Source organism: Narcine bancroftii, chromosome 4 (assembly GCF_036971445.1).
Source record: "Narcine bancroftii isolate sNarBan1 chromosome 4, sNarBan1.hap1, whole genome shotgun sequence".
Lineage (NCBI taxonomy): Eukaryota > Metazoa > Chordata > Chondrichthyes > Torpediniformes > Narcinidae > Narcine > Narcine bancroftii.
This window is the reverse complement of record NC_091472.1, coordinates 242,650,089-242,722,177: the sequence shown is the minus strand read 5'-3', so window position 1 is coordinate 242,722,177 and position 72,089 is coordinate 242,650,089. Positions and strand designations below refer to the sequence as shown.

General features: G+C 42.2%; 1 protein-coding gene and 1 long non-coding RNA gene across 2 annotated transcripts; one reads left to right on the top strand and one right to left on the bottom strand.

Moving 5' to 3' along the window:
• Positions 1 to 19,724: 19,724 nt before the first annotated feature.
• LOC138761789 (BTB/POZ domain-containing protein KCTD18-like) lies at positions 19,725 to 47,104 on the top strand. Its single transcript, XM_069934522.1, has 7 exons — positions 19,725 to 19,806; positions 20,301 to 20,496; positions 29,552 to 29,763; positions 31,391 to 31,584; positions 34,133 to 34,227; positions 40,426 to 40,528; positions 43,972 to 47,104. The coding sequence occupies exons 2-7, from the start codon at positions 20,340 to 20,342 to the stop codon at positions 44,540 to 44,542; spliced, it is 1,332 nt and encodes a 443-aa protein (XP_069790623.1). The 5' UTR covers positions 19,725 to 19,806; positions 20,301 to 20,339; the 3' UTR covers positions 44,543 to 47,104.
• LOC138761790 (uncharacterized) lies at positions 40,863 to 42,773 on the bottom strand. Its single transcript, XR_011356509.1, has 2 exons — positions 42,245 to 42,773; positions 40,863 to 41,003 (listed from the first exon to the last, which is right to left on the bottom strand). It is a non-coding gene; the product is annotated as an uncharacterized lncRNA (long non-coding RNA).
• Positions 47,105 to 72,089: the final 24,985 nt, after the last annotated feature.

Genomic DNA, 72,089 nt, shown 5'->3' with positions numbered 1-72,089 from the left:
AAATTGTAAATGAGTGAAACTTCATGCATATGCATGGTAATGTCCCATTATATTTCAATAAATCTTAATGGATCCAAACCAAGACATGATTAAAAATGAGCCTGACGCAGCATTACAGAGAGCTCTTAGCAATTGTCTTTGCCATTAGTTCTGATTAATGAACTAATAACATGAGCACAATGAAAAGGTCTTAAGAGATCATCAGACATTGCTGTAAATGACTGCAAGATATTGATGCACAGAAATTGATCAAAGGCAAATAAGAAGGTGAAAATTGCTTGAATTGTGGGCATAGCTGTCCAAGATAAACTCTATGTTAGGTAAGTTTGGCTGTTTATTCAGAGTATTTGCAAAACACTAGGGCTCTCCCAAAAGCAACTAATGCTGTGTTCTCCAAACACTTTTGAGAATAAAAAATGGAACTCATTGTATTGCCTCTGTTGAGGGCGCAAATTATGCAATTAAATACATTTATATAGTGGATTAGCACTTCTCCTCATAACATCTCAAAATGCTTCACATACAATGAACAATGTTGAAGGGTAGTAATTTTACCATGAAGGTGAAGTATCTATTGTTCTCACAACAAGATCCCACAAACAAAATGAACGAACACATGTCCAAATTTCAGTTTTATAAATTAAAGTTCTTGTTAGAGTGAAGGGTCAGACATGCAGCAGAGGGAAGTTTGGATAATGAAGGAAATTCAGGCACTCTTGGGGCAGTTATAAAACAGGTGGGATCAAGTGTATGCATAGAGTAGATTTGAGAACTGAAGAGCAAGTTAAAAAGGATATCAGCAGGGCAGGAAGAGCACAGGAAATAGTTCTTACAGCTAATATTAAGGATAATCCCAAAATATTTTATGTGCAAAAAGGGAGAAAGGATAACCAGAGAAAAAAAAAATAGGACCACTCTGGAATCAATGCGGTCAACTCAACAGGAAATGGGCAAGGTTTTCAACAAGTACTTCTCCTGTCTTTTTACAGTGGAGAAAGACATGAGGATTGAGGAACTTTGGGGCAGTCAATGGTAGTGTCTTGAGATTAGTTCAGAAGATGCTAGAAGTCAAGGTTCTGATACGTATGAAGGTAGACCAGATCAAATATATCACTGGATCAAGCAATGATATTTTGTGGAAAGACACTCTTAATGGTCGGGCAACATTCATTGATGTTGATGGAAGATGAGTGCCTTAGCAGATGAAGAGCAGTTTGCTCAGCAAGAGGGTAGGCTCTCCTATCAGTTGGGGAAGCTTGAGAGGAAATTACATTGGCTGATATTTATGAGTTAACATTTAAGTACAACTGGGGTGACAGAGGAGTGGAGGGTAGGAAATGTTGTGCCTTCATTCAAGAAAGGTTGCAGGGGAAAATCTGGAAACTACAGGCCAGTGAGTCTAACATCTGTGGTTCATCAGTAACTAGAGAGTCTTCTGAAGGAGAAGATGTACATGCACTTTGATAGGCCCAGGCTGATAAGGGAGAGTCAAAATAATTTTGTAAGTGGCAGGCCATGTCTCACAAACTGAATTAAGTTTTTTGAAGATGTGACTAAGAAGGTTGAAATGGGCAGAGCTGTAGATGTTGATTATATGGATTTCAGCAAAGCATTTAATAGAGATCAACATGGTAAGTTGCTCTGGAAGGTTAGATCACAAGGAGTCCAAGATGAGTTAGCAGAATGGGTAGAAAATTGGCTTAATGGAAGAAATCAATGGTGGAAGGTTGTTTCTCAGACTGAGGACCTGCAACTAGGCTGGTGTGGTGGTACACCACCGACCTACTGCAGGGGGCAACCTCTGTACCTGCAGGAGTGTAAGGGGACAGGACAACACCTGGCTGGCTGTCAATCAGTCAGCCTGAATGGATCAAGCCCCACCCACTCAGGTGTCAATCACCCTCTGGGATATAAGCCTGTGCCGGCCTCCTGGGGCCTCACTCAGAGTTGCTGCAGCCATAGCCAGCCTGGCTCTGTGGAAGTCTTTGTGGATTAAAGCCTGTTGTACAGTCTTTACCTTGTGTGTGTCTGATTCTGGCTAACAGCGTACCACAATTTAATCCACAAAATTTTCCCACGGCGGCTATAGAAAAACTCCTGTGTGCAGGGAGGCTCGAGGTTGACCAACGCCACCCGGAAGCCCAGACGCGCTTCGAGATCTGGCAGCACACGATCGAGGCAATCATCGAGGCACATGAGGGTGACACGTACAAGAGCACAATGGACATTCTTGAGAACTTGTACAAGTCCCCCATGAATGTGGTCTGTGCAAGGTACCTCCTCAACGCCTGAGCCCAGCAACCCGGGGAGACGGCTGAGTCTTAACTGGGACACACGAGAATTGCCCGACTGTGTCTGGCTGAACCCAGGCAAGGTGTAGAGGAAGTCAAGAGGCTGATCCAGGACGCCTTCGTCCGAGGACTACACTCGAGGGCCATCTGGCAGAAGCTGCTGGAAGACAATATCTATGCCCTAACCAGGATTGTGGAAGTGGTCCAAACCCTGGAAGCAGCAGCCCTACATGTCGAAGCCTTTGATTCTAGGTTCCCCCAGGCTCCCTTTGTTGGGGAGGAGAATGGCCAGGGCCCCTATAAGAACTGTGGGACCTGGAGTGAGTCAGATCGACAATCATACCAAAACTGCCCAGATAGGAACCAGTATTGTTCCCAATGTGGCAAGAAAGGCCACTTTGCAAATGTTTGCCTCTCTAAAGCTGCCAGAAGCTCAACGGCCCTCTATGACCACCCAACCTCCCCTGTGGACCCCCTACATGCATCTGCTGGGCGAAGCCAATTTCCTCATGATGACTTCCGCTTCCCCGACTTCGACCACGCAACATCCAGCCCTGCCAGCGACCATCACAGTGTGTGCCCCAAGCATTTGCACCAGCCCCCACCCTTGTCAGCGCCACTTACTGAGAACTACAGCTATGTCACTTCTGGCTCACAGCGTGACATCACTTCCAGCTGACGTAACGACGTCACTGCCACCAGCCGTGATGACGTCATTTCCCCCGATGCCACGACATGGCTGAGGAAGGAGGCCAGCCATGCAACGGCCCCCTATGTGCTTCCTCCATCTTGGGCCAGGCAGCGCCCGACAAGGAGGGCCCCCAATGACATCGATAACGACGTAGTCAACACGGGTGATGACCAGGCCACCCTATCGACACTCCTCATCCCTCCAGATAGTGACAATTTGGACTCCGAGATGGTCCTGGCCACCACCACGCTGACCAGGGACAACCCCCACAATCTCAGGCACTTGATGATGGACGTGCGAGTCAACAGACAGGTAACAAAGTGCCTGCTGGACAGTGGCAGCACTGAGAGCTTCAATCACCTGAGTGTGGCCCACTCCCTAAGGTTAAAGGTCCACCCCACCACCTGCTCGATCGCCCACACCACCAAGGATAATACTGTTGGTACCCTCGGGTGCTGCTCGGTTGATACAATGGTGGGAGGGTAGACTTACACAGGATTCAGGCTCATGGTCATGCCCAAACTCTGCGCACCACTCCTGCTGGGCCTGGATTTCTAGTGCCACCTGCAGAATGTCACCCTTGCCTTTGGGGGGACCCCAACCTCTACTCACATTGCACAGCACGCCAACCTACCAGCCCCGGCCAAACTGCTGCCCCTCCACAGTGCGCATCACTCCACCGGTGCTCTTTCCACATCTTGTGCTAGGCTGCAAGCTGATCACTGACAGAAGTAGGCACTATTGTGCTGCAGACAGGGACTTCATCAAGGTGGAGGTACAGCGACTCCTGGCGGAAGGCATTATAGAGCCCAGTAACAGCCCTTAGAGAGCCCAAGTCCTGGTGGTCAAAGGGGGAAGTAAGCCAAGGATGGTCGTAGATTACAGCCAGACCATTAACCGGAACACCCAACTGGATGCTTACCCCCTGCCGAAGATCGTCGACATGGTCAATGAACTATCCCGCTACTGGGTTTTCTCCATGATTGGAGAAAATCATGAAGTCGGCGTATCACCAAATCCCTATCCACCTGAAGGACAAGCCCCACACCACCTTTGAGGTGGACGGGAGCCTGTACCAGTTTCGCTGGGTTCCTTTTGGGGGTCACAAACGGGGACTCCGTCTTCCAGTGGGAGATGGATCGCATGATAGACTGGCACAAGCTGAAGGCGAAGTTCCCATATCTGGATAGCGTCACTATCTGTGGCCGTGACCAGCAGGACCACGATGCCTGCTGGAAAAATTCCTCCAGGCGTCTGCAGAGGTGAACCTCACTTACAACAAGGGGAAGTGTGTGTTCAGCACCACCCTCCTCGCCATCCTGGGGTACATCGTGGCCCATGGAGTTGTCAGCCCAGATCCGGAAAGGATGCGCCCATTAATGGAGTTACCCCTCCCCCCCCATGCTAAAAGCCCTCCGCAGGTGCCTGGGCCTGCTCTCATATTACTCGCAGTGGGTCCCTCGCTTCTCGGACAAGGTCCTCCCTCTGGCCCAAGCCACAACTTTTCCCCTCTCACCTGAGGCGCAGGCAGCCTTCACCCACATCAGGCAAGACGTCGCTGATGCCACGATGCAGGCTGTGGGTGAGGACTCCCCCTTCCAGGTGGAGAGCAATGCCTCCGAGGTGGCCCTCTCTGCTACTCTCAACCAAGGAGGGAGCCCCGTCGTCTTCTTCTCCAGGACTCTCCACAGCTCCGAGCTGGGGCACTCCACCATTGAAAAAGAGGCCCACGTGATTGTGGAAGCAGTCCGCCACTGGCGCCACTACTTGGCAAGCAGAAGATTCACGCTCTTCAGAGACCAGTGGGCCATGGTGTTCATGTTTAACACTACCCACAAGAGCAAGATAAAGAATGACAAGATCCTGCACTGGAGAGTCGAGCTGGCAACCTACAGCTACGACATCCAGTACTGCCCCGGGAAATTTAACGACTCCCCCGATGCCCTCTCTCGCACCTGTGCATCTATGCATGATGACAGGTTGCAGGCATTGCATGAGTCCTTCTGCCATCTGGACATCACCCAGTTGTACCATTTTGTTAAGTTTTGAAATCTGCCGTACACCATCAGGGACGTCAGGGACATGGCCGAGGCCTGTCCGGTCTGTGCGGTCTGTGCGGAGTGTAAACCCCGCTTCTTTCCCCCCCCCCCACCCCCATGCCCATGTTGTAAAGGCGACTTGGCCTTTCAAATGTCTCGGCATTGACTTCAAAGGGCCCCTGCCTTCCACGAACTGAAATGTCTATTTACTCACGGTAGTGGACGAGTACTCATGCTTCCCTTTCGCCTTCCCTTGTCCAGACACCTCCAATGCCACCATCATTAGGGCCTTGGGGCAGATTTTCACCATGTTTGGCTACCCCGCCTTCATCCACAGTGACTGGGGATCTAGTTTCATGAGCGACGAGCTGCGCCAGTACCTGACTGCAAGGGGAATCGCGACCAGCGCACGACAACCTATAACCTGAGAGGCAATGAGCAAGTGGAATGTGAGAATGGGGTGGTCTGGAAGGCAGTCCTCCTGGCTCTCATGTCAAAAGGGTGGGCCATTGAGTACTGGCAAGATGCCCTACCCGAGGCGCTCCATGCCATTCGGTCACTGCTGTGCACAGCTACCAACGAGACCCCTCACGAACGTCTGTTCTCATTCCCCAGGAGGTCAGCAACTGGAATGTCACTCCCAGCATGGCTCACATCCCTGGGACCGATGCTTCTATGTAAACATGTAAGGACACACGAGGCCGAAGCCCTGGTAGAGCAGATTTTCATCCTTCATGCAAACCATAACTACGTTTACGTTAGGTTCGGCAGTGGCAGGGAGGACACCGTCTCAACCAGGAACCTGACACCAGCAGGAGCACCCACCACACCACGCCAACCTCTAACTCAGGACGACACTGACCGGGCATACATCCCCATCCCCAGGCAGCTATGGGGTATGCAGGGCCTCCTTGACCACCAGGGGCCCACTTCAGCCTTAGGAGATGAACCCGCCCCCCACCCATCCAATACGACCCACATATGTCGATCCCGTCCCCCTTGGCCACCCCTCCACGTGGCACCACACCAGCCACACTTACCCCTGCCGCCAGCCCCCCCACTTCCCCTCTGACCAATGACCAGGAGCCAGTCCTACGACAGTCACAGAGACCCCAGTGGCCACCGAATCGTCTCAACCTATAAATATTGTATGTACATAGTGGGTGCAATTCCTTGTTACTGCCTCCCACCGGACAAGTTTAAAGAAGGGGGTGAATGTGGTGGTACACCACCGGCCTACTGCAGGGGGAAACCTCTGTACCTGCAGGAGTGTAAGGGGACAGGACAACACCTGGCTGGCTGTCAATCAGTCAGCCTGAATGGATCAAGCCCCACCCGCTCATGTGTCAAACACCCTCTGGGATATAAGCCTGTGCCGGCCTCCCGAGGCCTCACTCAGAGTTGCTGCAGCCACAGCCAGCCTAGCTCTGTGGAAGTCTTTGTGAATTAAAGCCTATTGTACAGTCTTTACCTTGTGTATGTCTGATTCTAGCTAAGTGCACCACAGGTGGCCATTCTAAAGGAGGACTTGGTCATAGGTTACCATATATAAAGAGTGTTTGCATTTGTTGTTTTTACAATACTGTTTAAATCTTATAAAATATATATATTTTAAACACACTGTGCGTGTGTGTGTGTGTGTGTGTGTGTGTGTGTGTGTGTGTGTGTGTGTGTGTGTGTGTAGTGACTTATAGCCGTGTCCTCCCTTGAATTGGCCACCCTAACTGTGACTAGTGGTATGCCACAGGGTTTGGTGCTGGGCCCAATGATTTACATGGCATGTAAGATTAGCAGGTTTGTGGATAATGTTTCTGGTATTGTGGATAGTGAAGATAGTTTCCAAAGAATGCAGTAGGATCTTGATTAGTTAGGCCGTTGTGCAGAAGGATGGCTAATGGAAGTTAGTGCAAAGAAATCTGAGGTGTTGCATTTTGTGTGGCCTAATGTAGGTAGGGCCTACATAATGAGTAGTAGAGATCAGGAGAGTGTTGTAGAGCAGGGAGATTTAGGAATACAGGTGAAATGTACACTGAAAGTAGCATCTCAGGTTGATGGGGTAGTCAAAAAGGCTTTTGGCACATTGAGCTTCATCAGTCAGAGTATTAAGTATAGAAATTGGGAGGTAATTTTGCAGTTGTATAAGACATTAGTGAGGTCGCATTTGTAGTATTGTGTTCAGTTTTGTCAGTGTGCTATTGGAAAGATGTTGTCAACCTGGAGAGAGAGCACAGAAGATTGACAAGATGTTGCCAGGACTTGGGGCCTGAGCTGAAGGAGAGGTATTAGGCCTTTATTCCTTGGAGCACAGGAGGGTGAGGGATGATCTCATTGAGATATAAAAAGTAATGACAGGAATAGATTGGGTGAACGCAGAGAGCTATTTCTCCAGAGTAGGGGACTCAGTAACTGAAGGAGATAGGTTTAAGTTGAGGGGGGAGAGGTTGAACAGGAACCCAAGGGGTAACTTTTTTACACAGAGGCTAGAGAGTGCATGGAATGGATTGTCAGAGGAAGTAGTTGTGACAGGTACTATTGCAAAGTTTTTTTAAAAATTGGACAGAAACATGAATAGGATGGGTTTGGATGAATATGGGCCAAATGCAGGCAGGTGGGACTGGTATGGATGGGATATTTTGGGCAAGTTTGGCTGAAGGGCCCATTTCCACACTGTATGACTCTATAACTCAATGATACTTGTTACAATGACCTCTGCAACATCATAAAAGAGCTGTAAAGTTCGAAGTGTATTTGGACAGACATGGATAAGAAAGGTTGAGAAGAATACAAGCCAAATGCGGGCAAATGCCAGCTTGATCAAAGTTCAAGTTCAAGTTAAAAGTTCAGAGTTATTAACCAAGTACATACATGACATCACATAGAACCCTAAGATTCTTTTCCTGCAGACCTGGCGTAATTTCTACTTATCGGTAACTGTAAATTGTACTCAAGAAGAAAGATATGTTTTCATCGTAAAACTTAGAGCCCTTATTTGGATCATATGGGTTTAAAATTTTGAATTCTCTGACCATATGGTTGTGGTGTTTCTCTAATTAATGGGAATTAATGATATCATTCTGGTTTACATCTCCCCTTTTCTTTCCTTTTTTTCCTTTATGGAGGATAGCTTAGTTGGTATTGGGGGGAGGAGGTGGGTGGGAGGGGTCACATGGGAGGTGGGTGGGTAGTAGGAGGAGTAATATATAATTTTTTAAAATATATGTATCATAGATTTTAATAAATGAAATATTCCCAACAAAAAGAAGATAAGTATGCTAAAGAGAGAAATGTAAGCAAACTGACTGTGCAAATACAGAAAGAATTAATAGGCAGTAATAAATAATGTGCAGTCCTTAAATGAGTTTCTGATTGAGTTTGTTGTTTTGGAGTCTGATGGCTGAGAGGTAGAAATGGTTCCTGAACCTGGTTGTACGAATCTTGTGGCACATCTACCTCTTTCGTGCTGACAGCAGCAAGAACAGAGCATCTCCTGGATGGTGTGAATTCTTGATGATTGCTGCTACTCTCCCACAGCAGTGTTCATGTAGATGTTCTCATTGGTGGGGAAAGCCAGTCTGGGCAAGTTGGCCCTGAATTATGTCCTTTGCTGTATGGCTCTGTAACTCTCTATGACTCCTCCTATGAATGCTTAGCTTCATTGAAACATCAAGCTGAGCAGGTCACACTTCTCAGGTGACAGCACCTTCTCCAGGGTCAATAAATAAACACAAATAAATACATAGAAGTCAGCTGATGATGTCCAGAAACCAAAATGATTGCACTGTAAGCCATACCCTCAGCCATCAGGTACTACGGGAGGATGGCCTCTACCAGAGGTGGGATGGAAATGGCCAAGCTCTCCACACATGGAGACATATCTATTCTATGTCATCTCACCAGCCAAGGTGGAAGGAGAGTTTACCTCTCACCTTTCCATGATCCACAATCCTTCAGCTGCTCCAAGAATTTGATTTGTGCAATATAAAACTTAAGGTTAATCATCTATTCTCTGTGCAGTGGGAGAAGATGCACCCCTGTCCTGAGAACACAGCACTGTTGCAATTCTGCCCACTTGATGACCGATGCATGCCATTACCAAGCTTTGTGTTCTGTCCATGCCTCCAACGCATGCATCATCATGTGACACAAACCTAAAAAGTCCATTGGTGTCAAATAGAATATGCAATGAATAATGATCTGAATTTTCTATATTAATAGGCAGAATTGTGTACCATTGAGCATCCTCTTCCTGTTCCTCCAGGGAGGTTGAGGTTGATGTTTCTCCTGGAGCCTGGAAAGATAAAGCTGGAAGGGTTAGGATCCAGGAGAATGTACGTTAAGACTTGGTGGAACTTGTGGATATGATTAATTTTGGCATTTAGGAGCAGGCAGATCCTTGCACGGAAGTTGGAGTGGCCATAAAATTCAGACAGATGCCTGCACCTTACCTTCGGTTAACACATTTTCACTCACCTCCCAGTCAGAACTCTCCTCTAACAGGTGATCATATGAACCCAGCCATCACTGGTGGTTCCCATTTTTCTCATTACAAATCTATGCACAGAAGGATAGCGGTTGTATGTATATAGTAGCCCATGGGTTTGAAGATGTGCCTAAACTGTGAGCTCTGTGCCTGTGATTGATTGAATGCTTGAATTGATTATTTGAAGGCTTGCAATGCTGTCACTGGTATACTTATCGAGCAACACTTGAAGACAGAAATTGTCAAGTGACCACTGTGAAGTATAAAAAGGATCCTTTGTTGCTGCTTGCCTGAAATATTTCAAGAGATCCAGAAGGTTGTTCAATGTAGTACCAGGTTCAATGTACTTCCATCACACACATAATCAAGTGACTCAGTGCATTTGCAGATTTTTTGGTTGTGATAGAGTGCTATAGGGAAGATTTTTAACATACTGTACACTCTAAAATACTTGTTATTTCTATCTCAGCGGTTTCCTTTCTTCAAGTTGCTCTGTGTGTGTGTGTGTGTGTGTGTGTGTGTGTGTGTGTGTGTGTGTGTGTGTGTGTGTGTGTGTGTAAATTTAAATATTAAATAAAATGTAGGCAAACAGGGAAAAAGACCTTTTCGAGCCCGTGCTGCCCCATTGACCTACTATCCCTGATATGTTTTTGAAAAATAGAAGGAAACTGGAGGAAACCCACGCAGACACGGGGAGAATGTACGAGCTCCTCACAGACAGCACCAGATTCGAACTCTGGACCAGATCGGTGACCCTGTAACAACATTGTGTTAACTGTGCGTACCAGGAATTATATGTGCCCTGGTTTGCTTGGTAAAAGTAGCTAGCACTTACAGTATGTATGAATACTATGAATTCTTATGCAATTAACAATGATCCAAATTTTCTAATTTGATGGGCTGAATTGTGTACTATTTAGGTTGATGTCTGCACCCGTCCTCACACTTCACCCATGCCCATACTGACCTGGCAGGTCGCTGGTCTTACAGTCTGGCAATGAGGTGGAAAAAATACTGTGAAGTGAGGAGATGTCTGGTGGAGTCTCAGAATAAAAAAAAGTTAGATCTTTAAAAATGGGCAAATCAGGTACATTTTGTTAAATTAAAAAAAAAATTTTGTAAGCCCATCTGACATGTATCAATATGCCTATAAGGCTAAAACTCTATGCTAATTTACCTTCTAATGTGCTCCGGTCAGAGTTGTCATTATCACCCATTTACAATGACACTTCGAATCACGTGGTTTCGTCTGCATGCCCTACAAACACACGCTGTTGTTTTCATCGCTGCTGGAGTTTCTTATAGTCACTCCTTATTTTTATGGTATGATTTCATTAATGAGTAATCTTCCATATTCATTTGTCTACAAGTTCTACATTATTTGGACCATTATTGTTTATGCAAACCTAATCCATTAATATATCTCCTAACTGTACTACCAATCAACCACAATCAGACAGAGAATTAATTAATAGGCTTTAATCACCTTAAAGTGTCAGCAAAGTTTGGATCTTGCTGGCCGGGTTCCAAGGCAGGTATTGATGGAGGGGTTTGGGCGTAACAGCCTTTATGGGCATATCTGGGAGGGAGGAGTCACAGGTTCAGGAGGAGGGCCAGCACATACACCACATATATACATAGTGGTAGCACCACATTCACCCCTCCTTTTTAAACAAAATTTTGCGGGGTGGTATGGTTGAGTGTTCATTCTAGATTCGTGATACTTCAAAGTCCCTTACAGGTTCAACTTGTCCGGTGGTCTCCTTTGTGGCTGCAACTGTCGCAGGGTCTGCAGTGGCACAGCTGTCGGTTCCTGGGCCGTGCCTTGTGCAACAGGAGGTGCTTCTGGTGGCTGAGGGGGTGTTGGTACTGTGGTGCTGTTTGGGTCAGTTGGAGTTTTGGGCACCAATAGTGGGGCCGGTTGGTCAGGATTACTGGGGGAGGGGATTGGCCGGTTGGTCAAGGGTTCTCCTGCATGCACCAGGACCTGGATGGAGTCAGTGTCCTATCGACCATGCTGATACTCCATGTGAGCATATTGGGGCTTGGCATGGAGGAGGTAAATGGTCCTTCTCGACTAGAGGGTCAGTTTTGTGATGTCTGATGTGCCTTTGGAGCAGCACTGACCCAGGGTTCATGAGCCAGGATGGTAGTGTAGTTCTGGCTGCTGACTTCCTGGGGCAAGAAAAGCACTCTTCATGTGTTTGTGGCTGTACAGAGAAGGGACCTGGTAGCATCGGAGAACATCAGGGAGGGCATCTTGCCACCAAAGGTGGGTAATCCTTTTGATTTAAGGGCTAAGAAAACTGCCCTTCAAATGGTGGCATTTTCCTTCTCTACCTGTCTGATCCCCTGGGGGTTATAGCCCATGGTCCTACTCGTGGCTATGCTCTTGACCACAGGTACTGGCCCAGCTCCTCACTCAAAAAGGAAGACCCTCGGTCACTATGGATATAGCAGGGGTACCTGAACAGAGAGAAGATGCTGCATAACCCTTTTATGACCATGGCTGAGGTTGTATCTGGGCAGGGGATAGGGATAGTGAAAGGGAAGTTGGAGTATTCATCCATGATGCTAAGGAAGTATACATTCCTGTTGGTGGATGAGAGGGATCCCTAAAAGTCCATACTCAACCACTTAAAGGGGAAGGTAGCTTTGACAAGGTGGGTTTTGTCTGGCCAGTAGAACTGGGGTTTACACTCAGTACAGACTGAGCAGTTGCATGCCAACTCCCTGATGTCTTTGACCAAGTAGGGGAGGTTGTGGGTTCTAACAAAGTGGTAGAGCCTGGTGCCTCTAGAGTGGCAGAGGTTGTTGTGGAGGACTTGGAGGCAATCCAGCTGCATGTTGTGTATGTTGCCTGGGACTGGGCATCAGGAGGTTCGTTGAGCTTCCTGGGCCAGGGCACATTCTCAAAGTTGTAGGTGCATAGTTCAATTCTCCACCTCAGGATTTTGTTGTTCTTAATTTTTCCCTGCAGTTTGTTGGAGGTCAATGGTTGAGAATACCCAAAACTGAGCAATCTTTTTGACCATGTCGGCGATACGGTGAAGTGGGTAGACTTCCAGCAGGGTGAAGCGGTTTATGGTGTGTGTGGTGAAACCACTATTATATATATTTGCATGTCATGGACTTTCCTGGTTGACCCTGCTCTCACTGACTGGCTTGTGACTCCTTTCCTTTCTTCTCCAAAAGAGCTGTCATGCCACAAGCCTGCCCCCAGTTCGAGTCCAGGTTAGTGTGAGAGACCAACACAGGAATGCTGCCCATCTCTTGCAAATAAAAGCCTTCAGTCTTGGCAACTTCAGTCTTTGTGTAACTGATTGTGCATCAGTCTGACTGTAGTCAATGACCATGTGTTGTTTCTCTCCACTCTTTACTACCACTACTTGGGCTCTCCATGGGCTGATGTTGGTACTATGACCCCTTCCTCTAGGAGCCATTTGACATCCACTTTAATGAATGCTCTGTCCCCGGGATTGTACTGTCTGCTCCTAGTGGCTACTGGCTTGCAGTCAGCGGTGAGGTTCTCGAACAGGGGCAGTGGTGGAACTCGGAGAGTAGAGAGGCTACAGGTCATGTTTGGGGGGTTTAGCTGGTTCAGGAGTTTGGTGTTGCAGACCGTGAGGGGCGGGTGGGGGGCCATTTTACTACATGTGGGCACTCTGTAGCTGTCACTGGAAGTCCAGTCCCAGTATGATCGATGTGCAGAGGTGCGGCGTGATCAGGAGTTTAAAGTTCCTGTACTCCATGCCCCACACAGTCAGTGTCATGGTACAGCAGCCACTGATCTTGGCTGAGTGGGATTTGGAGGCCAAGAAGACCTTACATTGCATCGGGGTTACAACGAGCGAGTATTGGTGTGCAGTACCCAGGTGGATGAAGCTCTTGGTGCTTCCTATGTTGAATAAACAGTTCATAGGGTGGCCATTTACCTTGACGCTCATCGTGGCTTTGGCCAGTTGGTGCATACTGTCTTGGTCAAGGATGATGGTCGCTGTCTGAGTTGTTACTGTATTAATTTGGGGCCGCTCACCAAGATGGCTGCCCCAATGTCATCCATGCGGTCCTATGTCGCTGGAAGTGGAGTTGGAATTAGTGTCACCCTGCCTTGTCATCCCCAGGACCCTGTCAATCCATCTTCGGCCACTGGGAGTGACGCCTGAGGTGGGGCAGTCCAAGATGATGATGGCTATTGGATGTACAAGGCACTGTAGGGGGAAGGTTGGACCTACACACTTTTACGTAGTGCCCTTTCTTCCCGCACGTGGATCATATGGCACTTCGGACTGGGCAGCTCTTACAGGGGTGCTTCTCGTGTCTGCAGAAGTAGCACCTCTGGGGCTTGATAGGAGTGGCAGTGATGTGGGACCCTGTATCCCAAGATGGCAGCATCCATGTCTCCCATGCAGTAGCCGTGTTACCTGAAGAGAGTGCTACGGTGCTTCGGTGCACTTTCTCCAGTGATTTAGCCAAGTCCACTACTTCCTGCAAGCTCTGATCGCCCTTTTCTAGTAGTCTCTGACTGATGTAGTCAGAGCTGAACGGCCACACACGCGTCCCATATTAAGCCTTCAAGCTGGGCAGCCACAGAGACTTCTTGGCAGTCGCAGGCTAGCCCCAGTTGCCACAGTGTCCAGCGCTTGTTTTCAGCTGCCCAGGAGGAATCGTGGGTCTATGATGTTCATCGGGCCCAGAACTGCTTCTACAAGAATTCCATCACTTCAGAGTAAGTAGCAAAGTCTCTTATCACTTGGAAAACCCGGTGGCCGACTTGAGCAAAGAGCACTTCCCTTTTGTCTTCTTCGCTTTGCACATCATTGCACCTCATGAATGCATTGAGGCAGTGCACCCACTGGTCAAATTTAGTCAAGGTCTCCAGATCCTTGGGGTTGGTGTCTAATCTATCCACCTGTACTACCTGGTCCATGGTCTAAAATTAAGGTGATTAAATTGTACTACCAATCAACCACAGTCAGACAGAGAATCATGATTAATAAACTTTAATCAACTTAAAGTGTCAGCAAAGCTTTCATGTTGCTGGCCTGGTTCCAAGGCAGGTACTAAGGATTCTTTATGGTCTGGTGCAGTAAGAGTTCTATGGAAGGGGATGGGGTGGTGGGGTGACACCCTGAGTTACTGCATTAGGTGACACCACTGGGTCTTAGTCTGGCAGTACATGAACAGAAAGGAAAAGGATGGGGAATTGAAATGGGTGGCCACACGGAGATCCATACTATTGTGGTGGACAGAGCTGAGGTACTCAATAAAGTGATCTCCCAGTCTGCGTCCAGACTCTTCGATGTAGAAGAGACATAGTGGGAGCACCAGATGCAATAGATGACGCCTTCAAATTCTTGTGCAATATTGCTTCACTTGGAAGGACTATTTGAGGCCCAAATTGGTGCGGAGGGAGGAGAAAGTGGGGAATTTCCTGTGGTTACAGGGGTAGGTCCCAAGGGGATAATTGGTGGGGGAGGAAGGAGTGGACAAGGAAGTCACAGAGGGAGTGGTTCCTGTGGAAGGAAAAGAGGGAAGGAGAGAGGAATATGTGTCTAGTGGTGGGATCATGAAGTAGGTGGTGGAAATGGCGGTGGGGTGGTCTGTGAGAACAGTTAGGTTAGGCAGCGAAAGTAAAAAATCAGAAAGAGCAAGGAGGGTGAAAAAAGCAAATCTGAAGGCTTTATATCTTAATGCAAGAAGCATTCGGAACAAGGTAGATGAATTAGCTGTGGAAATTGAGATAAACAAATATGATTTGATTGGGATTACAGAAACATGGCTGCAGGGTGGGCAAGCCTGGGAACTTAACATCCCGGGGTATACAATATTTAGGAGGGATCGGCAAGAAAGAAAAGGGGGTGGGGTAGTATTGATGGTGAGAGAAGGGACTGACACGATTGACAGAAAGGATATCAACTCGGAAGATGCGGAATTTATATGGGTAGAACTGAGGAATAGCAAGGGGCAGAAAACATTAGTGGAGGTGGTATATAGGCCTCCAAATAGTAGTGTAGAGGTGAGGGAAGGCATTAAAAGAGAAATTAGAAAAGCGTGCAATAAGGGAACAGCTGTCATCATGGGAGACTTTAATTTGCATATAGATTGGACTAGCCAAATTAGAAAAAATACTGAGGAGGAGGAATTCCTTGAATGTTTACAGGACGGTTATCTAGACCAATATGTCGAGGAACCAACTCGGGAGCAGGCCATTTTAGATTGGGTATTATGCAATGATAAGGGGCTAATCAACAATCTTGTTGTACGAGGCCCTTTGGGTAGGAGCGATCACAATATGATCGAATTCTCACTCGATATGGAGAGTGATGAAATTAAAACCGAAGACTAAGGTCCTGAATTTAAATAAAGGGAATTATGATGGTATGAGACGGGAGTTGTGTAAGATTGATTGGGTGGTGTTTATGGGGGAGTTGACTCTGGATAGACAATGGAAAACATTCACAGATCTAATGGAGAAATTGCAAAAAGCGTTTATACTGGTTTGGCATAAAAATAAACCAAAAAAGGTGACTCAACCGTGGATTACAAGGGAAATTAGAGACAGCATTAGGTCCAAAGAGAGAGCATATCAATTGGCCAAAAAAAGTACCACAACCGAAGACTGGGAGCAGTTTAAGATGCACCAAAGGAGGATGAAGGGATTAATCAAGAGAGCAAAAATAAATTACGAAAGTAAGCTTGCGGCAAATATAAAAACCGACTGCAAAAGCTTTTATAAATATGTCAAGAGGAAAAGATTGGTGAAATCCAGAGTAGGTCCCTTGCAGTCGGAATCAGGGGAATATATAATGGGGAATAAGGAAATGGCAGACCAATTAAATTCTTACTTTAGTTCTGTTTTTACAAGAGAGGATACAAATAACCTCCCAAGGATGTTGGGAAACATAGAGACTAATGCAAGGGAGGAACTGAAAGAAATCAGTATCTCTAAGGACATGGTCTTGGGGAAATTGATGGGATTGAAGGCAGATAAATCTCAAGGGCCTGATAATCTACATCCTAGGGTACTTAAGGAAGTGGCCATTCAGATAGCAGATGCTTTAAGAATTATTTTCCAGAACTTGATAGACTCAGGATCAGTACCCATGGATTGGAGGGTAGCTAATGTTACCCCACTATTTAAATAGGGGGGTAGAGAAAAAGCGGGGAATTATCGGCCAGTGAGCCTTACATCAGTAGTGGGCAAAATGATGGAATCCATTATTAAGGATGTAATAGCGGAGCATATGACTGGCAGAGAAAGGATCGGACGGAGTCAACATGGATTTACAAAAGGAAAATCGTGCTTGACAAATCTATTGGAATTCTTTGAGATGGTGACAGGTAAAATAGATGGGGGAGAGCCAGTGGATGTGGTGTACCTTGACTTCCAAAAGGCCTTCGATAAGGTCCCGCATAAACGACTGGCTTCCAAAATCAAGGCTCATGGGATTGGGGGCAAAGTATTGATGTGGATTGAGAACTGGCTGGCAGGCAGAAGACAGAGAGTTGGGATAAATGGCTCGTTTTCTGAGTGGCAGGCGGTGACCAGTGGGGTGCCACAGGGATCTGTACTGGGACCCCAGCTGTTTACAATTTACATTAATGATCTGGATGAGGGGATTGGATGTAATATCTCCAAATTTGCAGATGGCACTAAGCTAGGAGGGGTTGTGTGCATGGAAGAGGGGGTCAGGAAGCTCCAGTGTGATTTGGATAAATTGAGGGACTGGGCAGATACATGGCAAATGCACTACAATGTGGATAAATGTGAGGTTATCCACTTTGATAATACAAACCGGAGGGCAGATTACTATTTGAATGGCAATAGATTAAGAGATGGGGAAGTGCAGAGAGACCTAGGAGTACTTGTACACCAGTCTCTGAAGGCGAGCATGCAGGTACAGCAGGCGGTTAAAAAAGCAAATGGTATGTTGGCCTTCATATCAAGAGGGTTTGAGTATAGGAACAAGGATACCTTACTGTAGCTGTACAGGGCCTTGGTGAGACCACACCTGGAGTATTGTGTGCAGTTTTGGTCACCTTATCTAAGGAAGGATGTTCTTGCAATGGAGGGAGTGCAGAGGCGATTCACCAGGCTGATACCTGGAATGGCAGGAATGACTTATGAGGAAAGATTGCGCAAATTGGGATTGTACTCGCTGGAGTTTAGAAGATTGAGAGGGGATCTCATAGAGACATATAAAATTCTGGCAGGACTGGACAGAATGGATTCAGATGGGATGTTTCCAATGATGGGAAAATCCAGAACCCGGGGCCATGGTTTGAGGATAATAGGCAAACCATTTAGGACCGAGATGAGGAGGAATTTCTTTACCCAGAGGGTGGTGAATCTGTGGAATTCATTGCCACAGAGGGCAGTAGAGGCAGTTTCATTAAATATATTTAAGGGGGAATTAGATATATTTCTTCAGTATAAGGGTATTAAAGGTTACGGAGAGAAGGCAGGGACGGGGTACTGAACTTTAAGATCAGCCATGATCTCGTTGAATGGCGGAGCAGGCTCGAAGGGTCGAATGACCTACTCCTGCCCCTATCTTCTATGTTTCTATGTCCTTGTGCCTGGGTGTGGAGGAGGCCAGGGAAGGTGTATTGGTAATGGAGGATATGCGGGTGAGTGCCGAGTTGATGATGGTTGAGGGAAAGCCACCTTGTTTGAAGAAGGAGGAGATCTCTGATGGCTCTCATCCTAAGTGCAGATGTGATGAAGATGGAGGAATTGAGAGAATGGAATTGAGACAGGGTGGGAAGAGGTGCAGTTGAGGTAGCTGTGGGTGTTGGTGGGCTTACAGAAGATGTCTGTCGAGAGTTTGTCTCCTGAGATGGAGATGGAGAGATTAAGGAAAGTGAGAGTGTTGCTAGAGATTGGTCAAATGAATTTGAGGTTGGGGTGAAAGTTGGCAGCAAAGTGTATAAGTCAACAAGCTCATTATGGGTACATGAGGTAGCCCCAAAATAGTCATCATTGTTGTGGAAGAAAGAGTTGAGGGGCCTTGCCTGTGTGGGCTTATAGTATGGATTGCTCCATGCAGCTAACAAAAAGACAGGCATAACTGGGACCCATGTAGGTGCCTATAGTTACCCTTTTAACCTGGAGAAAGTGGGATGAGTCAAATAAAAAAATTATTGAAGGAGAAAGTGGAGAGGAACAGGTTTGTTGTATTGTTCAGAAAGAAATTAAGGGCTTTGAGGCCTTCAGTATGGGGAATGGAGGTATACAGCGATTGGATATCCATGGTAAACATGAGGTGATCGAGTTCAGGGAATTGGCGGCTATTGAAGTGATGGAGGGCATGTGAAATGTGGTGACCACTGTGGCATACAAGTAGACATAATTTAATACTGGGATATAGTTTTAGTGAATATTGGTGTTTAACAGTGGTCTGTGTATTGGTGAGATGGTGGCAAAGGTCTGCTTCTCCACTATTTCTGTATGAGACTGGATTACAGTACTGCAATACAACCAATGGGATGGAAAAACTCAGCAGGCCATGCAGTATCCATAGGGAGTAAAGGGTCACCAACATGCATACTCGATGAAAGGCCCAGGTCTGAAATGTCGGTGACCCTTTACTCCCTCCCTATGGATGCTGGGTGACCTGCTGAGTTTCTCCAGCACATTTGGTGTATTGCCTCGACCCCAGGAGCTGCAGACTTTCATGTTTAACTGGTTTGCAGCACTGATGGGGATGATGATGTAATGTGGGGGTACAGCACTGAAACACACACACACACACACACACACATTTTTATTTGTTAAATGCAGGAACTACTATGATGGGGGCAGATTTCTCACAGGGTGCCACTAAAGTAAATGACCTTTGGATGCCGGTGTCTCACTAGCAACAATGGGCATTCCTGCAAACTCTTTTAAAAAGCAGGTATAGGACCAGGGGCTCTAGGAAGTCCTTCATTATCACTTTGATCTTACAGAGGTTTTTGACCGAATTTAACAAAATATCTGTCTCTTGAGTGGCTTGGTAAGTAGTTTGGATTGTAAACCTGGCAACAGAGGTTGCAGCACTTCTTTATTTTCCCGGACTGGACAGTGGAGGTGCAAAGATCCAGTCCTGGGATGCTCTCGGCTGAATGATCACGGTTCGAGGTGACCAGTTCAGGGAGATCCTGACGGGCAGGGACCTTTTCAGGAGTGAGCTGCAGTACTGCGGGTGCTCGCCGGGGGCAGCAGCGGCAGAAGCCACAGGATCGGTCCGGAGGTGGCGGTGGCACCGCGGCTGCGCAGGGCTGCGGCGCGTCATTAGCCTGCGCCTGGCGCCGGGTGAGGTGAGTGCAAATGGAGTGAGGGATAATTGGGAGTGGGCGAGAGGGAGCGGCCTCGACGGGGAGCTGTCACTCCTCGACAGGGGGGGAGGGAGGGAGGGAGTTTGTCTGTGAGGAGTCCTCACCCACGGTCGGGGAAGATGGCCTGAGCCCTCGATGAGGGAGGCGGCCTGAGCCGGGGGGTCCTGATCAACACCGAGCTCACAGATCAGAGGGAAACTTTCATCGCTGCACTGAACTGTCGGCGATTCCGAGTTTCCTGCATTTTCTGTCTTCCCTCCTAAATTTCTGTGCGACCTACTTGCTTGAGAAGTGCATTAGCACAGAAGCGTTTATGTACCGGGTGAATTTCAACCGGTCACTGGTGCTTTGATGTAGAAACCTCCAAACGTGTATCACAAAGGCATAATAAAAATAACGAGAATGTTGCCCATTGTAAATTGATCTCTCTTTTTAGAAATGTTTAAGATTTGTTCTTGTATCTTTACTTTCCACAGCTAGAATTTCAGTGATGGAGTGATCGATTGTTGTTCGTCATGGAGGCTTGTGACGGGGAAGCTATTTCCGAAATCCTTCGATTGAACGTGGGAGGTTGTTTCTTTACAGCCAGACGAAATTCCCTCTGTCGTTTTAAAGACTCAATGCTTAGTTCTATGTTTAGCGGACGATTTCCTTTGAAACTAGATAAATCAGGTAACATGGGTTATTTATTGTCAGGCATAACAATTCAGGTGTCATGCTGACTTTCATTTGTCAACAAGTGAAATCACATTTTCAAGGAAAGAGAGAAAATGCATTGATGTAAATAGACATAAGGAAATATATGGACAAATATGAAAATACATGTTGATTCATGTACTTATGTAACCTGAATAATTCAGATATTATATTTGTTCCTTGACAAAGAACAACCTGGTATGGTTTTTATGGTAGCTGCTTGAACCAACAACACACTCAACTTCTGTCGTAATCTACTTTTTGTTCTCACAACCACCACGTGCATTGCCTACTGGGAAATGTAGATTTTTATTATGCGCGCATAATAACACCTCTTTCCCCCTTTTAAAAAGACAGAAGAAAACCACAAACACAATATTACATCTACTTAACAAGGGTTTATACATTCCACGGCCAGCCTCTTTCCACTCAGCAGCTTTCAATCCATCTCTGACACTTGCATTTGCTGTGTTAGTTTCTGCATCATTCTGTGAACTCTGAACAATGTGTTCCTTTTCTACATATACTGGCCCCTTTTGTGTAGTGACAGGTGACGGGTCACAACAATGGGTTGGAGCTTGTGGTCATAGGTCCACTCAGCTCCTTCTCAGAGGTGTCCCTCCCACTATCTGGATTTGGTAAGAATGTGGATCTATTTCCTCTTGCCAGAATTGTGTTCTCGGATTTGTACTTGAACTCTAGGCTTCAGGACTGATAAACTTTTTATAGTCTTATGATACTGTTTATGTTTTACTTTCTCTTCCACTTTAGTCTGTTTGACCTTTTGTACTCCTTTAGGTGTCAACAGATATTCATGGATTGGAAGGTTGGTCTGTATGTGTCGATCCATCAGCATTTGGGCAGGAGAAAATCCATTCTGTAGTGGCATACTTCTGCGAATCATTAGACTTCTGTGGCAATTCTCTCATCCATTATGTGCTTTCTTCATGAGGCTCTTCACCATTCTGACAGAACTTTCTGCTAGGCCATTAGACTTGCTTGAAGTTGTATGTCAAAACATTGTATTGGCAAATGACTCAAATTCACTGCTTAAAAATTGTAGACAATTTCTGTTACTACTTCACAAGGAACTCCATGCCTTTCAAACACATTTTTCATGAAAGTGATAACTGCTTTGCTGGATGTTGACTGCAGTATTACTACCTCTGGATAATTGGGAAAAATAGTCTGTTGCTACAATATGAATCTTCCTATTACAGTCAATCAAATCTACTCCAACTCTGAAGAACAGCCTGTCAGGTACAGGGTTTGGTGTAAGCGGTTCTGTTTGCTGCTTTGGTCTGTAGGTAAGGCATGTGCCTTGGTTCATTCTTGGCCAGTACATCACCTCTTAAGCTCTATGTTTTCATTTTTTCTCGTGAAGATGTCCTTCATGTATCTTCTGGAACATTTCCTTGCATAGCAACACTGGAATCACAAACCTGTCCCTTTGAAGACCATATCTTTCACAACTGACAGTTCCTCTCTGGATGTCCAGTAATCTAGAATACCTATTGGACAGTCATTCTTAGCTGCTGGCCATCTTTTCTGTATTATTTCTTTGAGCTCTTTCATTGTTTCATCTGTCTCTGTTGCTTTCCTGATCTGCTCTGTTCTATCCCAGGATACTGGAAATGAGGAGATAATCATGTTTACATAGGCATATATCTCCACATTAACCTTTTGGTCACTCTTTTCTTTCTTGCCAACTGCTTGAGACAGTGCATCAGCTGCAAACGTGTATTTTCCCGGTGTGTAGATCATTTTCACTTTGTATTTCTGCAGATTATCAACATGTACTGTACTCTCATGGGGCAGTCATTCAGTGGTTTGGACATAATTGTGACCAGTGGTTTATGGTCTGGCTTCACTTGAACAGCTTGTCCATAAATATATTGATGGAACCTTTTGCATGCATAAGTGCTGGCAAGAAGCTTGTTCTCTATCTATGCATGGTTGGCTTCTACACTTGTTAAAGCCCTTGATGCATAGGTGTATCTAGGGTATAGCAGCTAGGGCACATGCCCTGGGTGCCACTGTCCTTCCCTTGCCTGCCCAAAATCCCAGCCTACTGGGAAATGTAGTTCTTTATTATACATTCATAATAATAGTTTCCTCGAGTAGTAAGAATAGATGATTATTTGAAAACATGCTTACTTTGTGTTTTGTCACTCTCATACTTTTCAATTACTTTATTTGCACAATTACACATGCAAAAAGCCTTGTATTGCCTTTGAGGACATGAGAATGCAGGATTCTCCTTGGAGCATTTGAAACTTAGATAGCTGGTCAAAGTTTTCAAAGATTGTTGGTGAGTATCGTTGAAACATTTGGATAGTGAAATAAGCAAACAGTCCTGCGCTGTCTGTAAGGAGTTTGTATGTTCTCCCCGTGTCTCCGTGTGTTTTCCCTGGGGGTTTAGGTTTCCTCACACCTTTCAAATCGTACCTGGGTTGTAGGAGAATTAGGTGTAATTGGACATCAAGGACTCGTGGGCCGAAAGGGCCTGTTACCGTGCTGTATGCCTAAATTTAATTCAACTTTAAAGTTGCTTTGCGCTGTTCCATTCACAATTCTATAGACTGGCATCTGTTCAACACAAAAATGCTGGAGGAAGTCAGCAGGTCTCACATTGACCATAGGAGGTAACGATATATTACAGATGTTTTGGACAGCCCATCTTCAAGGAATGAGTGAAAAGCAGGCAGGTGTCTGAATTAAAAGGATGGAGAGAAAGAAAGCAAAGGCAGAGGAGGAATACAGACCAACAGACAATTAATGGGATACAGATAGGAGGACAGGAGAGAGGAGAGGTGAGAATTGATAGGGGGAGGGGGTGGTTTGACTCTGAATGCAGAGCTGGGCAGAAAAAGACAGGGAAAAGAAAAGAGAGAGACCAAGCTTGAAGAAAGGAAACATAGGGATAGATGGGAGGGTGGGAGAAGGGAGTTAACGGAAACCAGAGAAGTTGCTGTTAATGCCATCTGGTTGGAGGGTGCCCAGGCAGAATACAAGGTGTTATACCTCCAATTTGTGGGTGTCTCAGTCTGGCATTGCACGAGACCATGAACAGACATGTTGGCAAGGGAATGGGGCAGGGAATTGCCGTCTTTCTGTTTGTTTATTTTTTTTACTCCTATAACAATTAACGAATAAAATACCATCATCAAAAGAAGTGAAATATAAAGTTGGTCTCCATTTAAAATATGTGAATAATAAATAGCATGTAGGAGAAGGAAGGAAGTAGATTAATTTGACATCACCATACCAGGAACTTATTTTTTATTGAATTTTTAAATATCAGTATTGTTTAAGACAAAGCTTCCTATAGTGTTTCAGATAGACACTGACCCCCCCTACAGGGAAAACCCACACAAACATGGGGAGAATGAGCAAACTCCTTACAGACAGCGTGCAATTCAAACCCCAGTCCCAATTGCAGGTGCTGTAAAGGCATTGCACTAACCTCTATGCAAACTGTGCTGCCCCAAAAATATAATGAGGTGCAGGTTAATTGGGTGTAATTGGGCTTGTGGGCCGAAATGGCCTGTTACCATGCTGTATGTCTGTCTAAATGTCAATCTGTTTCTTTTAAACTTGCATTTGTTCCACTGAAAATGTGACAGCTGCATGTGAAAAATGATGATGTGGTGATTTTTTTGTGACAAGAGCTGCTATAAGGGTGGATGGCCACATGAGCATATGAAAGTTAGAGAGATTAGAAGAGGAAAAGTTCAAGGAAGGATTGCCAGAGCAAAGGACTATGGTAGCTGAAGATATAATTACTGGTGGTAAAGCATTTAATATTGCGGTACATTGGAATTGGAAGAGCACAGTGCCTTTGGTCACAATTGGAGATTTACTAAGCTTGTATCTGATGGAGATTAGAAGGGAGAAAAGGAATGATTAAAACAGATGAGATCCTGAAGGATTTTGCAGTGTTGATATCGAGGGAATGTTCCTTATTGCAGTAAAAACAACCACAGGGTCATATTTAAAGTTTAAAAAGTTGCCCAATATGAAATGAAATTTTCTTCCCTTGATCAGTTGTCAGTCTTTAGAACTCTTTTCCTCTATGAGTGGTAGAATCCTCTTTGGAATATGTCCTCTTTGGAGATATGTTGGAGATGGCAAAGATCACAATCATTTATCTAGAGTAAATAAGAAGCTATTTGAATTTGCAGATGATTTGAGTAAATAAGGGAGAGTGATTCAAAGGCATTAAGCAAAAACACAGATGTGAGGAAACAACAATGAACTTAAGAATTAGGATTAGGAGTAGACCATTTACCTTCAGCTTGCACTATCTGCATCAGGATTGTTGCTCCTGCTCCACCTCATCTCTATTTTTTCCACACCTAGTCACTTTATTGCTTCACCATCCAGAAATTTGTTTGAACACACTCGTTTTGAACACACTCGTTCCAGTTGTTTGATGGAATTCTGAATAATGGGGATTTTAATGCATTTCTGTCCAGTTGTGTTTGTACCAGTCTATGCTCCATGTATTTTGTTGCATGTCTTATCAAGTAAGGTATTAAGATTTGTTATCCATTTACATTGGTACATTCGTGGGTTGAGCTGCTTATTCCTCAGTATTGATGGTTCAGACCTGTTGACTATGGTTTTCTCTGCGTTGAAAGCAATTGCCACTGTTGGAGTCTTCTTTCCTTGTACTGCATGGATTAAGTTACTGAACTTAGAGATATTGTCCATTGTTTGTCTTTTCTTAATAAATCCAGTTTCGTCAAGTTTTACTATTTTTGGTACACAGACAGCCAATCTGTTTGCTCATAGTTTTGCTATTATCTGATTCCACCTGCATTGAATCCGCCCATCGTTATTGAATGAAGATCTACTGGGGCCAATGCCTGAAGAGGGCGCACAAAATCAGTGAACCGGTGTGGACTCAAAAGGCCAACATGACCTGTTTCTGCTCCGTAAATGGTTATATGGTTATATGGTATGATTAAACCTCTGGAGCCCAGTTGAGAATTCCAAAGGTTCTGACCCTCTGTATGAAGAAATTTATTTTCATCTCAGTTCTGAGTGGGTAACTTTATACTTGGAGACTGATACTTCTGCTTCTAAATGGTCCAGCCAGGTTAAACATTTCTTTGCATCCAGCCTGTGAAATCTTCTTTGACTAATATTGCAGCAACCCCCTTCCCCATCTCTCTTCCCAATTTTCCTCTCACACCTGCAACTACAGTGCCTTGGAACATTTCAACTAACAGTCCTGGTCCTCCTTCAGCCATTCTCTGTTTTGACGATATCCCATGTTTGCTTTCTTCTTGCATTAAAATAAACACAACAAGGTTTACCCCTCTTACCTCAGTGCTTGTCCTCTCACCTTCCTGTTCTGCTTCAGCACCATTTCTTTGCTTTCTTCACTATTCTTAACTTTTTTTAGTCCCCATCTCTCCATCTTGGATCCCAATCATTTGCCAGTTTAAAGCTTCCAGGATGAGTCTAGCACATCTCCCAGCCAGGTTGATTTTTCTGTGAGTGGATTTTGTGAATTGAGTTTATATAATCTTCATAAGAAGAGGTCTCATTGAAAATTTTGGTAGGGTTGGATGGGGTAGGTGCAAGAATGATATTTCTCCTGGCTGGTTTGTGCAGAACTAGGTATTGCAGACTCAAAGTAGGGGGTTGGCCTTTCAAGACTTTGATGGGAAGAAATTTCATCACCCAGAGTATAGTGGATCCTTCTAATTCTCTGGGCTTTAAGTACGAGGGCAGAAATTGTTAAAATTTTGGAATCAAGGAACATGGATTAGTTTAGGAAAATGTCACTAGGGTAAAAGACCAGCTCTGATTTTATTGTGTGTCAGAGCAGGTACATGTGTCTTTTGTGTTGTCAAATGCTGGCTTCAGATGAGCCTTTTTTGCAATATAATGACTGGTGTGTCGATAGTATTGGGTACTGTTGGTACTGTGGAATTTGAAATTGCCCTTTTGGGTGATGTCCAGGTTTTAATGAGAAACTGTGGGAAAAGATCATGGGGATCCCAGAAGTAATGGTGCAGGAGCAGTTGGAGATTGCAGGTGATTCTTTGGATGTGACTTTGGAAAAAAAGTTTTATTTTCCTGCTCTGACATTGTTTTATTGCAGCAATCTCATAAATCCCCAAAAAATCGTCATTAAAATAAATTCCTTTCAAGACAATATTTTTATCAAATAACCTGTTATTTTATAACATTCGTTTCATTACTGCAAAATATTAGCACATCCAGTAACTGTCCAGTGTGCCACCTCTTTTAACATTATTTTTCCCTGTTCCTTTATTGTGAGCTGGAGTTTTCTTTGCTGTTTTGATGTTTAAATGGACAGCAGGGTAGAAGTTAGATACTCCCATATTTTTCTTCAAGCACCTTAGTTATTTTTAAATTTTTTTTTAAATTTTTCACACGGTGAACCATATCAATCAAAATACATACAAACATTTCCCTCTTAAATATACAGAGTGGCATTTTCTCCCCCCATCTTCCCTCCCCCCCTTCCCACCCCCCCTCCAAACCCATTAAATGTTCAACATATACAATACAATAAAACCATTAAATAATGTCATCACACAATGAAAATAAACAAGAAAATTGTGTCTACTTTTACACACTGGATCAGGTCATTTTGTCTTCTTCTCATTCTATCATTTTAGGGGGTGGAGAGCCGAGGCATGCCCTCTCTGTTATGTTCCATGTACAGTTCCCAAATTTGTTCAAATAATGTGACTTTATTTTTTCAATTATATGTTATTTTTTTCCAATGGAATACATTTATTCATTTCCATGTACCATCTCTTCTGATTTCCAAGTTGACATTATACATTTTTTTTACTACAGCTAAGGCTATCATAATAAATCTTTTTTGCGCTTCATCCAGTTTGAGGCCTAATTCTTTACTTCTTATTATATTACTTAGAAGAAAGATCTCTAGATTTTTTGGTATGTTGCTTTTTGTGATTTTATTTAATACCTGATTTAGATCTTCCCAAAACGTTTTCACTTTCTCACATGCCCAAATTGCATGTACTGTTGTTCCCATTTCTTTCTTCCAGTGAAAACATCTATCTGATAATGTTGGATCCCATTTTTTTTAACTTTTGGGGTGTGATATATACCCTGTGTAACCAATTATACTGTATCATATGTAACCTTGTGTTTATTATATTCTTCATAGTTCCAGAGCATAACTTTTCCCATGTTTCATTTTTATCTTTGTTTAAATCTTTTTCCCACTTTTGTTTGGGTTTAGAGCTTATTTCATCATTTTCCTTCTCTTGCAGCTTGATGTACATGTTCGTTATAAATCTTTTTATTATCATTGTTTCTGTAATAGAGCAGCACAATTAAGGTATTTATCAGATTTTTATCAGACAAGGGAAAAACCAGATTGGACTAAGATAAAGCTAGATAAAATAGGGGAGAAGGTACTGGAACATATACTTTATAAGTGGGATGAAAAGCTGGTGCAATATAGAAGCTCAAAGTACTGCATCATTTACTCAGTATATGGAAGATTCACTTAGAAAGGAAAAAAAATTACCATATACCAAAATTATTATTGATGCAAAATCAGCTAATCCCTTTTACAATAGATAACCTTTCCTTTAGAGAATGGGAGAGAAAAGGAATTAAAAGAATAGAAAATTGTTTTTTGGGAAATAATTTATTAACATTTGAACAAATTAAGTACAAATATGGAATAACTCATGGTACAATGTTTGCATACCATCAACTGAAAGCCTACTTAAAGGATACATTGGGAAACAGACTGAGACTACCTGAAGGAAGAAGCACCTTAGTTCTTGAAGGTATTACTGAGTTACGAGTCCAAAGGACCCCAAAACCCAGCAGCAATAGATATTAACCAAGACAAGTAGTTTTTAAAACAAAAGTTATTCTTAATTAACTTAAACATGAAAATAGAATCAAACTTTAAATTATCTCTATACTTATACTTTACTATACTCTATACTAACCCAAATTAACCCCCTTCTAATTCTAAGCGCACGTGTATGCAATGTGTGTGTAAATTCAAGAAAAGTTCTTTGGTTCACAGTTCAATCTCACATCTCCTTATTCCAAATTCTCTGGATGCATGCAATTCTTATACTGTACACAGAATTTAACATGTATAAAGTTCACCAGGCTTTGGTGCTTGAAAGGTAACTGTTTACCGCTTAGGAAAGTTCTTGTATGGTTTGCAGAGAGATTTGTTGTTCCAGGATTTCCACAACTGAGATACCACCATTAGTCACCTCAAGGTCTCGTTGATGAAACTTGCTCCATCAGGGTTTTCCAAATGGTAACTTCTTCCTCTAGGCCACCACAAAGCTCCACTCTGTTCCTCTTATTCCAAGAGAAATGTCAGTCAGATAGCACTTCCAGCCATCCACTGCTTTGGAACTTTTCATCAGTTCTTCCTGGATTGCACTGTTCAGTGTCCCACACCCACTAACTGAGAGAGCTTGTCACACCTCTCTCTCTCTCTCCCTCTCTCTCTCTCTCTCTCTCTCCAACTGAAAACTCCAGTGAAAAGCATGCGACTCATGTGACTTGCAAAACCCCCACCTTCTCCAGCAAAAAACAGGAGTTCTTCCTTCTGCTCAAGTTGTTGTTAGATAAACAAAACCCAGCGTGACTTTTCTGTGAGCATTTTGCAGAAAGGGTACATGTAGCTATCCTGGCTCCAGTTCCAAACAGTGGTCATTCATTTTATGACGTCAGTTCAGTTAAATGTACTTCACATTCTCCAGAGATCCTGCAATATTTCCTCAGTCTTTCAAATAAGATCTCTTTTAAAATGTGTATGTATGTAACCTACTCTAAATCATACCAAATTCCCCCAAATATTATAATCATTGCAACTGTGCGATGGCATGCATTAACAAGCAATATGTTGGAATAGACATGAAGCCTTCTAGTTGGAAAATAAATTGTTTGAGGTATCAAGTAAATCCTTTGAACTTGAAATTTACAATGCTGAAATTAAATTTAGGGTCTAATATACAGCCTTTTGACGTAGGGGCTTGCCTTATTGAACGGGATGGAAAACTCTTCAAGTATCTTTTGGATTATCTGCATGGAGAACTCTGCATTCCTGAAGAAGCAAGAACTCGTGTAGCCCTGCAGGAAGAGGCAGATTACTTTGGCATTCCCTATCCTTACAGTTTGACAGACTATTTATCCAGTGAGATGGAAAGACACTGCTCAGAATCGAACATTGAAATCAGAAAGGTTTGTCATTGCTCATTTCAGAATTACAAACCAATTTTATTTGGAGGTATGTTGCTTTTATTCAATAAACAAGAAATAGGAGGATTAGGTCATGCTGTTTTATAATTGATTAAGCCAAGTCAAAGAAGCTACAGATTGAATTTTAAATGTTTTCCCAAATTAGCTTGAGCTCTTTTTGGATAATTTTTATTCTTGCTAATTAATAATGATGTAAAATTTATTTATCGAGTTGGAAAATACAAGTTAAAAATGTCAACTGATGTAAATTCTGTCAGAGTTATAAAGCACACAAACAGGCCTTTTAGCCCAACTTGTCTGAGACTATACTAGTCTAATTTGCCTGCATTTGACCCATATCCCTCGAAACCTTTTCTATCCATGTGTCTATTTGAATGGTACCCAACTCTCCCATTTGTTTTGTCCTTCCACACCTTCTGTCCATCTTGGATCTTCCTCCACAGCTCTGCTTTTTTTTTTGCCAGTTCCTGTCTTGGCTTACTTCTAGTATCCTTTGCTCCTTTGTTAGTAGGATATGATTTTACATCCATTTAAATTTAGATTATATGTTGATATTTCAGAGCCACATTGAGGCAATACTGCACTGTCAGAAGTGCTGCTTATAGTTGAAAATATAGTGTCATCTGAATTCTTGGATATCTTATTAGTGCATGTATCAATGAATTATAATCCAGGTGCAGCTTTCCTTTATTGCTCAGTCACCTGCTCATTCCACAGTTATTATTATAAAATTATTGTGAAGATCTACATTATACTTTGTGTTATTTTAACAATTCACAAATAGATGGCACCACAGGAAAAGACAGTCTAAAATTGTTGTGCAAGTAATTTCTGCATTCCTCTATTTTTACTTTAACCTCAAGTGGAAGCTACCTTGTAAAGAACAGTAATTCTCATTGACCTGCTTGTGGATTTTGCTAAAAATAAATTTAACAACTGAAAGTGAAAGTTTTTCCAAAGGCATTTATCTCCTGGATCATATGGTGATTTGGAGAATTAACAATAAAATTTAATCTCATGGGATGAAGAATTTTAACTTTGCTCATCCTGTATTACAGTCATCATTTTTAAAAAAAGTGTTTGTTTAGTCGGGAAAGGTATACAGAGAATATGGTTTATTCCTGTAGGATCCTCTGAGCTGTCGCAGTATGTGGAGACCTTCTGCTTGATATGAATTATCCCCAAAATTACTTGTGTTTATGTTTGCTGTGATATTTTATGTTCATCAGTGTTTGTAGTTGCATAAATTATTTTCAACACATCTTTAATTGAATATCAGCCAAGGCACATTTCTACAAATCTCTATTACTATCTACAGATATTGTGTGTTATCAAAGACAAGATTCAATCAAAATGAGTAGAATCCTTTAATTCCACATTTTCTAGTGGTATAGTTGCTAGTTCCAATAAAGTGTTCCTAGAAACTCACACTAAGTGAAATTTTCTCTGGGCTGGTTTTTCAGTTTTTTTTTTCTGGGCAAAGAAAATTGCTAACTTACTTAATTTAATTTAAAAAAAATTTAACATGTCATCACAAACAGAACATTTGCAAAACAGTTATTTCAGATTTTCAAATTTAAAATGCTTTCTTTGTTATTATTAAATATAGACGCTTACAGACATGTGTGACTCCTATGGTTTAATCTGCACAAACCCCATGGTGTGGATCTTGCACTATCTCAATACTTGTGGTGCCAGCTGTGAAAGCAAGATTCTTGGCGTATTTGCATCAAAGACTGAGGGGATCGCAGCCATTGAAAAACAGCTGGGAGGCAGAATAAAGAGCAAAAGTATCTTTAAAAGGTAAAAAGTGGTTAATTTGATCATCAGTTTGTACTATGCATTGTGTTCACTGTGCATAAAGAATGTTGGGATTGTTGTCTCTCAAATTCATTTTCAAAGACCTACAGTCAGTTTACTGCCAGCAATTGTCTATGAACCATTAGATATCTTAATTTGAATCACCAAACTGCTTGAATTTGAATTACATTATTTATATCTAACACAATTCCCATTTTATTAAATAGTACTCTTGACTGCACGAAAACCAACAAGGTCGGTTCAGATACAGCAATGAGCTCTCTGAACCCTTCTCCATTAATAATGCTGCATTCTCGCACCAACCCTCTTTTCAATCTTCTTCAGCATGATGCTGAAACAAGCCATGAAAGACCTCAACAATGAAGATGCTGTTTACATCCGGTACCACACGGATGCAGCAGTCTCTTCAATCTGAGGCGCCTGCAAGCTCACACCAAGACACAAGAGCAACTTGTCCGTGAACTACTCTTTGCAGACAATGCCGCTTTAGTTGCCCATTCAGAGCCAGCTCTTCAGTGCTTGACGTCCTGTTTTGCGGAAACTGCCAAAATGTTTGGCCTGGAAGTCAGCCTGAAGAAAACTGAGGTCCTCCATCAGCCAGCTCCCCACCATGACTACCAGCCCCCCCACATCTCCATCGGGCACACAAAACTCAAAACGGTCAACCAGTTTACCTATCTCGGCTGCACCATTTCATCGGATGCAAGGATCGACAACGAGATAGACAACAGACTCGCCAAGGCAAATAGCGCCTTTGGAAGACTACACAAAAGAGTCTGGAAAAACAACCAACTGAAAAACCTCACAAAGATTAGCATATACAGAGCCATTGTCATACCTACACACCTGTTCGGCTCTGAATCATGGGCCCTCTACCGGCATCACCTACGGCTCCTAGAACGCTTCCACCAGCGTTGTCTCCGCTCCATCCTCAACATTCATTGGAGCGACTTCATCTCTAACATTGAAGTACTCGTGATGGCAGAGGCCGACAGCATCGAATCCACACTGCTGAAGATCAAACTGCGCTGGGTAGGTCACGTGTCCAGAATGGAGGACCATCGCCTTCCCAAGATCGTGTTATATGGCGAGCTCTCTACTGGCCACCGAGACAGAGGTGCACCAAAGAAGAGGTACAAGGACTGCCTAAAGAAATCTCTTGGTGCCTGCCACATTGACCACCGCCAGTGGGCTGATATCGCCTCAAACCGTGCATCTTGGCGCCTCACAGTTCGACGGGCAGCAACCTCCTTTGAAGAAGACCACAGAGCCCACCTCACTGACAAAAGACAAAGGAGGAAATACCCAACACCCAACCCCAACCAACCAATTTTCCCTTGCAACCGCTGCATCCGTGTCTGCCTGTCCCGCATCGGACTTGTCAGCCACAAACGAGCCTGCAGCTGACGTGGACATTACCCCTCCATAAATCTTCATCCGCGAAGCGAAGCCAAAGAAAGAGACTCTTGAGTAGACAATGTAGTGGATATGGTTAACTAGCAGAGTTAACATTTCAATTTGCAATTTCATCCATCAGTAACATTCCAACATTGATATAAAATCTCTTTCTTTCCTTGACTCATTTCTGCACTTCACCCATCTCACCTCCATTGCTCTTTCTCTGTTCCTTTTGCTTGGCTGTTCTCTTATCTCTCTGGTCTTCTTCTGCACCCCATCTCTCTTATTCATCCCTTAACCTGTCGCCATGCTCCTTTGCCAGTCACCTGCCCCTTAGCCTGGATTGCACTCACCCTTTCTCTATGACCCTCCCTTCAGGGCAACCCTATCCATAGCTTTCCATGCTGACTGCTTTTCAACCCCCACCCTCCTACATCCTCTTCTCATGGTCCACCCTTCTGCCTCTATTTCCTTCCCTCAACCAATAATACCTCTTTCATGACAACTGATGAAAGTGTAGGATATAAATTAGTTACATCAGGAATAGTATATACATTCCATAGAATTGAAAGAGTGCAGAGAAGATTTACAAGGATATTGCCAGGCCTTGAACTGAGTCTCAAGGAAATGTTAAACTGCTAAGGACTTTATTCCTTGGAATGTAGGAGGAGAGATTTGATAGACAAAATTTTGAGTAGTTTAGATAGAGTAAATGCAAGTAGGCCTTTTCCACTGAGTTTAAATGAGACAAAAACTAACGCCAATGGATTAAGGGTGAAAGAAGAAATATTTAAAGGGAGCATTGGAAGGAACTTTTCCAAACAGAGTGCTGAGAGTGTGGAACTTGCTGCCATCTGAAGTGGTGAATGCAAGCTCCATTTGACATTTAAGAAAAAATTGGATAGGTACATGGATGGAAGGGGTAGGAAGGGCTATGGCCTGGCTCCAGGCCATTGGGACTGTGCAGAATAATCACTCAAAATACAAGATGGGCCAAAGGGCATGTTTCTATGGTGTAGTGTTCTTTGGTTATATTTATATGCTTTATCATGTTAGATTTCATCTGTTGCAACTGTATTGCAGTTGAGATTGAATTTAGGAATTATGCTGCTTCATGTTTCTGTGTTTACAGGGAAGCAGGAAACAACCTGCAATATATATGGAGCTATTACTCAGCTGGCGAGCTGAAGAAAATGATGGATGCTTTCGATTCTTGGGAGGGAAGAGGTATTTACCTTTCATGTCAACAAAAAATTCTATACTTTGGAGGTGATCTCTAAAGCTCAGATGTATCTCAAACCATGTCTTAGATTATCACCAATTTCACCATCAGCTGGATTTGAAGTTCCCACAATGAATGATTATCACAGAGTTAAACTGTAAGAAATCTTAGTCAAGAAACATTTTGCACTTGCAGTCCCAGAAGGAGGGAGATCCTATTCACCAACTGCCAGTCAAATTCTAGATTGTTTTACAGCAGATTAAACCTTGACACATAGAGTTGTAGAAAGTGGTGATGTGTGTGTGTGTATATATATATATATATATGTGTGTGTGTATATATATATACACACATACACACACACATATATATATTAACTATATATATGTACACACAGACATATATACTGTATGTACACACACATAAACACATGTATACACAATGCAGACACACACATATATATATGTATATATACACACATAGATTGTCAGACACACACATATATATTGTTACAAAATAACAGCCCTCTTAATTATTTTTGGGACTAAAGGGAGTTTATTAGCACTAACACAGGAACAGCAATGGAAAGTTCACCAGACAATGGTAAATTCAAAATAATAGTTTTTTTTAAAATTGAACTATTAATAACATAACATTTCTTACTTATATCTAAACTTAACTCTAAATTTAACTCCACTATGCGCCAATGTAAAATGTTTGTGTATAATAAAGTACCTCTCTGAAAAGTAATTTCTTAAAACTTCAGCATCATTTTAGTCTTGTATGAAGATCTTAAATTCTTCGTTCAGAAATAATTACAAAGTGCTTTTAAACATCATATCTTCAGGCCTCTATACTCACAATTCTTTTCCATGAGACAGGGAATGTGGCTATTTTCTACCATGATGAATTCACAAACCCAGACAAGGGTTAAACGAAGTGGTTATACAAAAATAGACCCAGGAGAATTCCGTTCTCTTTTCCAAAGAGACAGCAAAGTGGTCTCTTTATTTCAAAAACCACTGATTTTGATACCCTTTTCCCAGGAGTAATACACATAACAGCACCTATTCTTGTTACTGTAAATCAACTCTGTCTTTCACAAGGTTTCAACTCCTGTGTGTCACAAGATTGACTTCTGTCAACTCCAAACTGAACTCCACCAAAAATGTCTGAATTCGATAATACATTTCTCCAAACCATATTACTATTTACATAATCAATGAGGTCAGTTCCAATACTTTAAAATCGTGATCAGTTATAGGAATTTTAAACAGTTGCAAACCCCAGTTTCTTGTAAACCATGTGATCATCTTAAAGGCACATAACTGCAAAAGATTACCTCACTTCTATTTCAAAGGCTTAAGCATTATCACTCATGTGGCTCTGAGTTTCATTTCTTTTGTTCAAGAGGCCTTAAATGGTTTAGTTTAAAACAGATGGCTTCCTTCAACAGTTCTTATTGAGTACTTAGATACTTCACATTTTAATAAAGCAAACACTCCATTGTCCTTGAATAAATAAGACCCACTTAAAATCCAATAGCTCTGTCTTTCCAAGACACGTTGACTCAGAAAATAAATTCCTTTCTGAAAACAATGGTTCTCTGTAAATGTGCTGTGAACTGTCTGTGAGCCTGTACCAGCTCACAACTAATTTACTAAGAATACAGATACAATATTTTAACTATAATTTACTAAGACAATTTTATATATGAGAAATATAATTCAACATTAAACTAAAGGTTAACAGAAATCTGTTACAATATGCACAGACACACACACATGTATATATGTACAGACACATATATGTACACATACATACTTATGTACATGCAGGCTCATATGTATGTAAACGTGAATATATGGAGACATGCATATATATGTACATACACATAGATATGTACACATGTACATGCATATATATGTGCACAAACATGTGCGTACACACACATGTATACACATATGTACATGCACATATATGTACACGCATGTACACACATATGCATACTATATATCCACAATTTTGATCATTTCTCTTTATTGCAGTCTCTCTTCTGGGTGCGACGGATAGAATTTAAATGTCTGTGGCACTTCATCTTTTTTCTGATAATCTCGTTTCAAGCTATTGGGGATTAAATGGAAATGTAGCTAAGAAGCTGTAAAAGATGACTTTGTGGGTTTTGAGATGGCTTATAAGGCCTGTGATGGCCTTATAATGGATCTGCAATGGGTTGAGCAAGAGGTTCATGACGTGTAGGATTCAAGGCACTAGATGCCATCCTGAATGTTCTCTCCATTTTGAGTGATTATGGGTCGGTTATTCCTTTAAGATGAGGTTACACTTTATCAAGGAGACAGAAGTATTTCTTCAAACCTCTGGTAAATTGTTGGAGATGAATATGTGCTTTGAAACCTTGGTGTCAGACATACAATGTGGACTTTGCATCAGAGCTGGTTGAGTGAATTCATAATCTCAAAGATGAGGATGTTGGCTTGGGAGACAGATGTGGACCTTAGTTTACTTCCCCTGCTGGTAGATTTGGTCGATGTGGCATATTCAGTTGGTGATACTTCTCTAATTCTTTGTAGGTTGTCAGATGCATGTCGGAGTGCACAGATCACTAATATCCAGTGGATAATGAGTTTTATGATGAGTGTGAGGTATTGTTCAGGTGACAAAAGCTCTGCTGGAACACTGAAGATAGTGGTAAATTTCAGCTATTTTCCTCCTCTGTGAGATAGTTTCTGAGACATTTAAATCTTTTCCAGCATCTCATCACTTATTCCTTGAGTTCGTGTTTTGAAATGTGGGCATTGGTATTGGATCTTTGTAAATATTTAATGTAAGGTCCTTTCTCTTTTCTGTTCAGTGGATATATCAATGACAACTTGGAAAGTAGGCATTGTCCTTATGCTGTAGCTTGATAACTGAGATTGGTGTGACCTTTTTTCTGGAGTGGAGGTGATATAGGTTGAATCAAGTCCACTTCCTCATGTAGATTGTAGACTTGCTTAACTCCCCTCTGTACTGATTTGAATCTGTGCAGGGCCTGTTGATTTGAATCTCAGCTTGCATGATTTCAGTTAGCAGATGTAGAACTGATACAAATGTTTGCAGTCTCATCTAAAAAGGATTTGACATATAGCCTAATTAATGTCATTCTAGGAAGGTAGCAAGACTGGATGGAGTAGTATGCTGTGGAATGGTGCCAAGGATACTCGTATGAAGTACAGTCTGTTAATAAGTTTTGTGAAGTGCTTCTTCCCATGTACAGTGGCTACCTCTTCTACTTTAGTGAATCACCTTCATTCTTGACATTCATTGGGGGAGCTCTTGGATGTTTGAGTGGTAGAGGTTTGTGACCACACTGAATAATCTAGGTATAACATTGTAATCTGTTCTTCCTATCAGACCTGTTATTGAAGTCACAGTATTTTCATTGCCCCTCAAATTTCAGCTGCCTGTTGTTAATTAAATCCCAGATCTCTTTGCTGTTCTTATTAGGATGGACACTGTTGGCTGTCAGTTGTCTCAGAAAAGCTTGAAACCGTCAACTTCTTGTGAAACCCTTTCTGTTATCGTCACGGTTTTGGGACCAGGCTGATGGGTATAATAGAGCAGATTAGTTGCAGTCAGTGCAACAGTTTATTTGTATCTGTTACAATAAAGTGGAAACTTTGCAAAGCAATGCCTGAATTAAGAATGTTGCAGTGAGGTCTTGTGGTTCTGTTTCTGACAGATCATGATGTTGATCAGAAGCATGTCACAGACATGGCAAATGGAGGACTCATTAGAGTTAGCTTTCCTTACTCCATCATCAACACTCCTTGCCATGTGTTTGTGTGCCTTCCAACCTGGCATTGGGATTATCCAGGAGGTTCTGGAATACGCTTTTAGATTATTCCAGAAAGTGAAAGCATAAATATTACCTAGCCTTACTCATACTTTCCAGATATTTGCTGATGTTCATGGAGTCCTGGCTCCATGCATGAATGACCTGAAGGGTTATGAGATGATCACTTATCCCAGAGAAGTTGCTAAAATGCAAGACTTGCTCATTCCTGATGGCATAGCTTATCAATGAAGCTGCACCCGTTGCCTTATTCTTTGAGCTGGTCACTTCCTGTCATGCAGGGCAGCATTGTCAATGTCAGGGAATTTGATTTCCCAGGCTATGATAACAGAGCAACATTCAAGTTGACCTTCCAGATTCTGAATTTAATATGGAGGAGTGGAAAACGTCTGATAGTGGTTTCTTTGAACACACTCATAGGCTCTCACTCAGACACAAAGCGCTCACCCTCTGTTTCTTGATCATCTTCCTGATGCTTCCCATCCCTGAATCACCTTTGAGACACCTCAGGAAGTTCCTCCCACTTTATCTCCTACCCATCCTTGTCCTTACCAACTTCCTTGCAATGTACAATTCAAACCAATTTTTTTTATTTTTCTCCATCTCTGCCTTTCCTTGGATTTTTGCCACTCCCCACCCCACCCCACCCCCAATTCCATCACAATCTCCCTCTTATCTCCTCTTCTTTAGCCTCAAAAAAAAACTTTGATTAAAGTTTATTTTCCATTCAGTGTGGTTTAGAAACCTTGCTTGACTGTTTGATGCTGCTCTAGTTGTTTGAAAACTTGGGAAATATTTTATTTGTACCTGAATGAGTATTTCCTGTGGTCCTGTTTACATTCGTTTTAGATTTTAGTAAATCTGTCAAGAACCTCGATCTGCCTCTTGGGCTTTCTCTGTTTGTTTTGCAGAGGCTACAGTTACAGTGGTGTCTGATACAATTTAATGTTGGCAGTGTGTGAGCTCCCACTGGGCTATGGGAAGGATGTTGGAACCTTGTGAATGTTTTACCAGTTGATAGGGATAGATTTGTTCTCACACATAATTTTATCCATTACCATAATGAAATCCAGAAGAGAACATAAGATATTCATGGTGTTTTATTGCTTTTGAAAAATTTGGAAGATATGCTAAGGTCATGAATATTCCATTCTCCAGTCTCATCTTTTTAAAAACATTTGCACATTTGTTTCTCTCGTGAACATCACCCAGCTATTTAAGATGCTGAAGAAGAGATTTGTTGATTATTTTCTTCTTAAAACTCCTGTACTCTCAGTCATATCTGTTAAATTCCACTGTATGATCCAGCACCCTATATTTCCATCTGCAGGTTATTTTCATTTACTGTAACCTCACTCTTAACCATCTTTTCACTCCAAATTGATGGAGCATCTTACATTTCATCCAAAAATTTATTTTGTGCAGAATAAATGCATTATTCTGTGTCAGAAGTTCAAACCTTTGATATACCTCAAAATAAATGTAAGACTAGCCACATAACTCACCAAGGGTGGCACGGTTGGCGTGGCAGATAGCACAACGCCTTTACAGTACCATTGTGCAGTATTGGACTGGGGTTCAAATCCCGCACTGTCTATAAGGAGTTTATATGTTCTCCCCGTGTCTGTGGGTTTTCTCCAGGGACTGCGGTTTCCTCCCACTGTACAAAACGTATTGGGGATGCAGGTTAATGGGGTGTAAATTGGGTGGCACAGACTCATGGGCCGAAGTGGCCTGTTACTGTGCTGTATGTATAAATTAAAAATTTAAATTATAATAGTTTATAGGTTTCAGAAAAATAGTGAATTGCAGGCAGTGAACAATTGATTCCAATTGAAAATTTGCTTTCTCATTGAGATGAGCGAAGTGATATTATAGTTGACAGAAACAAGTGGTGTTTAGATAAGAGAGGATGTGATGCCAGGTACAAGCATTGATCAAATAGAGAAATTTGTATTTCTACTGATAGCAGCTGCATCATTGTATCACTCACTTTGAAATGACTTCTCTAGAAAAATGATGGTGAGGTATCTATAGATGCTCTGTGGATTCTAAATTTGCACAAGAAACAGTTTGAACTATTGATTCTGAACACCCAAGGATGGAATGAAAAACACTTTTTTCTAATAGAGTGTAAACTCATGTTTCCTAGATTTTTTTTTACCATTCAGGATAATAGAATTATAATTAGATGGTACTGTCTGTGATGAGGAGCAGCAATATCACTGGATTCGATCTGTTCCATAATAATGTGCACAGATGCTAATATTTTGTGACTTGGTGATATCCTCATCTTCTACCAATATCTTTTCTGGTATATAGGTATAATTTCTTGTTTTATCTGCAGGTGTCAGTTATTGGAGAGTGCCTCAGGAGTTGATCGAATGTTGGACCCTCGAGGGCCGACCTCTGCAAGGCACCAAAGAGGTGGTGGCACCAATTCAGAAACGGTGGGTGTTAGTTTCATTTTGTTTCAAAATTATTATTTCTCATTTTATGCAGAATGGAGCCAAACTTTGAGGTTGAAGATTCCAGAGCTACCTTCTATTTTTGTATTTGCTAATTTATACACTATTTCTGTCCTCGTTAAATGAATTCTGAAATAACATTGCTGTTACGATGAGCTATTACTTCAGAGTTCAGATCAGGAGACAACTGATGCATGCAGGAGCATTCTGCTGAGAAGGAAAGCTTGAAAATCAGTACTATAGAAAGGCAGTTTATCAGAGTAATTCTAAATTATTACAAATATCACTGAGATGAGGAAAAAAATATCATGATAAATTACTACTTTATGCTTTTATTGCACTCTAAATATAACAAGTTCATTTAAAATAAATGTTTAAGTATTTCCTTTTCCTGTAGCTTGTTTTTCACAACCTGGCGTACATTGTGGTCATCTTTCAGCCTTCATCAACGTTGCTTCTGAATGGGACATAAAGCATGTCAGTCACCCAATTTTGTTTTTACCTCTCTCCTTAATTTGTTTTAATGTATTAGGGAATCAATTCACAAACACCTAAAAAGAAATTTATGAGCTCATCTTGGAATATTGCCGGTTCTTGCACAGTATTGTGACATCTTTTCCAACTTGGATCTTGTAATTCATTGGTTATGGATTCTGTAGCACAAACTCACAGTAGAACCTGGATACATCATCTTGTTCAGCCGAGAACTTTGCTGCACTTCACTCTCAGTATCATTGGATTGAGGAAATCTATCAAATATATATGACACCCTCCCTCCTGGACCTTAACCATGTACATTACGTTTCCCCATATCTGAAATTTGGTTAACTGAAAAGTTCAGTTATCCAAACTTTTTTCGGCAGTGACATGATGTCACAAGTTGAAATTTTTTTTTCACCTATGTGAACAAGTGAGCCTATGATGCACTATTGGCACCATTTTGGTAACAACAGAGCTCAGAACCAGCTAGGAAGACAGATGCTGAACAGCTGGATGCTGACTCGGAGAAGCAGGCTGGAATCTCGAGCCATCAGCGAGCAACTGGCAAAAGTTGGTGGGTCAGGCAGCGCTTGGGGAAATTGTTTTCATTTCAGGTAACTCCCTCTCCTCTCTCTCCATTTCTTCTTTACCCTCCACTGTACCTCCACTGTCTTGGCGTCATGAAGGAAAGCGGCTTCCCAGGCAGGAGCGGGGACCTCTGGCTCTTGGGCAGGGACCTTGGTGCAGAGGTGTTGGGGATCGGCGACAGCGGTGGGAAAGTGTCAGGGATTGGCGATGGCTGATCTTCCATTTTCTTCCATTAATCAATACAAGTATTCTCCTGATGCTACTGGGCTGCTTAAAGCCATTATCTGAAAAATCCAGTTCACCGGAAAATGTCTGGTTCCAAGCCTTTTGGATATGGGGAAAGTACTATATTAAACTGCACTATCTTTCTATTTCTTGCCTCACCAGCATGTGGCATAGATTGTAATCCTGAGATTACAACTCTGGAAGCTTTCTTTTTAACTTGCAACCTTGCTCTTTGAAATCATTCTGCAAGACCACATCTTCCAACCTAAGTCATTTGCATCAAGTTAAAAAACAATGCTGGATAAACTCAGCAGGTATACCTTGATGAAGGGCTCAATTCCAAAACATTGGTTATATATCTTTATCTCCACTATATACACAAGGTGGCAGGACCAGACAACATACCTGGTTAGGTACCCTGCACAGACTAATTAATGAAGGTCTTCACGAACATCTTCAACACCTCAGTGTAGCAGTCCATTATTCCTGCAGGGTTCAAGACAGCCATCATCATCCTGGAACCCAAAAGGGTGAGAATAACTGTCGTCAATGGCTACCACCTGTGGCACTGACCTCCACCATTATGAAATGCTTCAAGTGTTTGGTAATGGAACACACCAAAGTACAACTCCAAGAAACACTGGATCCATTTCAATTTGTCTATGGGAGAAACCATTCCACAGATGATGCTATAGCCTTGTTACTTCACTCTGTCCTAGCCCAAATTGACTTCACCTCAGTGTTTAATATGATCATTCCCCAGAGACTGGCCCAGCGAGGACACTTAAACACTGTTTAGGTGTTTCCTCTCTGTAACTGGATCCTGGACTTGCTAACGGAAAGACCATAGACTGTCCAGTCGGTAGCAGAACATTAAGCAACATCACACTGAGCACTGGGGCACCTCAGGGCTGTGTGCTCACCCTGCTCTTGTTCACAGTACTGACTCATGGCTGCATCACCAGATCCAGCTCCAATAGTATCATCAAGTTTGCAGATGACACAACAGTAGTTGGCCTTGTCAGCAACAATGATGAGTTACACTATGGAGAAAAGGTGGAAAATCTCATGAAATGGTACGTGAGTAACAACCTGAATCTCAATGTGGATAAGACGAAGGAGATGATCATGGACTTCAGGAGGACCAGGAATGACCACCCTCTACTACACAACAACAACACTCTAATAGATAGAGTGGAGAGCACCATGCTCCTAGGAGTTCATTTAAATAGTGACCTATCAATTACACTCAACATCTCGTCACTTGTCTGGAAGGTGCAAGTGACTGCACTTCCTGAGAAGACTGAAGTGAGCAAGGCTACCGGCCACCATTACGTCAATCTTCTATAGGAGCTGTGTCGAGACCATTCTAGCCAGCTACATTACAGTGTGGTACAGTTAGTGCAGAGAAATGGATCAGAAGTTATTTCATAAGACCTTAAGAGTGGCAGAGAGAATCACTGGAGTCTCCCACTGCCCCCCCCCCCAACCCCCAATTGACGTGATCTACCAGGATAGTTGTCTGAAGAGAGAGCGCAAAACCATTGAGGACCCCTTCCACCCTGCACACAGCATCTTTCAGCTGCTCCCGTCGAGTAAGAGATACAGGAGTATCAGTGCCAGCACCACCAGGCTGAGGAACAGCTTCTTCCCGCAGGCAGTGAGAATGCTGAACGATCAAGGGAACTGCTCACTCTAACCAATCGAGATTCTCATATTCATGAAACAATATTTATTTGTCGAGATGAAATACTTGTCCTGCATATGTCTGTATGTGTGTTATGTCTGGTTGTATGTCTGCTATTATTTTGCACAGAGAACCGGAGAATGCTATTTTGTTGGGTTGTACTTTACTATCAGATGACAATAAACTTGACTTAAAGTACACTTTTGACCTGCTGAGTTTTTCCAGCATTGTGTTTTTACTTCAATCATGGTGTCTGCAGACTTTCGTGTTTTACTCTCATTTGTACCAATATGGACCACAATCTCTGGCTACTCACCCTCCCTACTCAAAATCCAGTACCAATTCTAAGACCTGATGAAGTTATTGGTACCATTAAATCAAATTTACTCATTTACTTTGTGTTTTTGGACCTTCACATTAAATGCAAGTTTTATGTCTCTTCCAGGCATTCTGTTGATGCCAGTGAAACTGAAATGGAAACACCCAAAAGAAATCACAAACCTGTAGAGTTCTCTGGCCCATCCACCAGCACCCAGATTAAAGTGAAGAATTCTGGATTAGTGAAACTGTCAACCCCAGTTGCAACCTCAAAGACTGAATTAAACTCTTCACTTCATCTTAAAAATGCAGCTGTAAAGAGAGCAAATACAGGGGAATTTGTAAACCACAGGACAGCATCTTCCACTAACAAGGGATCTTCTGAATCAGGTGCCCAAAAATCTGTCAAATTTCAAAATGCTGGAAGTGCCACAGAGCCTGGTTGCACAGCAGTGGTGAAGCTGCCAGGGAAGAAATTATTGGTGAATCGAGTGATCAAATTGAAAAGACACCCACCTTCTGCAGCAGCTGTGATGCCATCGGATCATTCTAAGAGCAAAAGAGATATGAATGTAGCAATTTTAGATTCACAAACTAGTGCTTCAGAAAACATTCACACCTCCAGCATAGTAAACTCAGAGAATGACTGTGGAGAGGACATATGTGAAGTTGGTAGGAAAAAAGATGAGAACGGTTAATGATTGAGATTTGGGAGGAATGGAGGAGAAAGAGGACATCAGGTGGTTTAAGACTCTGCATTTGAAATACTGTATGTTGATGTTTAGCATAATTTCCGAAGAAATGTTATTGCTCAATCTGAAATTCACTGGGAGTCATTTGATAAAAGAGGAAAATTTGTCCTTTTATTGGTAGTTAACAGGTTTATCCAGTCCATAACACAGACCAAAGAGAATATGGATTTGATATCTGATCTGTGCATTGTTGCCTTCAACTGTTTAAATTATATGATAGGTGCATTTGAGTGTTTTTAGTGAATGGATGGGGAATTTGCCAAACATTTCAGCCTAGGTAATTATCCATCAAGCATGGAAATATGAGCAGAAACAATGACTAGATATGTTTATGATTTCTTCATCTCCCACATCTGTGATGAAGTAACCTATAAATTCTCACAGTTAGTACAAAATGAGGTGGACAGGTTAGCGTACAGTTTCCGCAATGTCATTACAGAGCCAGAGACGCGGGTTCGAATCCGGGTTTGTACTTTTTCCCCTGTCCGGATGGGTTTTCTCCGGGTGCTCCAATTTTCCTCCCAGCCTTCAAAAACATACAGGAGTTGAAGGTTAATTGGGATAGTTGAGCAACATGGGCTTGTGGGCCAGAAGGGCCTGTTGCAGGGCTGTACGTCTAAATTTTTGAAAATTAAAATTAATGACCAAGAGTCAGGTACTATTGAGCAAATGTAGTAAGTGGAATAAAGACTGCAGATTTCAGTAAATTGGTAAAAATATTTTTCAAATGATTTCAACTCATCTGGCCATTAGAATTTCAACTACATCTTTTAAATAAAGTATTTTAACACATGCTGGATCAGATTTAAAATATTTCACTTCTAATTGGATTGAATGCTACTTAAGATTTAATTGGGCATTCTGAAAGCTAAGTCTTGAGAACTGTAGCAGTGTCTGCATTGAAAGTTTCTGCTCTTGAACATTATAGAGAAGCACAAAAATCTGCAGACACCATGTTGAAGTAAAAACACACAATGCTGGAAAAACTCAGCAGGTCAAGCAATGTCCTTTATATAGCAAAGTTAAAATACGTAACTGACGTTTCGGGCTTGAGCCCTTCCTCAAGGAATGGGGAATTATTGGTAAGTGTCTGAACAAAAGAATGGGGGGGGGGAGGTGGTAGGGAGAGAGGGGATAGCAGAGATCAAAGGGAGGAGGGGTGGCTAGGTTAATGGAGGGATGAGTACTGGGAAGGGAAGGGGACGAGAAATATGTGCCACATTTCTGCATCCATCGCAGGTCAGGAAAGTCAATGGCCTTGATTGACAGAGCAGCACCTCACTGTAGACTGTACAGCTGAATTCAGCCTTTTAAGCATGAATGGTGCCTATAACAACATCCATGCAATGAAAAATAGCAGCAGTTAAATTATCTTTGCAGAACAGTGTAGAGGATCAAGTATTCATAATGGACCATGCCATTATAATTCTGCAAAATGGGGTGAAATTTGGTTGATGAATTGCAATTTCTGTGAGCACTAGCTATCCACATTTCCACATGTTCCTGGGCTAATAGAAGTATTTTGCCATTATTTGTACAATATTTTACATGAATTTGGTGTTTGTGCACCTGTGTGTGAAAGAAATAGCCACATGTTAGACAAACTATTTACAGAGCATGAGGTTTTAAGTTTAATTGGTCAATTTTAAAAGATACAAAAGTGGAATTTTTTGATATTGCTTGCTAAACTCTTCAAACCCATCCTTGATTTGAGTGGTAATTCTTAGCTATGCCACAAGTTATGATGCAGAATGAAAATGATTATTTTATTTTCATTCCAAACTACATTTTTATCAATAGAGTTGCCTGTGACCTCAAAGTAGGTGGACTGCCTGTTTTCCAATTTGGGGAAAGGTATGTCATAAAGAGGCATGTTTTGGAATGGACCTTTTTATTGCGATAGTCAATAAAAGTAGCTTAAATCAAAGTTGTGCTTTGTCCAAGTGTGGAAAGTTTATCTTTATTACTTGGTCTCAAAATGAAAACCACATTTTGTACTTTTATGCTTTGCTTATGGAGTTTCTTGTTCTTGCTCTGGTCTGGTACACGTTTTGGTTCAGTGTGTGTTTGTTGACCTGTCAAGAAATCCAATCAATTTTTTGCACTTAGGATGACTTAGTTGGCTAGTTTTCTAAGAAAAATCTTATTTTCTGACACCGGTCAATAATGATATTATTTTGGTGCTGCCAACATTTAGATGTTATGCCCAGAACAGAAATTTTGTATGATGAGAACATGAACTGTTGGTGCTCAGAAGCTGGCATTTTCAGTGCATCCAGGCATAATGCAACAGAACTTGCATGGTGAGCAGTATTCAGTGCTCCATTTGGAAGTTCAATGTTAATCCATTTACATCAAGAGTGTGTGAGAAGTGAATTGTTATTCTGGAGGTATATGCTTTAATGTAAAACTTGTATTGGCTTTGGTTTTATATTTAAAATTTATATGCTCCATATTGTACAGGTGAACTGTTTGTTTTACGAGAAAATAAAATATGATTTGCTTGTTCTTATTGTTCATGGTTTTCTGTGCCAGTTATCAATTTTTCATGTTGTTTTCTGTTTAATGGCACTAATAAGCCAAGATAAAATAATTCACACTTTTAAAAAGACACTTTATTGTTGTATAATTCTTGGACATTCTTATTTTTCTAAATCTTAACCAAGAGATATAGATGGAGTCCATGGAGAGGTGGGAAGTTTATGCTCGGAGCTGCATTCAGTACCTTTGGTAGCTTCTGATCTTGAGCAGAGTAGCTCCCATACCACACTGTGTGTCATCTAGCAAGTATGCTTTTGATGGTGTAGCTGCATGAGTTGAGGGACAAGGGACAGATGCTGAACTTCTAAGAAGTAAAAGCAATGGTGCATTCTAGTCTGTGGTCTCTTCCTCTTCTCCTAAAGTCGATGATCATCTCCTTTGTCTTATGAGAGTATTACTGCTGATCTTACAGGGGTACATTAGGCAGGGGTTGTTGAAGAAGCTGGGTAAGTATCAGAATAATTGAATGAGCACATTGGATCTATCTCATTAAAACTGCATCAGCCAGATGGACTAGAGTGATCTGGTTTGATCATATGTGTTCCTTGATGATCCATGTTAATTCTCATTGGAGATCTCTGCTGTTCATTTTTCCATGAGGGGTTGTGATTCCTCCCCCACACCCACACCCCCCCCCCTCCCCCACACTCATACTTGGACGCTTGCCGACATTTAAATCCCATACCTTGCTGAAGTCCTCAACCTTGAAATGTCATTTATGTAATTTTAAAGGACACTGCTTGACCTGCTGAGTTTCTCCAGCATTTTTATGTTTTTACTTGGTGATCAAACTTGCTCATTTCCATTTCACTTGAGATGTTAAATTTCATCTTGCTCTCCTTCCACTGATTAGATGAAACACAAGTTTACAGATTGAATCTGGGTCTTTATTGTATCTGAGTCAGTTTATGTTGTTAAACAAGAAAATCTGAAGATGCTGAGGACAAGTGCAATATACAAAAGTGCTGGAGAAACAGCAGGAAAAGCAGCATCCATAGGAAGTAAAAAGTAATTAATGTTTCAGGACTAAGCCCTTCATCAAGAATCTAGATAAAAAAGATGTGTGTGGGAGGAGAGAAGAGGAGGGAGGAAGGGAGAGGAGCACAGGCTAACAGGTGAGAGCTTTTACTCCATAATATATTTGCACATTAATCCAACCATGCTGTTACTGGTTTACCACACCATGCCACTAATATTTTATTTCTTGGTTTACAATTGACTATAATATCATACGTTGTGTAGAACTAGATGTTAATATCTCTTATTGCACTCCTGAGACTTGCTGCCTAGACTCTGAGGGTTAGCCAAGTGAGTGGCAGCATCTTCTGGGTTATCAAGTGGGCACCCTCCTTCCTCAGTGTTTCACTGTTAGGCCCATGACACCTCCAGAGGATTCTGGTGTCCTGGATTCACCCCCTTGATGCCATTCCCTCACTTTGGAGGCCCAGATGGAATCCTTTCTCCTCATCCAAAGCCATGAGCTATTTTTATGGAGCAACTCTGCATTGAAGCTGGCTCAACGAGGCAAAAAAAATGGTGGGACTTGCCTTTTATGGAGAAGGCCTATAAGGCTAATCCAGCATTGCTTTTATGGAGAACGGTGTTGGGAGCCGTCCTCTGGAGCTGAGGGAGGTGGGACAAGTGGTGCAATACCGTCACCTATCGCTGTGATGTCGAACTTATGCACTGAGCAATGGGTGTCTTCATTACCCATAATCCCCCATGCAGCTGGAACTGCTCTGGGAAACACAGAGTGGTTCCATCCACCTGGGAGATTATGGCTAACAAAGACAGCCATTGATCCCGCATTAAAACAAGAAGAGGCTCACCCCGTCAGGTCCGCTGTGTCCTTGTCAGCCTCCTTCTGGCCTGGCTCAGTGAAGGAGTGAGGGGGAGAGAGAGAACAGGAAGCAGGAGGGAGCCCTAAATAAATAAAAATAAATAATACCCACCCCCCACACCAGAAATACTAGCATTACCACCCTCCATTTTATGGGTTGTTGTCAAGCCACAAAAACACACGTCATCAAAAATCAACAAACACAACCCCCGACCCCTGGGGGAAAAAACTTTCCATTAAAACAACAACATTTCCCCACACAAAATCTCTTCTTTGAAAAAATGAGAAATCATGACCTTTTTATACATCTAAAGTTCATTTTAGCAAGATGTTTGAACCTTGGACAAATCTTTAACATATTCTTTGGCCTGGACATAATTGGTGAAAAAGACATTCTTGATCTGGCTGGATATCAAAGAACAAATCTGTAACCTTTCTTAACTGGGTTCAACACTTTCCTTCAAGAGCATGACTCAAATCTGGATTTAAAAAAATCTTATCCCCTTCATAATTCAAACGTCCACATTCTTTGGCTCTTTTCATCGCAAGACCAAGTATCTTCTCTTGATCTTGATAATTAAAAAATCTGATCAAATTGGAACAAGGTCTCTGATTTGGACCCTGTTTTGGTCTCGGAGCCCTATGGCCTCTTTCAATCAAGATCTTAACTTCAAAATTATTCTGTCCAGATATTTCCGGTATCCATTCTTGGAAAAATCGAATTACATCTTGTCCTTCTTTACCTTCAGACATCTGGACAATTTTAAGATTATTCCTTCTACTGTAATTTTCCAAAATGTCAACTTTTTCAAGCAATTTTTCATTCATAGAAACCAAAGCAATAACTGAATCTTCATTAACATTTGATCTTTCTACAATACATTGTACTTTTTTCTTCCAATTTATCAACCCTTTGTGAACATTATTTATCAATTTAGTCATATCAATTCTAACTTGCTTTAATTCTACAGTTAAAAATGTAGTTATTTTTCAATGCATGTTAAAGTTTATCAATTTTGATCTCAATTTTATTCATTTTCTTTTTAAAAAGCTTTTTTTCTTGCCTTTAAATCCTTCTTCTGTACTTGTCTCCTCTTCTTCACTTGCAGAGTTGTTGGAGTCCTCCTCCAAGCTGAAAATATCTCCCTCTTGTTCAGTAACTAGGACACTGGAGTGGCCCTTTAAAGATTATGCAGATTGTTTTTCTAACTTTTTTCTTCTACAGCGCACGTGCGCGATATAGTTTTGCTTTTCCCAAAGGTGCCATCTTTGCGGAGAGCCGCAGGGATGGCTCTGAAGGACGGTCCCTCACCACGGCTGTCTCCAGCTGGTCCAGAACGAATTTCGATGGCCTGCTTCGAGGACAAGGTAGGCCCTAATTCTTTCTCCTTTTTGTCTTCGCGTTTTTGATTTGGCATGGTCTTTAAAACTTTTTCTTTCTTTGGAGACATCTTTTTTCTTACTAATAAGCACTTTAAAGTAACTTTAAAATAGGTTTTGTTATTTTAACTTTCCTTAATATGTACTTTTTTTAATAAATCCCTTGGGAATCTGCAGGGTGCATGGTGTTGCTCACGACAACACGTGACACCCCCTTAGCGTACTTTGCTGACTCCCCCTGACAACATATCTCCTACATCACAAGCCTGCTTTTCTGAGATGGAGCAGCCTTGTTCCAAGCTGGTGTACTGGCCCCATGACCATTCCTTCCTTGCTGCACTTGGCCCACGATGTCTATATGCTTGAGTGCCGCTTTTGCGTGCTTAGTTGCTTCTGATGGAATCCATTTCCTCCCAGTATCCAGGATGTCAGCAGCTTGAGCTATAAATGGATCACTTGCCTCTGTTAACATCATCTCCAGTCTTATTTTGGTGCACTTGTACTCCTCTGAAAGACTGGAAATGGGTAGTTCTTTGCTGTGGTGCCCCAAGCCACATCCTTATGCATGAGTTGATCAGCTCCAGCTGTTTCACACTCGAGAAGGGAACTTCATACAGGGTTAGTGGCCACATGAGGGATGGAAAGAGCCCAAACTGCATATTCCAGAGCTTCAACTTGTCAGGTAATGTGGTGCTGTTGATGTTCTCAAGGCCAATGATGGCATCCATCCTGAGCTGATGTATCTGCTCTGTATCTTTTAGGGATGTGTCTTACCACCGATCTAAACTTTTCACTGGTTTCTCGAAGATTGTTAGAATTGTCTCATCGCCCATGAGGAACCATTGATCTACCAGTTTCCCCTTAATGATGGAGACTTGCTCAGATTGATCTTCATCCAAACTTGCTCGATGCCCTGTTGAAGCTTCCTCAACAGGTGTGCAGTACAAGCCTTGGTTGTGGACAGTGTTGTGAGATAGTCCATATATGCTCTGATAGGCGGCAATCTCAAGCCAGATCTTATGCACTGCCCTCCAACCATCCACCAAGATGCTCTAATGATCACCTCCATGGACATGGTGAAGGATAGTGGGGAGATGATACAATCAACCATGATTCCCACCTCCAGATGTTGCCACACTGTGGTGTAGTCTACAATTGTCAAACATAGCTGCACGTCCTGGAAGTAAGCCTTAATGAGGCTTGTGAGGGCCATTGCAGCCTTAAAGCAGTCAAAAGTCCAGAGGAGATTATGAGGGACCAAGCCAAAGGTGTTGGCGAGGTTGTTATGCTCTATCAATGACTCTAAAGACTGAGTGAGGAATGATAGGCTTTAATACACATTAGATTTCTGCTGGCCCAACTCCATGTGCTCGAATGAATAGAAGGGGACAGGGAGGTCGACCTCTATGTCCAGGTCACAGGGGGAAGGGTTACAGGGGGTCAAGTAATTAGTGGGCAGGCCAACCACTTATACACAGAGCAGCAACAGTATATATATAAAATATATATAGATATTATACATACCTATCATCACAGAGGTCCAGGATCACGACAGGAAGATCTGTTCCTTCCTTGGTGACCTGGATCTGATGTCAGATAGTGCATGCATGTTCTAGAAAACCAGAGACGCCTGCGATCCCTGCTTTTTGTGTTGATTTATCAATCTGATGGTTTCTTTGCAGATATCTTGATAGCCTATGAACCACCACACTAAAGAGGATTTTTGCCCTCAATGTTCAGGAGTCTGATCTGGCAGAATTGGCTGATTTCTGATGATCCCTTTTCCTTTGGAATCAGGATTCTTCCAGCTCTCTGCCAGGATGTGGGTATTTCATGGTTATGCCATACCACCTTCATGAGCCTCTAGAGCACACATGTCAAACTCAGGCCCACAGGCCAAATTTGGCCCGTAATATAATTATATTTGGCCCGCAAGATCATATCAAATATGTATTAGAGCTGGCCCGCTGGCCGCTGCGCCAGTATAGCGCATGCACAGCTAATACTACAAATCCCAGAATGCTTTGCAAATGCGTGGGCACCGGCCCGTCAGCCTGCTAATCGCCCCCACCTCCTCTCTTTACTTTCATTAGCATCTGCGACCTGTCGCCCAACTCACATGTAATAAACCCCTTACGAAAAATGGCCAAACGAAAGACAGAAAACAGGACCTTTCAAGACAGGTGGGAGGCAGACTCTGACCCCAGAGTTTGATGAACTTGCATCTAAGAAGAGATGCCAAGTATCTGGTTTAGACCCAGGTGCATCAGAGTAAATCACAGTGTAGCAAGCTCAGCTTGGATTAATATTTTCTTTGGTTAACTTTGGACTGTTCATCGTTGAAAGATTGGATTTTCATTGAAGCAAGTTGTTATTTTTTTGACTTGTTGGCTTGTGAAAAAAAATACATTTAAAAGGAGCTTAAAGGCTCCAAGAAAAGTGCAGAGAACAAAACAAAGGACTCTACATCACCTTTGTTGACCTCACCAAAGCCTTCGACACCGTGAGCAGGAAAGGGCTTTGGCAAATACTAGAGCGCATCGGATGTCCCCCAGAGTTCCTCAACATGATTATCCAACTGCACGAAAACCAACAAGGTCGGGTCAGATACAGCAATGAGCTCTCTGAACCCTTCTCCATTAACAATGGCGTGAAGCAAGGCTGTGTTCTCGCACCAACCCTCTTTTCAATCTTCTTCAGCATGATGCTGAACCAAGCCATGAAAGACCCCAACAATGAAGACGCTGTTTACATCCGGTACCGCACGGATGGCAGTCTCTTCAATCTGAGGCGCCTGCAAGCTCACACCAAGACACAAGAGAAACTTGTCCGTGAACTACTCTTTGCAGACGATGCCGCTTTAGTTGCCCATTCAGAGCCAGCTCTTCAGCGCTTGACGTCCTGCTTTGCGGAAACTGCCAAAATGTTTGGCCTGGAAGTCAGCCTGAAGAAAACTGAGGTCCTCCATCAGCCAGCTCCCCACCATGACTACCAGCCCCCCCACATCTCCATCGGGCACACAAAACTCAAAACGGTCAACCAGTTTACCTATCTCGGCTGCACCATTTCATCAGATGCAAGGATCGACAATGAGATAGACAACAGACTCGCCAAGGCAAATAGCGCCTTTGGAAGACTACACAAAAGAGTCTGGAAAAACAACCAACTGAAAAACCTCACAAAGATAAGCGTATACAGAGCCGTTGTCATACCCACACTCCTGTTCGGCTCCGAATCATGGGTCCTCTACCGGCACCACCTACGGCTCCTAGAACGCTTCCACCAGCGTTGTCTCCGCTCCATCCTCAACATCCATTGGAGCGCTTTCATCCCTAACGTCGAAGTACTCGAGATGGCAGAGGTCGACAGCATCGAGTCCACGCTGCTGAAGATCCAGCTGCGCTGGATGGGTCACGTCTCCAGAATGGAGGACCATCGCCTTCCCAAGATCGTGTTATATGGCGAGCTATCCACTGGCCACCGTGACAGAGGTGCACCAAAGAAAAGGTACAAGGACTGCCTAAAGAAATCTCTTGGTGCCTGCCACATTGACCACCGCCAGTGGGCTGATAACGCCTCAAACCGTGCATCTTGGCGTCTCACAGTTTGGCGGGCAGCAACCTCCTTTGAAGAAGACCGCAGAGCCCACCTCACTGACAAAAGGCAAAGGAGGAAAAACCCAACACCCAACCCCAACCAACCAATTTTCCCCTGCAACCGCTGCAACCGTGTCTGCCTGTCCCCCATCGGACTTGTCAGCCACAAACGAGCCTGCAGCTGACGTGGACTTTTTACCCCCTCCATAAATCTTCGTCTGCGAAGCCAAGCCAAAGAAAAAGAAAAGGCTATAGAGAAATATTATTTATTGAATATTTTATTTCTCATTTGTTAATGCTTCTTCTGGAAAGAGTTTAACCAAAACTATTATTAAACATTTATTTTAATAAGAAAAAGTTTAACATTACATATGTTGAAAGAAGAGAAAACATGCAGATGTTGTTGAAAATTTTCAATAAATATTTAGTTTGGTCCACGACTTAGCCCAAGTTTTTAATTTTGGCCCTCTGTGAATTTGAGTTTGACACCCCTGCTCTAGAGGAACCATAAGACACCTAGTGCATTTTTGTAGTCCCTGTATGGCACTCCAATGGGATGTGGGGTGATGCAGCCCCTGCTCTATGTACAATTTTCTCCACCTCACTACTTCTAGATGGGCTGACATCAATTTGCCATTCTAGTGTATGGATGGGTGGCATGTCTGGTGGGATGGTGACCTCTTTGTGGCGTTGGTTATCTGTGTGGAGCTTTTCCAGGTGTTTTTCCAGTTATTCCCTTTATACTGAGAGACTTCCATTCTTTTCCCTTGTAACGAGGAGAAGGGATCTTTATAGAATCTTGTTCTTGTCCGCTCCTTCTTTCTGTGCTTCCTTACCAGATTCTCAGCTCTCCTCAGTGTTGCAAGCCTGTTCTTGATATCTGCTTGCAACAGGTTTATGCCTTCCTTCTCCTCCTCTGTGACCTTCCTTCATTGTTTATTCAGCTGCTTCCTCTCTCTCTGACCAGTTGATCTATCTCCTTCTGCCTCCTGAACTTAGTGGGGATCATCGGTCTAATCTTCTTCCTCTTTTGAACTGCAAAACGTTTCACCCCTCAGCTATAGATTAATTCCCCCCATTCTTTCCAACTTCTTCATGGTGTTGCCTCTGAGCATCTCTAAGATGTTGCAGAGATCAGCATCGACCTCCCCCAACATTGCCTTCTTGCAGGATTTTGGCCACTTGATCAACAGCTTTCGCCTCTGGATCTTTTCTGTTGCTGGTCAACATGGGCAAGGTTTGGGTTGTTCTGTGCCTTGCTCTTCCTCCACTGGGACAGGGATATTGATATCATACAGATTTTCGATGTTGATCTGCTACTGGACTTCAGTTTATATTTATTGAAATTATATGTTTATATATATGTGTGATTATAATGCTTTGTGTATTGTGTGTGAACCGTGACAGGGAGAAACTTTCATTGGGTTGCGAATGTACAGTCAGATGATAAGGAACTTGATTTGCTTTACTTTCTTCACTTCTAACTTTTGGTTTTAAACAAATATTTTTTTGCTAAATTTGGAATTCAGATAAAATGGTTTGGATTTTGTCAGTGGTGAAGCCATCGAGCTTGTAACTGGTGACATGTAGTTGAAGAATTTCCTGGGTACGAATGTTTATTTTTCCTACATTGGTTGCTGTCGCTGAATCAGGTAAATCAATGTCAACCTGCAGTTGTTACCAAGAGAAAAGCAGAAAATGTTGGAAATCCGTCGCAAACCATATACGCGAGAAGAGGAACCGTTAACATTGCTGCTGAAGAATCAACATCTGAACTGGATAAGAGTGAAACCAAGCTCATGAAGTTCCAGGGAGGAGGTGAGGGAGGGGAGATGTCACTGACAAGAAAACTCTGGGTGATCACTGTGATAAACTAAATATCTGATCAACAGGTGAATGGAAGCAGGTGGAGAGTGACCATGTTGACAAAGAACAGAGACAAAAGAATGTAGGAGTTATAAAATGCAGAGGTCAGGCTGGACATGTCCCCCACTTTCAGAGGAAAATAAAATAAGGAAATTAAAGCCAGCAGAGCTATTATCACAGTTGGAAAACTGATGCAGATTTAGCCTATTTCTATATCTCCCTATCTCTCTCTCTCTCTCACACACACACACACACACACACACCCCATGTATACATCCTAAATCAGTAATTTTCAAATTTTCTTTCCACTCACATTCCACCTTAAGTTCTCTGTGATTGGTAAGAGATTGCTTAAGGTGGGATGTGAATGGGAAGGGAAGGTTGAGAATCACCACTCTAGATCCAATTGTTACTGAAATATTTTGCTTGACAAAAATTGTCATTGGCCCATTTCCTTTGGAGTTATGAATCTGTGCACATAATGAGTCAATTAGGTACGATTAAAACAATGGTTTTCAAACTTTTTCTTTCCACTCACATACCATCTTAAGTAATCTCTTATCAAGAAAAAGATAATCCCTTACCTAAGAAGTATCAGATGAAAGGTCTTTTCCTGGACAGTTTGGATGAAAAGTCATAACCTGTAATATTAACCACTTTTTTCTCTCCTACAGTGCTGACCGACCTGCACTATTTCAGCTATTTTTTTTCTCAGATTTCCAGAAATGACTGCTTCACATTTCATAATCAATTTTTCTGCCTCATCTGTTCACTTTCTTTTCCTGTCAGGTCAGCTGCCATTAACAAGTCTGACCACCACAAATCACGTCATTCAGCCTCTCTCATTCCAGTTTATCACAGGCTTTCCCTTTGGTCACCGTTTTCTGAACTGAAAATTAGTTTGACTTTTGGCTTTTCTCCATTCTACTGAGTGGTCATTGACCTGAAACATTAACCCTGTTTCTCTCAAATCACACCTCACCAACTGAGTATACTTATATTCTGGGATGTCAAGTTCCCTACCTTTTCTTTTTGCTTTTTAAATGGAAAATAGTTCACTCTGGAAGCATCACAATATTCTGGTTACAGTTCCATTTAAATATTTTAATCTTGATTTGTAGAAATTGAAAGATAAACAGTGAACAGCAAAACGGAGACACAAGAGACTTGTAGATGCTGGAATCTGCAGTTAAAAACCATTTGCTTCAGTTCAGTGAGTCATTCAACATATGTGGAGGGAAAGTGATGGATCCAGATTCTAGCATAGATGGTGCCTGACCTGTTGAGTTGCTCCAATAAACTGCAAATTGTTGTCCTGATCATTCTGGGATGCATTTGTCCAAGAGTCACAAACAGACAGATAATGCTGCAAATCATTAACTCTGCCATTGATTCCATGACTGGTCTGAATGGTCTCATGAACCTGCAATTGTGAATGTGCACAAATATGGCAGGGGCACGTGGGAGAGGTTTGCACGTGTGTGGTGCTGCCCAGGACAAGTGTCACAAGCTGGGGAGAGGGGCAGTTGGATGCAACAAGCATGGCATCCAGGTGTAGTACATGTAGAATATTACATGGTTTTTTTTACTGTTTCCTTTCCAGATTGCTCTTAGTATTTGCTGTTTAGACACCTCCTATTTACTGCAGAAGTGACTTGTCAACCATGTCAAACATTTAACCAGTGGGACACTATTATGTGTAATTATATTACATATATTTTGTTTTCTGTGACTTGTTACTTTGCAGTGGTTGGAACCTCCAATTTGCAAGTTTTTTTTACTTCAGTTGTTAGTCTCAGCTGTTTGGGATTGACAATTGGATAACAAGATTCAAGATTAGATTCTAATTGCCTTAACTATTGGATTTTGGTTTTCTTTTTGTAACTTGTTTATTGTGTACAAAGCTGGCAACTCAAAGTATAATATAATCTGGTCACGTTCATGTTAATTGCCAAAGAAGAAATATGTCGTGGCAGACAAAACAAATGATCAAACTTGGGGACAAAAATTACTGTTCAAAATTAGTGTCAATTGAATTAAAAAAAAACAAGGCAATTTACTTAACTTGGCCACATTCAATAGTTGTGCATATTGAAGTAACTGGAAGAGTGTCCAACTACCAACCAAGGCAACCGATGTCAATGATTACTGCCAGCAATCAGGTTGGTGGTGAGGGATTTTATAGCATCATGTTGAGGATGAGAAGAAATTGGAATAGAAACAGAGCAGAGTTTGGTGGATTTTGAGATCATTACAAAGAGGGGAGGAGTGTGGATGTGAATCAATTGCCTCTTCCCTCCTGGATTGGCCAGTTTGTTCCTTCCTTTCATTACCATCTGGGCACCAATTCCACAGCCATGTTTAAATTATTTTGAAAATCTAAGGCAGAGTGCTCATAAATATATTAAAATGATGGATCCAAAACGGATCACACAGAGAATGTCAACCTCATTGTCAAACGCTGGGTGTGGTGCTTGACATTGTTACCAATTTAATCCTCACTAACCTTTTCCTATCTGGCGGAGGAGGGAACTGATTAAAATCAATACCAATGTCCTTGTCTGTCCGAGGTTTGCACAGGATGCCTGTAATGTTATTGCCAGAAGACGTTTGCCAAACAAATTGCCCTAACATTAATGATGATTTGCACTCTATCTTTTCCAAGAACAAAAATGTAAAAACTATTTCAAACTTCTAGCAGGATAAATCTAACTTTTCTGGAGGCAAGTGTTCTACAGGTTATATCAGGCCAATTGTTTTTGCTTCTACATTTTATGCTGAAAGCAAAAAAATGAAAAATCAGGTGGAAAATTTTTAATAATTGAGTGCATTTGAAGCTGTTTTGGTTGTTTCAAAACAACTTGCTTCTATTTTGTTTGTTAACCAATGTCATCTTGACCTTCTGCATTGTAGAGAACATGTTTTTGTATTACACCAGGGATCTTGTTCTCTTGTGCATATGTACCTTTTATAAAATAATTTTAAAAAGGCCTAATTGAAATAATTTTTCACATTTTTAATTTTTTCCCTGTTATATTTGCACAAAGCATGTGGTATATGCATGGTATATGTTGACTAGAGTGTAAGCTAAAGAATATTAATGTTATTAATATATCAGACATTGAACAGAAAAGCTTGCTTTTATAAAGCACCTTTCATATGAGGCCTTCCCAACCTGCTTCCCAGACATTGTAGTGCTTTGTAGTCCACAGCTCCAGTAAATACAAATGGAAATGACCAGATAACCTGTATTGACAATGTTAATTAAAGGGTGATATTGGCCAAGATGCTGGTGTTAACTTTCCTTTAACTTTTCTTTATTTTGGTGCCCATTGGATATATTTTATGAGTTGGTGCCTACGCTTAAGTGAAGGATAGATTCCCTGATAGTGCAGCACATGCACTTTATACACCAATATGTTAGCCTGAATTTTTATGCTCAATATCTGCAGTAATAGTTGGATCCACAACTTAATGACAAGAGTGATGTTAAATATGCAAGAACGAACACAGGCCCTTTCATCAAGTAAAATGTGTGGAGACAGATAATTATATTTTCAGATTTAAGCCATAACAATTTTCTGATTGAAAATTGTTTGTTTACAGATGTCAACCAAAGATGTAACTTAGCCTCTCACTCCGGCCTCTCATTCCTCAGCTGATGGCTTGCAGGCCTCTCTCCTGGGCTAACTTCTTTCACACTGGGTCTTTCCCTCCCAAGCCCCCTGCGCTCGGTACCTCCCTCGCTCCGTCCACCCTGCTTCCTCTTCTCTTTCACTCTCAACTTATTAAAAGGCCAAAATCAAATACATGCTTACTCCGCCCCCAGCCCATGGTGTTGGCGGCGCTAAGTGGCGGGGGAGGGCCATACTGACACCAGTGCAACATGGCGGCCACCGAGGCCAGCTCTCGCGAGACCTCCTTGCCGCTGTTTATTTTGCTCACCGCTGCCACTGCAACTGACCGCCCATCTGGAGACTGCACCGCCAGAAAATTACTGCACAGGCTTCTTATTAAACTTTGCAGCAGAGTGAAAGATAACAAGACTGAAGGCTTGGACCACCCCCTTTTTCTTCACTGCCCCCTTGGATCTTTCCGCCATCCCCTTGGGGATGGTACTGTTCACTTTGGGAATAACAGGTTTAACTGTTCAAATGAAGAACTGGAAGTAAAATGTTGTATTTTCCCCTTGTTGATTGAAATTAGGAATATGCTCTCACTTTTAATCATGTCCTTAATGGAATGAAGTCTGGTGCCTGTGATGTTGCAGGCCGAGTTAACGAACCTCTAGAGTTTATTCTTGTCCTGAGAGTTGGAGCCTCCATACTAGGCAGTGATGCAAACAGCCAGAATGCTCTCCACGGTATACCTGTAGAAGTTTACTAGAGTCTTTGGTAACAAACTGAACCGCCTCAGACACCTTCCAAATTATAGCCACTAGCAAGTAACCTCATTAATGAACTTTGGCACAGAAGGTTAAAGCACTGGGATCCAAGGTGATTTAGAATTTATGGTCATGAACATGTCATGAAATTTGTTGATTTGCATCACCATTACAGTGTAAACATTACAAAATAAATAAAAATGGGACAAGCAAAAGTCAAACTAAGATGGTGTTTTTGGTTCATTGATTATTCAGGAATCTGATGGCAGTGGGAAAGAAGCTGTCCTTGTACTGCTGAGTGCTTGTCTTAAGGCTCCTGTACCTTTTCCCTGATTGTTGCAGAGTGAAGAGGGCATGGTGGTGGGGATAGAGGCTGCTTTCTTAAGTTACTGCCTCTTGTAGATGTCCTCGATGGAGTGAGGACTGATGCCTGAGAAGTTGCAGGCTGAGATAACAACTCTCTGGAGATTTTTCCTATCCAGTACATTAGTACCTCCATACCAGACAGTAATGCAACCAGACAGAATGCTCTCAATGGTACACATGTGGAAATTTCCAAGAGTCTTCAGTGACGCACTGAATCTCCTCAAACTTCTCACAAAATCAATTAGGATTTATTGTCATGAACAAGTCATGAAATTTGGTATTTTGCGGCTGCATCATAGGGCAAGCATACATATTATAACAATCTTACAACATTACTATAAAAAATAAAATAATAATAACAATAATAGAGCATGAAAAGTAAGGCATTGTCGGTGGTTCATTGATTCTTCAGGAATCTGATGGCAGCGGGGAAGAACTGTCCTTAAGCTGCTGAGTGTGCATCTTTTGTCTCCTGTGCTTTTTCCTGGATGGTAGCAAAGAGAGGAGGGGCATAGCCTGGGTGATGAGCATCTTTGAGGATAGAGGTTGCTTTTTGCAGACATCGCCTCATGTAGATGTCCTCAATGGAATGAAGTCTGGTCCCTGTGATGTTACAGGCTGAGTTAACAAACCTCTAGAGTTTATTCTTGTCCTGAGAGTTGGAGCCTCCATACCAGGCAGTGATGCAACCAGCCAGAATGCTCTCCATGGTATACCTGTAGAAGTTTACGAGAGTCTTTGGTGACATACTGAACCGCCTCAGGCACCTCACAAATTATAGCCACAAGCAAGCCTTCTTTGTGATTGCATCAACATTGAGGCTCCAGGACAGATCCTCAGAGATGTTGATACCCAGGAATTTGAAGTTCTTGACCATCTCCACTACTGAGCTCTCGATGAGGTCTGGGTCATGTTCCCCTGACTTTCCCCTGAAGCCCACAATCAACTCCTTGGTTTTGCTGACGTTGAGCGCAAGGTTGATGTCATTGCACCATTCAATGAGCTGATCTCTATCCCTCCTGTATGTTTCCTCATTGCCGTTTGTGATTCTGCTGACAAGAATAGCCGCTGTTGAGCCTTCTTCATGATTGCATCATCATGGAGGATCCGGGACAGATCCTCGAGATGTTGAAATTGGAAGATCCACCTTCACCACTGAGCCGTGATGAGGATTGGTTTGTGTTCTCCTAACTTCCTCTTTAAGTTCACAATCATCTCCTTAGTTTTGCTAACATTAAGTGCAAGGTTGTTGGTGTTACAGTTGGCCTGGTTATAGGAGTCTGAGCATAGGTGTGGATGACTATATTTCCAATTGGAAATTTGTGATTAATGGTTTGCCATAGATTACTGTTGGGATATTTGCTGTTTATGAAATACATTAACAACTTGGAGTAAGAACACAATGCTGGAGATACTCAGCAGGTCAAACAGTGTTTTTTATAAGATAAAAATACATGATTGTTTGTCTCTTGTTACTTGGGAGGCTTCTTAAATAACTTAGCAATGCAAGATTCAAATAGAAGAGATTTTACTTACTGATGCCTTCCACCATCTCAGAAAAACAGTTCACACACACTCATTTACATATACATATGGCCCACAGTGGTGCACTATAGTTACTGCAATGAGAAGGGTGTATTCTTGCATGGTTACAAAATTGTTCACATTATCCTGACTATATAACATCCCTCCTCAAGATAAAGAAAAAAATTTAATGTTCTTTATCACTTTCTTTCCAGTACAACTTAAGTAACTGAACTTATACACTAATTTATTTACATAACTTTTTAAATAGTTCTTATCAATGTCGCACTTGCGTCACCATCTTGTGGATTTGGCTGCAACCGTTGGGTCTGTCTTGCTGGTCCATGTGTAGGTGATGTAGCTTGTTGTGCTTCCCCTGACAACTGCTGTGTTGATGTTTCAGTATTAGTGGTTGTTGTCTATTCACTTGATATTGGTGTTGCAGGCTTTGCTGATATTAAAGCTTTCTGCTTCATCACATTTTGTGTCGGCCGGATGTGAATTCTGTTCCTCAGATGATTGCCAGAGTCTTTCTCGACAACGTATGATCTTGGTGTCTCAGCTTCTCTGATGACCTTTGCTGGGGTCCATGTTTTCAACATCAGCTCTTGAATATGCACATGCTGCCCTCTGAAGGGTTCTGGCAATGTTTGTTTTCAAGCTTGTGTCCTTTCTCTTGCATGTCTTCTTCTGGTTTCCTCCTGGTTTTCTGTGTTTCACAGTTTGCACTTGTCTTTCAATGAGCCCATGGCCTTTGGGTAGTGTGGGGATGACAAACCCATACTCTACAGCCAGCTTTCTGAATTCTTGTGACGTGAACTGTGTTTCATTGTCACATTACTTACTTGGGCATTCCTTGTTCAGCAAAGAGCGCTTTCATTTCTGCGGTGATAGTTGACACTCTCAGGCCTTTCTCCCTTTTGACAAATGGAAATTTTGAGTAGTAACTATTAAATACCACTTGATTCTCGGTGAGCAAGTCTGCTCCCACTGTGTGTCATAGCCTGGTAGGAAATAATTTCCTCCTTTTGTTGTGTGTCTCTGTTGATGGATATCTTTTTCAATGGATCTCATAATTGACAGAGATCAACTCCAACTCCTGGAAGCTATCCAGACCTAGAATGGCTGATCTATCTGCGTCTACCACGCAGAACTTACAGAGGAGGTTCTTTTCCTTATGGCAGCCATTGATCTTGACTCTCCCTAGCTGCTTGATCATGGGTCCACCATAGGCCGTAAATGTGACATTTGCTCTTTCCATTGCACTGTCTTTTTGGATATCCTTTTATTATGTTCTCTGGGAACATCTGGCAATAAACTCTGCATGGAAAAACGTTGCTTTGTGATCCAGTATCCAGCTTCCCCTTTAGGTTGAATATTGTAGGCTTGTTCTGGATTGTTCTCTGTTTTTCGATCCTTGTGTGTAACTCACTTCCTTCTTTCATCTCACCCAACATCTCATGAAGATGTATGGATTCTATGTCCAGTATCTGGGTGTCAGAGTTCTCATTGTTGTTTCCTTTTATGTGGTGGATCTTTTTGTCTTTTTTCTTCACTGTTTTCTTCATACCAGACTTGCATATCTTTGCCCAGTGGTTTGCTTTGCCACAGGCTCTACATTCAGAATTGTATGCGGGGCATTTGTTTCGGTCATCGAAGGGGTGTTGTCTGCCACACTTCCTGCAGGTCTTGGGGGTTTGCAGTTTTCTGATTATGTTTTTTATAGCGTCACCTCTTCTTTCTCTTTGATGTGGGTGGGTCTGCATAGATAGGGATTTCATTTGCATCCTCGTGGCTTCAAAGACTCTGGCTGTGTCTATAGCTTCGTCCAGCTTCAAGCTATCTTTCCCTATAAGAGTCTTTTGCACTTCGGGATGGGCACTTCCCCTATATTAGTTAATCAACTAATCTTTCCCCAATATCCTTAAATCTGCACTTTGCAGAAACAATTATTAGTCAAGTGAGGAAGTTATCAACAGTTTCATCAGTCTCTTGCATTAAGCCTTGAAATTAATAGTGTTTAATTCTATGTTTAGACCTGGGTTCAAAGTGAGAAGCAAACTTTGCAAATATCTGCTCTGGATCATTTTTCTCCACCTCTGTAACTCCCAGCTATTAAATAAGTCAAGGCCTCTTTCAAAAGAAGGAAAAATCTAACCCATCCCTCTATCAAAGGCACTGTGCTTGAGCTCTGGTGGCCTGAGGTGTTTACTGAAAAATACCAGTGGTTCCTATTGTACATTCACCAGTTGCTCAAGTACACCCACCTATGCTGGAGGCACCTGTCATGAGGGTGGTCTGGGCATCTGTCCGTGGGTGCATGAGGAGTGTGCCATTGGCTAGGGCGTTTTTGGTGGCCTGGAAGGCTTTGGTCGCCTCCTGGGTCCATTGTATGTTTTTACTGGGTCCTTCCATGAGGAGAAAGAGTGGGCTCATGATGCAGGCTGCAGCAGGTATGAAGCGGAGATAAAAGTTGACCTTAACTGCAAACTCTTGTAGTCCCTTCACCATTGATGGCATGGGGAAAGAGCGAATAGTATCCACCTTAGTGGGTAATGGTCTGGCTCCAGGTTGGTCGATACGATGGCCCAAGAAGTTGATAGTCTCTCAATCAAACTGGCACTTGGCCAGGTTGATGGTTAGGCCGAAATCACTGAGCCTGGAAAATTATTGTTTTAAGTGGGTGGCGTGCATGGAGTAGGTGTGGCTGGGGATTAAAATGTTGTCGAGGTAGTTGAAAGCAAAATGCAGATCCCGGCCCCTTGTATCCATCAGCCTCTGGAAAGTCAATCCAAAGGGGGTTATGATGGCAGTTTTTGGGGTGTCTTTGGTGTCTACCTGGATCTGGTGATACCCCCTGATGAGGTCCACCCTTGAGAATATCCGTGTCCCTTGCAGGTTAGTGGTGAAGTCTCGGATATGGGATTTCTGTCTGGTACGGTGACCTCGTTGAGGCAGCGGTAGTCTCCGCACGGCCTCCAACCACCTGCTGCCTTGGGAACATGTGGAGAGGGGAGGCCTATGGACTATCGGAGTGCAGCACGTTGCCGAGTTCCTCCATCTTTTTGAACCCGTCCCTGGCTAGGTTGAGTTTCTCAGGGGGAAGACACCGCACCCTGGTGTGAAGGGGAGGGCCCTCTTTAAAAATTTGGTGTCTCACCCCATGTTTGGGTTCCACCGAGTGGAAGTGTGACGTAGTGATGGAGAGGAATTCTGCTAGGACCCAAATGAATTAGGTGTCAGCAGTGCTCACTGAGTGCAGGTGTGGGCTGGTGAGTTCATTGTCCTTGAGCGAGAGTGACTGAAATGCCTGGGCGTGCACCAGCTGGCACCCCACGATATCCACCAGAAGTGAGTTGGCCCACAGGAAATCTGCCCCCAGCAATGGTTGTTTCATGGCCAACACTGTACACTTCCAAATGAATTCTCTGTCCCCAAAGCGTAGGGGAATAGTGCAGGTGCCAAATATTTGGATGTTGGAGCTATTTGCTGCTTGGAGCTCCTGGCCCACTTTGCTGCAGCAGGCCTCCAGGCTGGTCAGGGGAATGATGTTGTATTATTCCCTAGTGTCCACCAAGAAACGTCAGCCCGAAGGGAGTCTTGAATGTGTAGCAGGTTATGCAGTTGTCCAGTCGTCGCAGCCATTAATGATAGCCAGCCTGGGTGTTTCCCTGGAATGCGCAGGGGGAGTGGTATTGACAGGCCTCGGAACCCCACCATCAGTGATAGAAACAGTATTTCTCACCGGTGGGGCATGGCACTCAGTGGTCGGTCAGTCGGACTGAGGTTTTCCTGCCCGGGCGCTGTTTACTTGGTGCTGTCACCTGCTCGAGCGAAGCGCAGGCATCCCTCTTCACCGCCCTCAGCAGGTCTACTCGGGCAGCCACTTTCCTGAGGTCATCGAAGTATTCCTCTGCGATGAGCAGCCAGATGTCCTTGGGCAGCCTCTCTAGGAAGATCTGCTGGAACAACGGGCAAGAGGTGTGGCCATTATTGAGAGCGAGCATGTTGCTCATGAGGGCGGAAGGGGCCCTGTCCCCCAAACCATCGATATGCAACAGTCGGACAATACATTCGTACTTTGAGAGCCAGAAGGAGTGGATTAACAGCTCTTGGATGTCCACATACCTTTCTAGTTCCAGGGGCTGCTGGAGGAAGTTGATGATGCGTGCTGCATTGTTCTGATGGAGGGCGCTGACCACATGGTAGTAGTGCGTGTTATCAGTGGAGATCCATCAAATGGTGAACTGCACCTTGGCTTGCTGGAACCACACCCATGGTTGCGACGTCCAGAAGACCAGCAGCTTTAACATTACGGCGCTGATCGCAGGTTTCTCTTCCATCTTCGGGTCCAAAGGGCCATTTGGACCAGTTGGGGTCACCACTGAAGTGAAGTTATAGCTCTTGGTGGTAGCCCTAAGACTGTAGCTCAAATCTGAAGGAGAAGAAGGACACACACATCAGTAGAGTGTATTTGACACTGGGTTTATTCAGTGACAGCTCTGCCTTTTATAATCAGCTCAGCCACATCACCACTGGGACATGGCCCGATTGGGCCCCTCCGATCCACCGGCGGTGATTGGCCAGTTTCACCGTTCTGTCGGTGGCCTATGGAAATGGGCATTTCAGCCCACTTGATGCTTTCCCGGTCGCCGCGTTCAACGACCGTTTCCTGTGTCGGCCTGAGGTGAGGGCCACAGGCCGCTACAGTAGTATTAGTTGTTATTAATACATATATTGCTTTAAAAGAAAAACAATAGCACTGACTTGGAGAATTGCTATTGCTGCTCGTCTGCGATGTAACAATATTTTTATCTTTGCTAAGTAAAAGACATTGACCTGCTGAGTTTCTCCAGCTTTGTGTTTTTACTTCAACCACGGTCTCTACAGACTTTCATGTTTTATTTTTACTATTGACAACTTGGATGTGATTGTGAAAGGCATGATTAGTGAATTTGTGGATGACATGAAAATTGGCATTGTTAATAACAAGCCACATGGTCCAAGGCTGCTGCATGAAAAATTGGCATGTGGAATTTAATCCCGATGTATGAAATTATATATTTTGGGACATCAAGTAGGGATAGTGACAGGGGGACTGAGGAATGTGATGAACAGAGAGATCTGGGGTTCAACACCATATTTCCTCAAAATTGGCAACCCAGGTATTGCATGTTTGAGAATACAGTTGTCATATTTCCTTCACAGGTTAGGGTAACTTTTTGAAACGCTTGCGGGACCACACGTGAATTAGTGTGCACCATTCTGGCTTCCATATTACAGTAAAGCTGTGATTTTATTTTTGGAGAGAATGAGAGGACTTCAGTTATGAGAGAGATTGGATGGGCTGGGCTTGTCCCTGGAGTGAAGGAGGATGAGGGGTGACCTGCTAGAAGCTTCTGAAATGATGAGATGGTGGAAAGAACCATTTTCCCATAGCAGGGGTATGTAAAATATGAGGGCATAGGTTTCAGGTGAGAGAAAGGAATTTCAAAGGGGATCTGAGAGGAAAGTTTTTTCAGTGGTGGTTATGTAGAATGTGCTGGCAGAGAAGGTGATGGAATCAGATACAGTCACTACATTTAACAGGAATAGAGATGGACACTTGAATAGGTGAGGCATAGAAGGATTCTCACCTATTGTGGAGAAATGGGATTAGTCCAGGTGGGTAAAAAGCTTGGCGTGGGCATGGCAAACCGAAGGGGCAATTTCTGAACTATATGGAGTATTTTTTTTGTTGCAGTGACTATTTAGAATCAAATAATATTAGCTGAGACTGGAGCCTGACTTGATAATTAAGTATAGCGAATGTCTGGTTTCCTTCTCTCGCGTGGTTGAAATGTACACATAATTTTCCTCAATCTTCATGCAGAAACCTTAACTGAGTTGTATGATAGATACTTAAAGCTATTATTGTGTGTCTGGATAGAAGGATGATTTGGATTCTGAGAAAGCAAATATAAATTTTTCCAAAATAATGCAATCATGGGAATGTAATTGCAGGACTTGCTGAGTGACAAAAATCTAATTTTGTCACGTGTTTTATGATTGCTCTGTTTATTGTGGGTAAGTGAAATATAGCTACACATTTGTGATGTCCCAAATTCCTTCTTGAGTCTCCCTTTTCCCATTATCATCATTGCTAGTCTTAAGCAAGATTTTCAGTATTTAACTGAGGTTTGCAACAATACAGGAGGATCAAAAGTCTCCCACAGACAGGGCAATGTGTGCCAAATAGTTTCAAGGCTGGCTACCTATCCTGTTGTCCAGAAATAGTGAGTCCTTCAGTGCCAAAAGTTGAATTACCATTCACATTAAAATGAGTTCTGTTTACAAACAAGGTTAAGACATTTGTACAAAAATAATAGGGTTAATTATACTTACCACAAACCATAATAGGATGCTGATAGATAATTTAACTTCATAAACTTATTGTTTACCTCTAATTGTATTCAACATGCACATGGTGCATATCAGGTACATTTTTACATCACAAAGCTGATCTTTTGTTAATGTTTGTACATCAATTATAATGGCTAGATTTTCGTGAGTTCTTAATAAATGTGATGAAGCAGGTATATAGTTGAAACTGGGTGAGATAAATATTTGCTTCAAAGCTGAAAAGTGCAGTGATTTGACAATAAGTATCTCTTAACCCTGTGATCTATCATTTTATCAGCAACATTTTAGGAGAAAAAACAAAATTCCTAGTGAAGTCTCTGGCATTTTAGAAGATTTTACCATCTGTTCTGTGTAGGATTAGCTGTGATTTCTGCACCCCCCCCCCCCCCTCACGATTTAGAATATTTGGCTGAAGCATTGAAAGGATGGTATTGGTCCTATTTTTAGCAAATTACATTGATGAGAGATTAAAGAGTGGCCTGCTCCAGGAAACAAAACATTTATTGCTCAGCACAATAGGTTGGAGCTTAAGCTATTCTGCTTTCCATGTGGACTTTAACCTGATAGAACTTTTATTAAACCTTCTCCTCTCACCCCATTCCACATCTTTTTAAAAGTTTCTTTGCCAGACTAAGAATTGTATGTGTGGTGTTGTTGGGGGGTGGGGCAGAGGATGGTAAATTTTAATCATGAAAAGTTTATAACTTTTAAATATGAGACATTTAGAATTTGTGTGGGATTGAAGCAATTCATCACGTTATTAATGTTGTAATTCAACTGCCAACAATTTATAACCTGCTCCATTCCACCTGAACAAATAGCACATGACTGAAAATTATTTTTCAAAAAACCTTTCTGTATCAAAAACATCTGCTTCCCAGATCTGAGAGAAATTAGACTATTCTTCCTTCCTTACCAAAAATTTGCACACTCCCTGTCCCATTTTTCTTTTTGTGATTCTTGATAGGCTGCAATCTCGTTGTCCTTTGATCACCTCATTCCAGGCACCAACTAATCCAACATTTGTTTCCATGTTATTTATGTAAAGCACATCATTTCGCCTCATGTGATGAATGACGCTTGCTAGATGGCTACAACTATCCTGAATCCATCCTCCTCAGTGCACGAGACCAAGGCATTGCATGATATTTTTCCTCGTCTTTCTCTGGCTGGAGTATAAAAGTCCATGTGACATTCATGAAACAGTTTTTGTCTGCATGCGTTTGGATACGTAGCCTCATGTAATATGTCAAAAACATCTGCTTCCCAGATCTGAGAGAAATTAGACTATTCTTCCTTCCTTACCAAAATTTCCCCAACAACTCCTCCTGTCACTCTGTCCCAAAAGCATCAAAGATGTAAAAGATCAATTATTCAAATTTGGCCATGTGGGTAGAGGGATAAAATTTGACTTGGTTACTGTGGAGAACTTACTTCCACCACAATGGTGCCCAGCTATCTTTTATACTCATTGAGAGGAAAAAATTAGCTTTTTAAAAAAATCTCTTATCCAAAGGACACTTTGACAAGTGCAGTGTTTCAATACTTCTAGATTTTATAATCAAGTACCTAGAGTTAGGCTTGGTCCTCTTGGATAGGGAGAAAATGATTAACTTTGACATAGGACATAAACTGGAGATGTTAAAAACGAAATGTGTCCCATTGTATGTGATGCATTTCAGATGACAAATGAGCTATTGCCAAGTAAATTTGATTTTTGATCTGTGGAAATATTGATGTTGTTTGAAGATTGACCTCAAATTGTGACATTGATATTGTGGAAAATATTACTCATTTATTTATCTTGTGTTCAATAAAGCTCAAGGTTTTGTAAGGAGGAAATGATTCGGAAGGATTTATTATTGGCACTGGTAGTAGCAGATAATCTTTGATCACTTCGTTAGCAGGCCCTGGATGTCTTTCCCTATCAATTAAAGTATAGGCTATTGCATCACATTTTATACAACGCATCATGTTTTCCCATAAAATTTGCTCTAAGAAGCTTTTCAGTATCTGCTGCTGAGTTGGAAACCATTAGCAATTATTTTAACCTTGCTCTGTACGTTGATCAATATCTAGCAAATATTGACAGCTGTGAAATATAGGGACTTCAGTAATCTTTCAGCATTTCCCAGTACATGGTTTTTTAATTGAGCATTATATTAATGAGCCAGGTTGTCGTCGTTGATGAAAATAATAGGCATTATCATTTTCATTTTTATTATTTCATAAAGGGCCCATTTAAGACTGATGGAGGCTCACTTCTCTTGTCCTTTCTTTCTGACAGAAGAGCTTTTATTTTCTTCTGATAATACGATTGAGAACATGTTTGTTGCTTATGGAATGATGGACTTCAATCTGCAGCCATGTTTTTAATGTGTTCTGCAATTTGCTGTTTTTTTTAAAGCAAAGGTAATTTCCACACATCAGTAAACTTTCCAGCATGTTTTGTCTATTATAGCAAAAAAGACATGGATTTATGATAAGGAGTAAGAGATTCAGAGGGGATCTAAGAGGGACCCTTTTCACTCAAACTGGTACCCTGAATATACTGCCACAGCGAATGGTGTTCTCAATTCTGGTGTCCAGATGAGCACTTGAATCACTTAATTACAGAAGGTTACAGGATTAGTGCTGGAAGATGGGATTAATATGGACGGATACCCACTGATTGGCATGGATTTCATCACCTCATTGGTGGACAGAATTACCTGGTTACATGCTTTATGACACATCTGTACAAGAACTTGTCACATTGTCACGAAGGAATATTTCAAGCCAAGCCTTTTGATTTTTGTTTTCATTCAAGTTATCTTGCACAACATTTGATTAAATGTTGAATTGGTGATAAATAGAAGGATCCTAGGACATAGAGGGATATGGAATTGGTGCAGGCATGTTGGATAAGTATGGATGAGTATGATAGTTGGCATTGATGCAATGTGGTGAAAATCCTATTTCTATGTCTTTTGGTTGTACAACTATAGCTGTTACTCAACCCTGACTCCTTTTTCTAGACATAGCCCTACAACGTTTTCCCCTTCAAATTTTTATCAACTTTTTTATGCCTATTATTTTCCAATCTGCTTCCAACAAACAGTTCACGTTGCCACATGAACAGGGGATTAGCAAAAGCATTTGTTTTGCTTACGAACAAGTCAATCAATCCATGCGTAAATGGAGCAAATAAAACTCGGTAAAGAGAGTAGGGTTACAGTGAGAGATCAGTTCAAACAGAGTAAGGGCAAAATCACAGATATGATGGAGAAACTCAGCAAGTCTTTCAGCATCCATAGGAGGTAAAGATATATTACTGATGTTTCAGGTCTGAACCCTTCCGCAAGGTATGAGTTTTTAAAAAAAGATGTGTTAAACAGATGTATTAAAAGGGAGGGAGAGGAGTACAGGCATTAATTGGATATAATAAGGATAGAAGGGAGAAAAGATGAAAAAAAATTGATTGAGGGAGGGGTGGTTTTGGCTCTATGAAATGAGATAGAGGGAAAAGGGAGAAGAGAAAGTGAGACAACTAGAGGAAAGGAGACGTTGTGAAGGATGGGGAGGGGGAGGTCTAATGAAATAGGATGTCAATGT

Excerpts from the sequence above, each read along its gene's own strand:
- LOC138761789 (XM_069934522.1), top strand. The coding sequence starts at position 20,340 with ATGGAGGCTTGTGACGGGGAAGCTATTTCCGAAATCCTTCGATTGAAC. Across the intron at positions 31,585-34,132 it reads AGCAAAAGTATCTTTAAAAG|GGAAGCAGGAAACAACCTGC; the intron begins GTAAAAAGTGGT and ends CTGTGTTTACAG. Across the intron at positions 40,529-43,971 it reads GTGGCACCAATTCAGAAACG|GCATTCTGTTGATGCCAGTG; the intron begins GTGGGTGTTAGT and ends TGTCTCTTCCAG.